Consider the following 67199-nt stretch of genomic DNA (forward strand, 5'->3'; position numbering starts at 1 on the left):
GACCATTTAACTTGTCAATTGACGTGGTTTTAAATCCATTTTTAACCTTTTGAAGTATTCATTTCATTAACTTGCATAACAAGTTTGTGTTGTTATCTTTATTGTCATAAATTGTCTTTGTCCCATTACATCTCATAGTTTCCTCATTATCCTTCCAAAAATAGAGTTTGTCCTCATAAAAAGTCAAGTCTGTTGGATGATTCTCAATTAGAAAGTTTGGCAATAGAAATTTGAAGATTTCTCATTGGGCAAATTTATATGAGTATTTGTCCAACCATCTACCACATTTAATGGAGACAAGTCTTATGAGCAAAAAAAAAAATGTGAAAAAATGTAAAGTCCGTTAGACTGAAAACTCAAAAGGGCGGTCTAAGCAAAAGTTAGGACAATCAAAAAAGAAAAAATAAAAAAGAAAAGGAGTAACATGGGGTTCATTAAGTTTTGTCTTAGGATTAACCTTTCAAAAATAAGCAATTGAGATTTGAAATGATGTATGACCATGTTTCTTTATCTCCAAAAACATATATCACTTGTCACCCAAATTTGAGCCTAAAAGTGAAAATTTTCTTCAATTACCTCAAACAAGGCTCACCCTCAAAACAGGGGCAACATAGTGTTCACATTCAATTTGTTTATGATATCATCTGAACAATGGAAAATGAAAAAGAAGAGAAATGAACCAAAAGCCTCAAAAAGTCATTGTAGCTTCTTATACCAGTGTGACAAGCAATGTGGTGGTCAAGATCATCAAAAGAGATTTAATTTGTTATTACGATGGTCTATCAATTCATATCGTTACTGATCATAAGACCAATCTAAGTAACAACATGATGAAAGAGTTGTGTGAAGAGTTCAAAATTCAACATCACAATCCTTCACCATATTTTCCTAAGATGAATGGGGCAGTACAAGCGGCAAATAAGAATATAAAGAAGATTATTCAGAAGATGGTGGTCGCCTACATGGAATAGCATGAAATGCTCTTTTTCGCTCTACATGGATATCACATTTTTGTCGCACCTCTACTGGGGTAACTCCGTATTCTCTAGTTTATGGTATGGAAACAGTACTTCCCACTAAGATTGAGATACCCTCTCTAAGAGTATTTGGCCGAAACCAAACTTGAGAAAACATAATGGGCTCAGGCTCGCTATGAACAGTTGAACCTAATTGAAGAGAAGAGATTGAATGCCTTGTGTCATGGTCAATTATATCAAAAAAGGATCAACAGAGCTTTTGCCAAAAAGGTCCGCCCACGAGAGTCTCAAGAAAGAGATTTGGTATTGAAGAAGATTTTACCACCCCAAAAAGATCATAGAGGGAAGTGGACGGGAAGATCTATTGAACCCAATAAACTCTGATGCAGTCAAAAATTCTATGAAAACAAATAACAAAAATAAAAAGCTCGCTAGGCTGAAAACCTGAAAAGGCAACTTAGGCAAAATTTAGAGCGACCTGCTAGGCTGAAAACTCGAAAAGAGCAGTCTAGGCAAAAGTTAAGGTCTAAAAAAAATGAAAAAAAAAATAAAAGAAACAAGAGCTCACTAGGCTGAAAACCTAAAAAAAATGGCCTAGACAAAAGTTAGAGCAATCTGGTAGGCCGCAAACTCCAAAAGAGAAGTCTAGACAAAAGCTGGGGTGAAAAAAGGGGCAAGGAAAAGAAATTAAATAAAGCATTGAAGCCAACACTATAACAAAAATCCTTGTTTCAAATAACCTTCAAACACACACTTGAGCCCTCTGTATCCTTTCTTTCATATCCATCTCACCGACCAGTGTTACAACCCGATAAGGTCCATAGAGATCAAACATTGGTTACTTTTTTTTTTTTATTTTAAGTTTAGCCTTAAGACAAAATAATTGAACTCATCTATCATTGTTAACATGATTGCTCCAAAAAAAAAAAGATACAAATGCTCATAAGACTTGCACATCCATTACATCATGAAGAGAAACAAACATCCAGTGCAAAATCTTCTATTCATCGATGTTCATTCATTACTACACTTAATAATTATGAGAATCATTCAAAATGATAGATTGGGAACAAATCACAAGTCATGCCCTCCTTTAACTCCCCCTTACCCAATTAAATGAGACATTTGTTTTATGTCTTATTTCTCCATCAATTCATACATCAATATTATTTCCTTGAGTCAGAAAAGAAGGCAATCACATTCATCATTGTCTCCTACTCTACCCCTTCCTTTCAAAACTAAATTGGGACAACCACTTCACACTGGGGCGAAGGATCTCATTGTCATTTCATCACCTTAACTTTCAATTGGAATAATTGTCTAGTCCAACTTTGTTCCCTATTTCTTCATAAATTGGGGCAACTCAAAGTACTCCTTTTATACCGGGACAAGTTGTCAACTATCATCATATTTTCATTCCAACCATATGATCCATGTGTCTCAAGTTTAATCAAGTCAATGCCTGTATCATCCATATTCCACCATTCTAAATACGGGTGATCCTTCCCATATGTGTCACTGTTTGATTCTATCCACTAAAGTCTAAAGTGATGTAAATCATTTGTCTCAAAGTCCAAGTTAGTCCAAATCCTTCCAGTTTTCACTCCTTTAATTTGACATCAAACTGGGACAATTGCTCAATCTCTTGTTTCCATCAAGTTCTCAATTTTTGTCATATCTTGGGGTCGTTTGCTCTATTTTCTCTACATCAAAACAAATTCACGTTCAAATATCCTTTTTGAATAGCATTCCAAAAAAATCAGCTGTCATTGTTATGCATGTTGGTTAAATGATGTTTCAAAAGGAATGACAAGGTGGTGATAATCACTTGATTGACAAGTTAGGTCAAATGAGTCTCATTTGATTCTAGGTGGGATAAGTTTGAAATGATGAATTGTGAGATCGTTTTTCAACGATTGACAGAGAAGAAAAGAACAAGATTTCATGGGTTTGAAAAAAGATAAAAAAAAAAGTAAATAATTGAGGCACCAAAAAGGGCTTTGCATGAATTTGCTTTTTCTAAAGAAAATAATCATTTTATGATTTTCTTTGAAAAGAAAAAAAGAAACAAAATGAAATTTGTCAATGACACCTCATAAACATCCTAACACCGAATCAAGCATTACATCATTTGTATTAATATGTTTGAAGTGTTCGTTCATGTCCAATTCTCACTTGGCATCCACTTTGTTTGCATCAAAGTTTGGTACTTTCCTAATACATGCATTCAAATTCATCACTTGCATATAAAGTCTCGCACTTGTCCGACATCTATATCATCTACGTTTGAGTTTGGCACATGTTTGACATTCATTACATCATAGTTTGATACACCCATTCAAATCCAATACTTGTCCAACATCCACATTGTTCACATTAATGTCTAATACTTTGTTTAACACATTCATTCAAGCCCAATGCATACTTGTCATTTGCATCACCAAAAGTTTGGTCCATCCCTAACTCATGCATTCAAGTTCAATACATGCTTAGCATCCACAACATTTGTACCAAAGTTCGGTACTTATCATCCACATGTAATCAAGTAATGTACTTGCATAACACATTGTTAAGTCTCAATTTTACCTCTTTTTGGATGAGACTTATACAAGATTTAATGATCAAATTCTTCCATTCTTTGTATCATTGCATATAATTGTTCTCATTTTGGTTTCTTTTGTATATGCAGGTATTCAAGTAGAGAATTGAGGAAAAAAAGGGTTAAAGGAGTGGAAAACAAAAGAATTAAGGAGCAGAGCAGGCAACCGCGCCAGGCGCCGTATTAATCTCGCCGGGCGGGCATAAAATAGAGTACTCTCAGCCTTTGGGAACCTCGAGCCGGGCGCAATTTAGAATTGCGCCGGGCGCAATTCAAGGCCGCGAGCACATTGAGCATCAGGGGAAGCCCGCGCCGGGCGCGAAGTGTAACGCGCCGGGCGCAATAACCCTAATTTGTCTCCTCAGGCTGCATAAAAGGAAAATTTCGAGGGTTTTCTCCCTCATTCACACATTGGGCGCGTTTTGGGAGCTGTAGAAGGGATTCTCGGAGCTTGAAGCCGTTCGTGTGTGGGTCATTCCTTCGGTTCTTCCTTTCCTCTTCCATCTCTATTTTAGTTTTCCCCTCTTTGTTTTGAGAGGTTCTATCCATTGTATTGGGGTTTTGATGTAACCAACAAACTCTATTGTAATCCTTTTGTGTTTAATGTTATATATGTTTTGTTCCATTCCTTGTTGTGTATGATTCTATGCTTAATGCTTGTTTTGGCTTGATTACCCTTTGCATGATTTAAGATTTCATTGAGTATTGGGAAATATCCTTGAAACTAGTTATGAACATATGCCTAGTGGGAATTGTACCTAGGGATAGGGCTTGACCCATTAGTAGTCTTAAAACCCTAACCGGTAATGCGGGTAGAGGTATTGAGTACTCAAGGGATTGATATTCAATATTTTGCACCTAGGCTCTTTCTCTAAGGAATTAGGTCTGAGTAAATTTATGGTTGACTGAACAATGAATTCAACAAGAGATTAAGGGTACATTAGTGTTACGTTCGGTGAAATCTGAACCCCACAACCTCACATTACCACAATACCATTCCTTACCTTTTCCACTCACAAAACAATATTTGTTTACAGTTTTCATTCCAATAGTTACAACTTGGCATTCACTGCACAAACTATGAAATTGGAATTATTCTTTAGTCACGAATAGTCAATAAATGCTTATATTACCTTCTAATCCCTGTGGATACGATATTTTTACTACTTGTACGGCCGGTATACTTGCCGTGTTTGAGTCCGTTGAGGGAAGTAACCTAATCTATAATTATAAATAAAAGTACTTCAACGGAAATCTCAACACACATGCATTGAAGTTTATTTTACTTGGCATCAACATTGTTTCTATCAAAATTCTCACTCTTTAATCTTTCGGGTCCCCGCGCCCATGTTTTTAATTTTTAAGCCTCTATCAATCTTTCAAGCCTCCATGTGCTCACTCTTTTAATTTTCAAGCCTCTATCAATCTTTCAAGCCTCCATGTGCTCACTCTTTTAATTTTCAAGTCTCTATCAATCTTTCGAGCCTCCGTGCTCACTCTTTTAAATTTCAAGCCTCTATCAATCTTTCGAGCCCCTGTGCTCACTCTTTTAATTTTCAAGCACTCTATCATTCTTTCGAGCCCTTGTGTTCACTCTTTTAATTTTCAAGCCTCTATCAATCTTTCGAGCCTCCGTGCTCACTCTTTTAAATTTCAAGCCTCTATCAATCTTTCGAGCCCCTGTGCTCACTCTTTTAATTTTCAAGCACTCTATCATTCTTTCGAGCCCTTGTGTTCACTCTTTTAATTTTCAAGCCTCTATCAATCTTTCGAGCCTCCGTGCTCACTCTTTTAATTTTCAAGTCTCTATCAATCTTTCGAGCCTCCGTGCTCACTCTTTTAAATTTCAAGCCTCTATCAATCTTTTGAGCCCCTGTGCTCACTCTTTTAATTTTCAAGCCTCTATCAATCTTTCGGGTCCCCGTGCCCATGCTTTTAATTTTCAAGCCTCTATAAATCTTTCGGGTCCCCGTGCCCATGCTTTTAATTTTCAAGCCTCTATCAATCCTTTGGGTCCCCGTACTCACTCTTTTAATCTTTCGAGCCGCTGTGCTCACTCTTTTAAATTTTCAAGCCTCTATGCTCACATATCAATCTTTCGAGTCCATGTGCTCACTCTTTTAGTTTTCAAGCCTCTATCAATCTTTCAAGCCTCCATGTGCTCACTCTTTTAATTTTCAAGTCTCTATCAATCTTTCAAACCTCTATGCTCACTCTATCAATCTTTTGAGTCCCGTGCTCATTCTTTTAATTTTCAAGCCTCTATCAATCTTTCGGGTCCTCGTGCCCATGCTTTTAATTTTCAAGCCTCTATAAATCTTTCGGGTCCCCGTGCCCATGCTTTTAATTTTCAAGCCTCTATCAATCCTTTGGGTCCCCGTACTCACTCTTTTAATTTTCAAGCCTCTATCAATCTTTCGAGCCGCTGTGCTCACTCTTTTAAATTTTCAAGCCTCTATGCTCATTTTATCAATGCTTGGGTCCCCGTACTCACTCTTTTAATCTTTCGAGCCGCTGTGCTCACTCTTTTAAATTTTCAAGCCTCTATGCTCACATATCAATCTTTCGAGCCGCTGTGCTCACTCTTTTAATTTTCAAGCCTCTATAAATCTTTCGGGTTCCCGTGCCCATGCTTTTAATTTTCAAGCCTCTATCAATCCTTTGGGTCCCCGTACTCACTCTTTTAATCTTTCGAGCCGCTGTGCTCACTCTTTTAAATTTTCAAGCCTCTATGCTCACATATCAATCTTTCGAGCCGCTGTGCTCACTCTTTTAATTTTCAAACCTCTATGCTCACTCTATCAATCTTTTGAGTCCCGTGCTCATTCTTTTAATTTTCGAGCCTTCATGCTCACTCTTTTAATGTTTTGAGTCCCCGCGCTCATGTCTTTTAATGTTTTGAGCTCTCGCGCTCATGTTTTTAATATTTTGGGTCCCCGCGCCCATGTTTTTAATATTTCGGGTCCCCGCGCCCATGTTTTTAATTTTTAAGCTTCTATGTTCACTCTTTTAATTTTCAAGCCTCTATGTTCACTCTTTTAATTTTCAAGCTTCTATGTTCCCTCTTTTAATTTTCAAGCCTCTATCAATCCTTCGGGTCCCCGCGCCCATATTTTTAATATTTTGGGTCCCTACGCCCATGTTATCAATCTTTCGAGCCGCTGTGCTCACTCTTTTACTTTTTAAGCCTCTATGTTCACTCTTTTAATTTTCAAGCCTCTATCAATCTTTCGGGTCCCCGTGCCCATGCTTTTAATTTTCAAGCCTCTATCAATCCTTTGGGTCCCCGTGCTCACTCTTTTAATTTTCAAGCCTCTATCAATCCTTTGGGTCCCTGTACTCACTCTTTTAATCTTTCGAACCGCTGTGCTCACTCTTTTAAATTTTTAAGCCTCTATGCTCACATATCAATCTTTCGAGCCGCTGTGCTCACTCTTTTAAATTTTCAAGCATCTATGCTCACATATCAATCTTTCGAGCCGCTGTGCTCACTCTTTTAATTTTCAAACCTCTATGCTCACTCTATCAATCTTTTGAGTCCCGTGCTCATTCTTTTAATTTTCAAGCCTCTATGCTCACTCTATCAATCTTTCGAGCCCTCGCGCTCACTTTTTTAATGTTTTGAGCCCCTGTGCTCACTCTCTTTTAATGTTTTGAGCCCCCGCGCTCACCTTTTTAATCTTTTGAGTCCCGTGCTCATTCGTTTAATGTTTCGCGCCTTCATGCTCGCTCTTTTAATGTTTTGAGTCCCCGCGCTCATGTCTTTTAATGTTTCGAGCTCTTGCGCTCATGTTTTTTAATGTTTCGTGTCTCTCGCGCTCATGTTTCTTAATGTTTCAAGCTCAAGGACGAAATTGGTGTTTTCTTTACTTATATTTTACTACGATAATATGGAAACAAGATTTGTTTATATTATCTAGTAAAATTAAGTAAAGAGGGGCAACTGTAGTAACCCAATTTCGTCCGGAAAATGTCAATTTTTATTTTAAAAAAAAATAAAAAAAAAAATATATATATATATATAGCAAAAAAGGTATATTTTTTATAAAAAAAAAAAAATAAAAAAAAATGTGAACAGTAATTTCGGTGTGAATAGTATTTCCGTGAGTGAATAGTTTTTTACTGTTCATGAATAGTATTTCCGTAAGTGAATAGTATTTCCGTGAGTGAATAGTATTTTTTACTGTTCATGAATAGTATTTCCGTGAGTGAATAGTACCTGAATAGTAACTTTGTAATTCCTATAAATAGAGGGAGGGAGTGAAAGAAAAAAGAGGGGAGGGAGAGAGAGAGAAAAAAAAAAGAGAAAGAGAAGGAGAGAGAGAAAGAGAGAGGAGGTTCTGCCCTAGTTCCGATCCCTAAGAGAGGAGGAGGTTCTGCCCGAAGTTTCTGTTTATCCAGAGGCTAGTAGCTGAAAGAGGAAATAGAGAGAAAGGGAGGGAGATCCGTGGTGGAAGTCACGTTCATCATCTCTTGTGTACAGTTCTATTTGTCATACTCTCCATTTAAATATCTAAGACATTTTTAATAATCAATTTCAAGTTTTTTTATTCCAAAATATTCATTGAATGGAAGGTTGAGCCTCCTATTAATTTATGAATTGTAATCATATTTAAATGGAAGGCCGAGCCTCCTTATTTTCTCTTATCCTCTATTATTTCCTTTTAAGCTTTCTACTTTACTCTATTTATCTTTAATTTCGTCTAAAACCTCATAACAATCTCTAGCAATAATTATAATTAAAATTTTATTGAATTGACTTTGGTGTACACCTTAGTTAATTTTATATTTTTAAGATGAATGAGCTGAGACAGTTCAAGAATCTTATATTTAACAAAAATAAAATTTAATTAAAAAATATCAACACACAAATATTTTTTACAAAGAACTACGTAACTCTGATTCTTCATTGCACATGAAGATACGTAGGAGCAAGAACTAAATCTTGTCGAGCCAAAAAAAATAAAAAAATATATTATCCTCCTTTTTATATAACAATAATAATTTTAACCTTTTTTCAATGCATAATTTAAATTAGTTAAATAAAACATATTTGATAATTTAGTGAGATAAATATTTTATAAATTATAAATAATTAGTTTAATTAATTAAAGGTAATCGTCTTAGGACGAACGTTGTGAGGTGCTAATACCTTCCTCATACGTAATCGACTCCCGAACTCAAAATTTGGTTTTCGCAGACTATTTTCTATTTTATGGTTTTTCCAATGTTTTTCCGTAAAAAATAACATTGGTGGCGACTCCCTCTTTTTCAATTTATTTTTCGCCGTCCCGTCGCGACCGAGGTTGCTACAATAATTAATCCTTCTTTAATTCTTTGTTCCTTTCTTTGAAGATACATGAATATAGTTCAAGAACCTTGTGAATATTTCCTTTAATATATTAAATGGAGCGATATTTGAACAATTTGTGAATAAGCTTTGCTTTATATATGAGGTTTTTCGTACTTTATCGATCATCTATAAACTATCACAGTATCTGTTGACAATAGCTAATTCCTATGCATGTCATGGTATAATGGCTAACAAAGAACCTCCAACTCAGAAGAATCTAAGGATATGGTTACTTATAAATAAGTAATTACTCTAACTTCTACCTAAATTCTTTATTGGAAAACGACAAAAATGTTGAAGACCCACCACTACAACAAATTTTCCAATCCGAGGAGAGGGTTCTTAATCTGTTATCCTCTATGGTCGGCCCAAAGACCAAGTTGTGGTGCTCTTATAAGTTGAATATTATATAGACTTCAGATGTGACATTCATCGATGTGCATTGCATTGGAATTGAACTCATGTCCTCAGATAGTAATTTCTTTCCTTTATTTCTTGTAAGTTATAATGAAACTGCTCTATACATCTACAGTGACATTATATATATATATATATTGTTTTTGGATCTCTTATAACAAGCATGCTCAAATTAATTGTCAAAATACATTTACACTCTATTCTTCTGAGTTCAAATTATACTCTACTATTACACTTTCGAACAGTATATGGTTCACAATTTTAAAAACGGTCTACAAACTAATTCTTCTTTCATTCTTAGTTTTAATATGCGAAATTCGCCCCCGATTGATGAAAGAACTGATCTCTAGAATCTAATTGGATTAATTGGAATTTACTTGAAACATAATCTTACCAAAGAAATTCTTTGAGTAAGTGGATCTCTTCTTTTATGTGTGTATATATATATTTGTGTGTGTATATATATATATATAAGGGGAGTTATAGTTACACCAATATAACTTTTACTAAGTATTACACCGCTCAATAACTTTATATTAATTGTGAATTTTGTAAATTCAACCATTAGATTGAAAGTTCATATCACTTTATATGTGTATATCAAAATTTGTTAAAATTGAACAACAACTTAAAGGTAATCAAAGTGTTCATATTTTAGTGTATTTTGAAATAAATATATTACGTCATTTTTGTTTTATAAAAATGAAGTACCAAATCATCTTGGATTAATATAAAATTCGTATATATGATCTAAGAGATATGAACTTTCAATTTAACGGTTGGATTTACAAAATTCGCATTTAATATAAAGTTATTGAGCGGTGTAACACTTAGTAAAAGTTACACCAGTGTCGTTTGAACCCTCCTCATATATAACCGGTGTAACTTTTACTAAGTGTTACACCGCTCAATAACTTTATATTAAATGTGAATTTTGAAAATCCAACCGTTAGATTGAAAGTTCATATCTCATAGATCATATATGTCAAATTTTGTTAAAATTGAACAACAACTTGAAGGTAACTAAAGTGTTCATATTTTAGTATATTTTGAAATGTATATATTACGTCAATTTTCTTTTATGAGAATGAAGTATCAAATCACCTTAGATTAATATAAAATTTGACATATATGATCTAAGAGATATGAACTTTCAATCTAACGGTTGGATTTTCAAAATTCACATTTAATATAAAGTTATTGAGCAGTGTAACACTTAGTAAAAGTTACACCGGTGTCGTTTGAACCCTCCTCTATATATATATATATATATATATATATATATATATATATATATATATATATATATATATATAGGGAGGATATCAAGTGAGAGGGAATTTATTATGAGAGATGAGAGGGTTAAAATATAACCCTTAGATTAATTTCCTCTCACTTGATTAAACTCCAAATTTTCTCTCACTTGATTAATCTAAGGGTTATATTTTAATCCTCTCATCTCTCATAATAAATTCCCTCTCACTTGATATGCTCCCTATATATATATATATATATATATATATATATATATATATATAAGGAGCCATCCATTTATTTTAGAAATAAGTCTATATAGACTCACTTCGTTTAATAATTCATGTTCTACATCAAATTTCAACAATCTAACTATTGAATTTAAAGTTCTTAATTCATAAATCAGGTCTACAAATTTTAAAAAAATTTGAAAACTGTTTGATACTTCGTTTCATTAATTCAAATTGATGAATAATCATAAAAGCATTATATATATATATATATATATATATATATATATATATATATATATATATGAGGATGAATCCATTTACTATAGGAGTAAATCTACTTAGACTCACTCTGTTCAATAACTCATGTTTTACATCAAATTTCAACAATCTAATCATTGAATTTAAAGTTCTTAATATATAGATCCAGTCTACAAATTTAAAAAAAAAATTGAAAATCATATGATACTTTGTTTCATTAGAGATAATTCATTTTTTAAAAGAATCATTTTCTACTAGAGAAATAATTAATGTGCAGTCACATATGCTGGTGTACACTTACGCACATACCATAAGCTTATAAATTTATAATGAGAAAGGAATAATCATATAAAAAATATTTTAAATATTTTCTATATGTAATTTGATATATTCTAAATAATCGACTCATATTTTAACAAACTAAAAATAGTTATGGTAACACTTTACAAACTAAAAAAAATACTTATTGTACATGGAGTGATCTCAAGGGTATCGAATACATATACAATGACACGAAAAGAGAATAGATAAAATTATTTTCTGTTAAAGGGACAACTCATTTATATTTATGCACAAGCTATGATAAAAGAGATTAATCTCATTCAAAAAAAATCTTTCTAGTTATTTCAATTATCTCATTTGACATACTTTCAATAAATAACTCTTATTTAAAAAAAATAACTATGATAATACTTAGATCATTGGTTTAACTATAGTAAAATTTAGTAATTTAAAAAGGTCACACAATTATTCAATACAATCGATTTAATACTAATACAATTATTTGTTTACTTATATTATTAATAATATATGTATATTAATTTATATTATATTATATAGATAAATAGATTTACCTATCAAGCTTAATAAACCTTTTTTTATAAGTCTATTCCTAGCCTTTCAAATAAATAGACTTTTTTAAAAGCCTAAACCTAATTTTTTTATAGATCAAATATACAAACTTTTAAAAAAGTTGAAAAAGGTTAGGTTATAAACCTCTATTTGAGGTCTGGCCTATTCTCACTCCTTATGGTATATGTTAAATTTTAATAATTTAATCATTATAATAAAAGTTCTTTATGTATAGGTCAAATCTGCAAACTTTAAAAAAATTAAAAATTATTTGATACTTCATTTCATTAATTCAAATTGACAAATAATTCTAAAAATATTTTATTCGTTGATGTGAACATATATAATGAAATATCACATATTTTTAAAAATTTTAAAATTTATAAACTTAATTTATATGTTAAAAACTTTTAAATTAATGTTTAAATCATTAAAATTTAACACATGAGTTATTAATAAAATAACTCAAGTCTTTAAATTTTAAATATATATATATATATATATATATATATATATATATATAATATCTCCGTACAGAAGGGAATCAATGGATTTCATAATAGAAATTCATAAGCATGCAAAAATGCTGATTTTTCGCTTATTTAATTGGTATATTCTTAGCAAAGGACACGTCTTGGCCGTATTGGGCTTATTGTTTAGACTTTAGTACATTCAAACTATTTGCAAGAAAACAAACCTTTCATTATAAAAAATAAAAAAAATAAAAATAAAAAACTACTTGCTAGAATTTGATAATTTGAGTGCATTTAGCAAATAATTAGATAAAATAGTTGAATTTTGAAAAATTACTTTTTAAAATATAGGTTGGAGTGCAAATTGTATCATTATAAGGAGTTAGACATCTAATCTAAGTTGACACTTCTAAACCTATCAATCATCTATCAGCACCACCAAATAGGAATAAAAAAATAAAATATAAACTAGCTTAGAAAAGGTGAGAGAGAACTAGCCAACTAGGTCAAAATTTGGACTAAAAATTAACAAAAACAAAAACAAGGTAGCCCTAAACGGTTTTGAAAAAATGACTCCCTTACAAAAGTGGGAACTGTATCCCACCAAGTATAATCAATCCGAGTGACTAAATCATGGTCAATTAATTTGTAGGCAAATACATTTTCTTCTCGAAAATGTGTGATGTGTGAACACACATTAAACTTTGAAAAATTAATTTGAACCTAAAATATTTAGATTATTTAAGATATTTAACACAAAACTATTTAATAAGAGTAAAGTGATATAAAAGTATGGAGGAAAAGGAATTATGACAAAATAATGAAAATATAAATGATGAAAAAATAAGCCAAAAACTTACAAAATAAAATATTTCATATATAAAACAATTGTTTTAAAAAGAAACATTTGTGTTAAAAACTCCAAGGGAGAATTTACTCTAACTTAAATAGTGGTTTCATGCATATTTGAGTGTTGAATATATAGATATATTAAATATTTATAGAAAAATTTGTGATGTTCATAAAGATTATATTTAATTTGAACACGATTATTTTTTATGAAAGATAATTGAAGTGATCAATAAAAAAAATTTATTTATACTTAAAATAAAATATTTTTAACAAATAAATTTTTTAATAAAAATAAATAAATAAAAGAACTCTTCAATTTTAGTTTTGATAGAAAGTCTACCTTCTATGAAAAGTGTCATTAATGATATTCTAATTTTGTATGTTTAAAGTGTGGTTAATGATCACCAATAGATTATTTTAAAAATAGTACAAGCATGTGCTGGAAATTTGTGACCAGAATCAAATAGAATTTGAAAATATCCAATCTGCTAAAGTCTGAAAAGATCTTAATAAATATATTTTATTTGAGAGAATATCCAAACCGCTAAATTCTGAAAAGATCTTAATATATATATATTTTATTTAAGAGACTAGTAAAATTTTTACATTAAAGAGAGGTTTTGATATTTAAAAATATTGAATATATTAAATAAAAAAAATTAACACATACAATTCGAGATAATAACAAACATTTAATATGAAATATCAACACATAACTTAGAACAATGACTATTTTGATTTTTATTTCATTTTTCATAAATAAAAATACTAAATATAAAAAATTGTATATATTTTGATGCCAAAAAATCATGTTACTTTATTTTTATTTTTTTTAATACATCAAAATTATAAAGACAACATCAAATTTGAATTTAAGATATTATTCATTTTATCTTAATCATTTATCATTAGATTAACTCTAATATTTTTTACTAATTAACCATATAAAATATTCTTATATTTTTTATTTTAATTTATATATATATATATATATATATATATATATATATATTTTGCTTGAAATTTATATACGTACTTATCACAATAGCACATCATCGCTCAAATAAAAAGAAAAGCGAGAAAATTAAGAAAAAGAATTGGTTAGGCATAATTTTAGGTTTAATATATGTGGTAGAGGTTCTAATATCAAAATGAAATAAGGGACAGTTGTTGATTGATGACTTGTTGAAAGGCAAGTAAATTTTCTTTCATGACAAGATGAGTAAAGGGAGTGTGTGTAACACTCTAAATTTTCTTAAATTATTAAAAGAAGATTTTAATTAATTTAAAAAAGTTGTAAAACTATTTGTGATAATATTTATTAAAAAAATATTTATCTTTATCATAATTGTTTATATGAATTTTGGAAGTTTTTTACAATTAATTATATTTATCTTATTAAGAAAAGATAATTAGTTATTTTTATACTTCATAGGGAACGTTTGTTTCACAAATTAAAAATTGATTTCTAAGAATGTGAAGATAAGAATATAATATTCATATATTTGTTACGAATTTTAAAATTAATTATTTTTTAATATTGATCATTTTCAAAAATGCATTCCTACAATCCTACCATGTTTGTTACCTTTTTATTCTCATGTTGAGAGTGTGAGAATGTGATATATTCCTAGGAAATATTGAAAAGTACATCCTAATACACTTGTAACTTCCTTTTCTAATTATTTTTTATTTAAAGTATTTTAAATTTTGAAAATATTTTAAGGAATATTACATATACCAAGCACATTTTTCTAAAGATACTCAGGAATAACATTCTAGTTGAAATATTTCCAAGAATACGACTCCCAAGAATGTAATATGATACCCTAAAACAAACACCTCCTTAGTTTCTTACATTTTTCTTTTCCCTCTACAATTCAAGATTGGAGATCAAGAAGTCACTGGAGATCAATCTAAAATTTTGCTCCCTTCATTTAGTGTTCATTAAGATAAGGGAAAAAGTAATATTGCTCTAGAGTGTGCAATATTTGTTGGGTAATAAAATTAGCTTCCAATTTCATTGTGTGTTGTTGATGGAAATCTAATCTCCAAAGATTCCTTTGGAAGAGGTAAGACCAAGAAGGGTAAAGGTTGATCCACAGGAGAGCTCACACTTGAAGACCATTGGGCTTTTAACTAGGTTCATGGTTGGGAGGTTAAAAGAGACTTCTACAAAGGAGGTGCTTCTTAGTCTCATAGTCTCTATTGTACATACCTTGTATAGTTTGAATTCTTGCACCTTGTGTATAGCAGATACTTGTATATTTTACCTTTGTATTTGTAAGGCACCTTTTCCTTTTCTTATAGGTCATCCCCTTAGGATTTTAGTGTATGTTGTTTGGAGACTTTTTCTCCATTTGACCTTGTATTAAAGATCATTAATTTTCATATTTTTAGTAGCAGAAGTGTAGTAACAAATAGTAAAGTGTGTATTTGCCCTTTTTTAAACAATGGTTGCATCTTTATTACTTGCACCAAAGTTTGTTCATTAGGCACATGACTATGGTGAATAGGGTTTAACCTCGATGGTGTTGTCCAAAGGCAAAGGCCAAGGAAGAGGAAGATAAGAGTTTGGTAATGGGAAGAAATGGTAGTATAGGTTACTTGAATTCATCTTAATTATTCAATTTTTTATCTATCAAAATTATAATAACAACACTGAGATTCAAACTTAAAATTTTGTACATCTTATTCCAACACGGACTAACCCTAATAATATGTTTATCCACATCACTACTAGAATTTCTCTTATTACATGGGACTTTTCTTACAAATTTTTCATAAAAGTTCGCAAGAAACGTTGTTCCTACAAATTTATCTGCGAAACGAAATTTTATCTGTAGATAATACCTTCGTGGATAATATGTTTTTGCGAATTCTAAAATTCGCAAGAAATTTTCCTGCAAATTTCTTGCGAAAAAAATCGCAGAAAAGTTTCCTACAAAAAGAATTGCAAGAAAGTTTCTTGCAAAAAAAAATTCTCAAGAAAGTTTCCTGCAAATTTTTTTGCAAAAAATTTTGCAGAAATATTTTTTACGAAAAAAATTAAAGAAATTACTACAAATTCTATCAATAATTTTTCAACTTTCAAATGCTCACAATTCTCAGGAAAATTTCCTGCGAATTTTTTTGCAAAAAATTTTGCAGGAATATTTTTTACGAAAAAAATTAAAGAAATTACTACAAATTCTATCAATAATTCTTCAACTTTCAAATGCTCATAATGAATTCATCCAAAACATTTGTTTCCACGCCTCCAACATGTGATACATAATCTTTTAAACTCTAAGATTGTAGATTATAAGCCTAACACTCAACCATACAAATCAACTTGTAAGGTAAGTGTTGTCTCAACTTATATACTCTTTAATTATTTTATTCAATTGATGTAGGACTTGAAGTTTTTTAAAAATATTAAACTTATAAATTTAAATATTTTTTTTTATTTTTTCTGCGGATTAAAATTGGCAGGAAAATCTACAAGAAAAGTTACCTACAATTATTTTTTACCATTTAGTAAACATTACTTGCAAATTTATTTTTGCAAGAAAATATGCAAGAAATAAAATAAAATTATTACAATATTTTTTACAAATTTTTATCATAGAAATTTTTTTATGATCATTAAAATTGTAGCAAAATTTGTAAAAATTTCTTGTAGATTATTTTTCATAAAAAAAATTTATAAAAAATATCTATAAATTATTTTTCGCAAATAAATTCGTAAAAAAAATTTGTGAAAATTATTATTGCAAGAAAATTTGCAAAAAAATTTTGCGAATATTTTTTTTAAAAAAATTAACAAAAAAATGACATTTAGTACATGCACAAGCCATTCATAGCACTTCTCCATGCTACTATGCTAGCCACCGTCCAAACGAAGAATATTACAAATTAGAAATAGTAAATCAGTAAATCCTAACAATTTAGCTGAAAACACCCATACCTATATAAAAACAATGACATAGATCATCATCATTTGTCCAAGAGGTCAACAAAAGGGTATGCATACCATAGTGACAACTTGTGTCTTCTTCTCATCTGTTTCCCAGCAAAATAATTAGCTTTAGAAATTTCACAACCACTAACCATTGATTTAGTCATGTTCTACTCTACTACTGATAGTGATCAATTTGTTCAGCTAATGGCCTCCATAAACGAAGATGGTTTGTTCCCATACAAAAATGCCTATAGTGATGATTTTGTCACATGTGTTTTCATGTGTGGTTCTCTGCAATATCATTTCAATATTTTAAATTAAATAATTTAACTTGTCAAATGTTACATAATTAATGTCACATTAGATGCATGCGTGACACACATTGTCTTCTTTAGAAAAAAAATGGCAGACTACATTTGTCATAAATTTTGTTAAAATTTAGGTGGCAACTTAATGGTGATACTAAAATTGTCTAATTTTTAAAAGTGTGTACTAAAATTAAGCAAAAAAAAAAAAATAGAGGATCAAAGTCGTCCTCACATTAACCGGAGATATAAAAATATAATTAAACCATTATTTATCCTCTAGTCTTATATTATAAATTTGAATTTATTCATCTTAAATGAAAAGATCTTTTTAAAATTATTATTTAATGATAACGTTTTTAAGGAGTTAATATCACTCTCATTCACATGTCTCATCATAGTATTATGTATTGATTATTTAATTCTGTTTTTTTTAATCTTTTATTATTTTCAAATGCTTTTTTAATTTTAAATTAAATTTAGTTTTTTTTCTTAATTATTTATCTCTTTTAATATATTGTTTTCATCTTTTTTAAAATTTAATTAAAAAAATATCAATAAATAAAAATAATCTTATATCATAATATAAATTATATCGTAAATTTAAAATATAATTTATATATTAAAAATACCCATTTATTTATTATAAATTATAATTATATAAATAAATATTTATTCAATACATTACATATATGCTAAGATACCAATTCAATCTATAAAATGCTTAGAATTCCTAAAAATGTTCCAAACCAAGTGTTTATCATGTCTGTCTCGAAAAAAGTGATGCCAAAATATTATAGGACTTATATTAATACTTACAAATTTTGCTATATTCTAGACTATCTATTAATCATCAATGAGACAATCTCCAGCTCAACTTTTCTCATTGTTGTTTTTAGTGAGACTACTAGTACACATGTCATTTAATTTTATCTTCTTTTTTTTTTCTTTTGGTAACTACCCTATAAATATCTAATTTGGTGGTATTATATAACATGCACAGAATTTTGGGTAATCCCTACCGATAAATTTTTTTTCCTCCAATTCAGCACCTAAAAAAAATACTTAAAAGCTTATTTTTCAATTAAACCATTTTATAAAAAATAGAAATTAACACATTTTAACTTTATAAGAAAATTATTCTGCATATACGCAAAATGTATTAACATATAAGAATTATTAAATAAAAATGGATAATATGATTTTTTAATTTTTAACTAATTCTTATTATAAGATGAATGATATAGTATAAGTATTTTTCAAGGAATGGTTATTTAAGGGTCTTTCTTTAAATTTTATCTAACAATAAAGAATATATTATAATTAATGCATTATTTGTTGTAAATAATTATTAGTTCATGGTTCTTTATATTCCGTAGAAAACTATGATTCATGTTTCACCTTCATGTATTAAATTTTATGTGACTTTCGAGTTGCAACTGTTTACTTACAATTAATAGGATACTCCATTTGTGAAATGAGAACAAGATTTATCCATTGTCTCTTTTGTTCTCTCTCTATTTTATTTTCTATATCTCCGGTATTTCATTTTTTTTTAAATTTAAGTTATTTTCATAATCTGTAATGAGTATGAGAAAATAATATTACAATTAAATTCATGCATTATTTGTTATGAATAGTTATTGGTGGTTGTTTATATTTTATTGCAAGTTATGATTATCCATGTTTTACCTTCATATATTAATTAACTATATGCAACCTTTGAGTTCCAGCTTTTTACTTATAATTAATAGGAAACTTCGTTTGTGATGAAATGAGAATATAATCTCTGTCACTTATTCTTTCAATTTTATATCTTCCCTACATCCAAATTCTTATGACTTTAAGTTATTTTCATAATGTGTTACGAGTATGAGAAAATCATATTTTCAAATTTATATTTCAAGTTGCAAAGAAAATCCTAACTTAACTTTTTAAGTCAGATTCGAAAAAATAGTTCGAAAAGCAAAAATAAAAAATAAAAAAATCTTTTAACTAGAAGAGATAAATTAATGTAAAGTGAAAAGGGAAAAAAGAAAATAATAGTTGATCCTTAGATACATTATATTTGGATAAAAATAGTGTGAAAGGAAAATAGGAAAAGTGTAAAAAAAATTAAATGTGATAAAGCATATTATGTATGATACTTTAATATATGTATAGGCCAACAACACTTGGTTATTTTGTAAAATAATATAGATCATATAATCATACATAAAGGATAAAGATTAAAAGTTACTTAATTGTCACTCAATCAGTTGAAAAAATACAAATTGGAATTTGTAGTTCTCCTCACTGATCTGATTTTTACATTGACTTATTAAAATCGTACAATAAAATACTATTTTTTTTGTATGGACTGATTTAACATTTGTTCATGAAACCATTCTAGAATGCCAAAAAGAAGTAACATTAAAAGCTATTTTTGTACTCATGCACAAATTTTACACAACTTATTTTGTACAAGTGAAGACTTTTCTTCCTTTTATTACAATTTAAAAAGTTAGGTAAGAAGGATATAAAAATTGAGAGGACAAAATTGCCTGATAGAGAAAAGGGGATAAAAATGGCAAAAAGGGTGTGAAGGGGAAGCAGAAAGGAACGAAAGGAGGGTGGTTAAGGTCAAGAATGAAAGGTTAAGAGGTTATTTGACCAATTTGAAGGAAGAAGAAGAGTGAAGGATTGAGAAGAAGAAAAAGGCAAAAGATGAAAGTAGCTTACGTGGAAGCAAAAAGGGGTGGGACAGACAGCACTATCTTTATAAGTAACGTGAAGGAATCCAACCGCACACAAAGATCTCATAGGCCACAAGAACTTGTGGCTCACAAATTTTCCCCTTTGCTGAAGTGGCATTCCATTTCAACCTAGCTACCCTCTTAATAAACCATTTCACACAACATAATAACCCTCTCTCTCTCTCTCTCTCTCTCTTTTTCTTATCTCCACTATTCCCTATCCATTTTTCGTTGCACACCATGATCGAGTAATCAGAGAGACCAAAGAAACAAAAACAACACTGCTGCTAGCTAATAGCTACACCTACAAAAACAACAAAAACAACATCAACTTTTCTATATACGTGTGTTTGTGTTTATTTTTTCCAAGAAAGAGAAAGAGTCGGAGCCAAAATAGAGAAGAGAGAGATAGATACTCTTGAACTTGAGTGGTTAGTTATACATACAATATAACATAGGAATGTCTGAGGTTATTAAAGACTCGGCCATTAAGCTTTTTGGTAGGACAATTTCTCTGCCACGCAACAACGAGGCTTCTGCTAATGATCCTTCTGAACATGCTCAAGATTGTTCTCATCACAACAATCATCCACGTGAAGTGTGCTCTACACCGGAACATGAAGCTGAGAGGGATAAGGTATGATATGAGCCATGATGGTGTCTGTTTGAGGGTTTAGTTTGAAATATGAAAAAAAAAAAAAAAAAGTTATGGTGCTAAGTGCTATCTAGAACTAGTGTGTTTTGCAAATTTAAGAGTGACCCTTTTTTCAGAAGCTTGTGATTGTTAATGGGTTCAATCAAATTTTTCATCTTTTTGGCACCTACTTATGGGGTCATCGGTTGAGGCTTGCTGCAATTTCCCATGGCGATTTTGAGAACCCTTTTGTTTGAAAAGTGCACAAAGTGTTTTGCATGATCACAGATGGTTCATGAAATTATTTTACTTTTTTTTTTTTGTTCTTTTTGAATTTTATTTAATCGTTTCTTAAGTGGTGGCTACAAGTCATTGTGGGGCACTGTCAGCAAAACTGGATCCAGTTCATTCCCAGAATATAATTTAAGAATATAACGAATAATATTATGTGGCTGAACTCGCATGGTTTTGTTTTGTCCATTCTAATGGTGAATCATTAATTTTTCTTTAGACTTTAGTAATCCAAATTCCAAAGTAAGGTTTCTAGCTCAGCTGGTTCAAATTTGATAAACTTGATCCTTAACTTCTTTGATTTGAAGATTTCGTATTGAATTTCTTGCTCTAACAAACTGTAATTGCTTTTAACGCGTTCGACTTCTATTGGATCTTACTTTATTATAGTATGACATTGTCCACATTCATTTGCTTATTCTGTTTCCAAACAAGACTATTCGCACGGAGGAATTCTTTATAGAAGAATATTTTGGTTTCATTATTGTTGAACTATTGTATACCCTTTTGATTTCTCACTTAGAACTTTTAACAGGGGGTTGGAGAGTTTTTTTTTTTTTTCAAAAAGAAAAAAGAAAAATCCTCCATTCAATATTGTTTGATACATAACAGTTGTATTCAGAGCTTAATTTGTTTTTCTCTTTCTGAATTTTCCTCCGATGACTATGTTCTAGTTTGTTTCTCCTGAAAGCTTTGTCTAATAATATACTTCTAGAATCCCGAGTATGTATCGCTCTCTTTTCTTCAGAAATTAAGGGAGATTTTCTTGATGAAGTGTTTATAATATTCTACTGGTTTTCTACTCTGGACTCTCACACAACACCCTCATTCATCAAAAGAAGGTCATATTTTAGTAATTAAAACCTGATTAACAAAGAAGAATAAATCATATACCTCGCCTCTGTTTTCTCCCCTGTTTTTTCTACTTTTTCGCTTCAAATTACCAAGAGAAACGTGTGAAACCTAATCACCACAAAATACAAAAATACTTTTGTGCCTCTAAAACATTAGATTGCAAAACTAACATAAAACATAATAGTATATCAAGAATAATTACCTTTTAATATTTTCTTGTTTATTTATTTATATGCCATAACAAACAAATCAGTTATACAATCGTCAACTTATGAACATACATAGCAATCTTCCTTGTCCCTAAATGATATGAAATAAAAATAAAAAATAAAAAATAAAAACATAATTCAGTTTCTCCTTTTTGATTTTTGCAATTTCACATGTTGTGTAAGCTATAGTGAATGACTTCAATTTTGATACAAAGTGAGTATAAGAATCATTCTAAAGGTAACTTTTAATAATCGTTAACAAAATCAAACAGTGCATAATACTCTATAATTACATTATAAATATATCTTATCTAATTCTATTGTGTATTAATCTCAGGAACCATCAAGGAAAGAACTCACCTCAACACAAGATCATGAAGATGCCTCACATGATCAAACCCCAGAGGAACCAAAATCTCCAACATCCTCAGGCAATCCGGAGAACCCCAAAACCCCCTCAACCGAAAGAGAGACTTCTTTACTGAAACCCTCAAAAAATGGAGACCAAAGCGACACAACAAGCTTATCACAGGACAAAGCTCCAAAGAAACCAGACAAGGTGCTTCCATGCCCTCGATGCAACAGCATGGACACCAAATTCTGCTACTACAACAACTACAACGTGAACCAGCCTCGCCACTTCTGCAAGCACTGCCAGAGATATTGGACCGCAGGAGGAACCATGAGGAACGTGCCAGTTGGTGCTGGTCGCCGCAAGAACAAAAACTCTCCCTCTTCTGCATCACACTATCGCCAAATCATGCTTCCCGAGACTCTCCAAAATGGATCATTGCACACTAGTGCTGTCTTGACCTTTGGATCAGACTCTCCTCTTTGTGACTCCATGGCTTCTGTGTTAAGCCTCGGAGATAAATCACAAAATGGTGTCCTAAACGGGTTCCATGCACCTAAGCATAATACTAATACTAATGGGGATGATGTTGATAACTCTAACTCACTTGGTGGTTCTATTATGGCTTCAACTTTGTGTGACAATGCTACTAGCACACATGAAGAATCAGTGGATAATAAGAGTTATCAAGGTTTCACTCCTTGGCCTTATCCATGGAACCCTTCTGGATTTTGCCATCCTGTGTCATTCTACCCCACACCACCATTCTGGGGTTGCATGCCAATGCCAGTACCACCAGCATCACCCTCTTGGAGTTCCCACTCCTTCCCTAATTACCCACCTGCCCCTACTAGTTCTGGTCCAAACTCACCAACCTTGGGGAAACACTCAAGAGATGGGGACATTTTATTTCAGCCTGGCACAGAAAATAACAAGAGTGTGTTGATCCCCAAGACACTGAGAATTGATGACCCTACTGAGGCTGCAAAGAGCTCCATATGGTCAACACTAGGGATCAAGAATGACAAGTTAAATAACCATTCCCTCAATGGAGGAGGACTTTTCAAGGCATTTGCATCAAAGGGTGATGACAAGAACAAGAACCATGGGATGGTGGTTGAAGCATCACCAGTGCTGCAAGCCAACCCTGCTGCGTTGTCAAGGTCCCTTGTCTTCCATGAGAGGACATAATTGCTGTGATCTAGCTTCATCAGATTCTAAATTGTTTCTGATTCTCAAGTAGCAGCAGTAGTAGGCCATACCAGTTCAACTTCAACTACAACCTTGTTCTGGGGTGGTTACATGTTCTTTTTGGCTTTTCTCCATGAGAAGTTGTATTATTCACCAACATTTCTGCAGGATTTGTAGGACAGGATATATATATATAAAGTCTAGCTTCCCTTAGTTCCCGTCTTGAACCTGTCAGAGCGAACAGGTGTTTTTTCAGATTTAGATCACTTGGTGAGTAAATATCTTTCATGTACATTATAATTATATATATATATATAAGAGACAGCATAAATAACAAGGAGAAAAGACAAAGGAAAGCAGATTCTTAATTGGACTAAAATCCAATGGTGGTTATTTAGGGTCTTCAATCTTGATTTGCTTCTTCTTTCTACTTGTGTTTTTAATTTTGAGATTCTCTCTGCATCAATATAGTGATTTTTTAGTTCCAACAGATTTTTTACTGTGTTGTGTCAGTTTCTGTAAGGTGTTGGACTCAGAAATAGAATAATGTTTATTTATTATTACATGCTGCTGTTGCGTAATTTTGGCTTTTCATTTGTAATTATTTTCCGTACTTTTACTATGTTGTTTTGCCACCTAGGACAAATTTAAAATATCTCGTATATGTGCACCAATTAAGCGTTGCTCAATAATAATGGGTGCACAATGGAGAAATCCATCATGTGCCAAAGCGATAAAGCACTGATGTGACCTTCGCACGAGTGGAGTCAAAGAGCATTTTCTTTTCTTTATGGTGGCTCAGGATCAAAGACTATTATTATTCATCACTTAATAACTATTAATCAAAAATAAACTAGTTACTCTATTAAAGAAATCTTTAAAATAATCATTGACTTTACACTATATATCATTCAATGATAGATTATACCTGTTAGAACTTAGAAGAGAGACATATCTTCTAATCACGACCAAAAAGTTTTAAAAATATATTTGGAATTTTCTTAGTGTATCACAGTATCAGAACATAAACATATATATGTGTGTGTATTTATGCTGAAATTAAACTCGTTGACCTGTAAATAATTTTAATACTTTAGGTTGAGTTGTGGACTCAAAATAAAAATAAAAATAAAAAAACTATTCTATTTTAATTGATTTAAAAAAAATTTCAACTTCTCTTATAATGTTTTAATCAATTCCCGTCCAAATGAAGTTTCCAAACAAGCTTGTGCATTGTTCAATGAAGAATGAACGTCCATTTGAGTGATTAAATGGCAAGTCAAACACATCTTAAATCTACATCATCTATTCTCTTTTTATATAAAAGTGACGACGAAAAAAAAATTACATGTATTCTCATTATATATAACTTAGAATAGTTGTTTTGTAAAAAGAGTATTTTTCAGGAATGTTTTTAGAGAACTTTCTTTAATAAAATGTTTTAAAGAATTTTTTTAATAACATATTTCTTTTAATTTATCCTTTGCATCTTTATTTATAAAGTAAATTTTAATTTAAAAAATATCAATAGTTAAGCAACTTTATATCATAATATGATTTTTATTATAATTTTACAGTTCAATTTATAAATTATTTGTCCAAAAATATTTGTTTATTATAAATTTTAATTATATCAAATAAATATATTTTTTCGATATCACTTGTTAAAATACTAGTTTATTAACGATTTCTTTTTTCTTTTCTTTTCTTTTGGTGATGTCTTTTTGTCAATTTCTTTGTGGGGATGGATGATACGATATTATCTTGAATTCTCTTAAAAAGAAAAGTAGTCCATGTATAGTCCAAGTAATAATAATATTTGTTGATTTAACCGCAAAAATTGTTGACGAGATTTTAGACCAAGTACTTAATTATATGGGAGTAAAATTATAATACTTTTTTGTAATTTACAGTTGTGTCCATGTCAAAATTAAAATAATAATATTTTTTGCAAACAATATAATATATAATTTGTTCATTCCTACTCAATATGGTAAAATTTATATAAATATATAAACTTAAATATAATTGTTTGAGAACTAAATATATTAATTTATATTCTCACCTCCTAAAATACACAACTGTACAGAATAGAGATTATAGCAAAGCAGAAGTTGAAAGAGAAAAAGAAATTTGTAGGTATTCACTTGTGTGGATAAACTCGAATAATTGTGAGAAAAGTTCAAACACATAATCGATAACATCCAAAACAAGAAGAACAGCATAAAGCTACCAAACTTTATATATATACCTATTAATTATCCCCTTTACTTTTTGCATCTTTAATATATGTGTAAGCCAAGCCAGGTGTGGCTAATTAGAAATCGTCAAAAGCAACATTTATTTTATCAAATATTAATAGTTTTTAAATATTTTTATTAGGGTTATATAGGAGATAGCTACATGCATCACTGAAATATGAATTGGGGAACTTAGGATCACAAAGATATTTCGTCAAGTTTAGGTGGCCACAAGTTATATATGGTTGTTAAATGTTCATGTGGTCCTTAATTTTTCTCTTCCTTATATAACTTCATCATATCTCCTTTTCTCTGTTTGTTAATTTCCTTCTCTTTTATAAGCAATGGCATGTTTGGTCCCTACTTCTATCGGCATGTCTGGTTTTGGCTTCATGGAGGGGACAAGAACATGCCAATTCAGGTGTTCATAAATCATAACCAAACAAAATACCTAATATCTTCCCACCTAAATTCCTCTACGTTCTGTGAGATTCAATATATCTTCTTAGATTAGCATGGATATTTATAATTTCATTTGGTAATAAGTTGTGATACTTCTCCAGAAAAATAAATGCTTTTTTTTGTGAATTTACCACACAGGGATAGCAACATGATGTTATTGTTAATTAAAACCATCTTAAATATTAAATAATAAATACAACAAAAAATGTTAAATGGGAAATATGATCGCTATTTATTTTGTTATATTTATGTGTATAAATCGGTAGAGGTGCTGATTTTTTATTTTTAAAATGTGAGACTCTTTATCTCATATATTAATACTCATAAATAAATAAGATAAATTTTTTATGAATATGAAAAAACTTTAGCATTAAAGAAAAATAGTTTGCAAATCACTTTCAAAAATAAAAGAAGTCACATCTATTCAAAACTGAAAACAAATACTTAAAAGAAATGCAAAATTTAATAAATTTCACTACAATAAATGTTACATATAGTGACATACAAAAAATGTTACTATAAGTATAATATATGTAGATATATATTTATTTGGCATATAGTTATACACAATTTTAGTGTTGATTTTGAATGAGATTTAACAACATATTTTGTGTGTCACTATAGCTTATATTTACATTTTTTAACAATATACCAACATATATTATATTTATTGTGTAGGTAAAAGTAATTTTTAGTAACAATATTGTGTCACTATAGGATGTGTATCACTATAGGATGTGTGTCACTATATGACAATTTTCTTGTAGTGAGTTAAAAATAAATTATTATGGCTCCAAAAATAATTTTATATGGTACATAAATATAATAAAGAGTTCTAAGAAATAAAGATCCTAATATGAGGATTCCAAATTTCTCATCCTATTAAAGCTCGATTAATAATACATCACAAGGATCACTACTAGAAAAATGTCATTCCTGCGAATTTTCTTACAAAAAATATTTGCATAAATTTTTTGCAAATTTTCTTTCAATAATAATTTCACAAAAAAAATTATGAATTTATTTGCGAAAAATAATTTACAAATATTTCTTACAAATTTTTTATGAAAAATAATTTACAAGAAATTTTTGCAAATTTTGCTACAATTTTAATGATCATAAAAAAAATTTCATGGTAAAAATTTGCAGAAAATATTGTAAGAATTTTATTGTAGATTTTCTTGCAAAAATAAATTCACTAAGTAATGTTTACTAAATAGTAAAAAAATTTTGCAAGTAACTTTTCTTGTGGATTTTCCTGCCAATTTTAATCCACAAGAAAAATCAAAAAATATTTAAATTTATAAGTTTAATATTTAAAAAAAAACTTCAAGTACCACAGCGATTGAAAATAAAACAATTAAAGAGTATATAATAAGTTGAGACAACACTTATCTTATAAGTTGATTTGTATAGGAATTACTTCTTAAAAATAACATAAAACTACTTATTTTAAAAAAATAAATTTAGACAAATACATCAAAAAGTTAAAAAAAAAGTTTTTATTTTATTAAAAAAGAAATGTTTCTATAGGAAGAATTTTAAACAAATGGATCCAATAAGACATATCCAAATTTAATAAATTATTAAATTTTAAAAACTTATAACGAGTTCTTAATACATTAGAACTTATCAAATAACATCGTACTTGAGTTATTATCCAAACGAACATCTATAAAAATATGTATTTATAACAACATATAACTTCCTTTAATAACCACTTTCTTAAAACATATATATTGTTAGATTATATTTCTTTTTTTCACCAATGTATCTCTAAAAGATAAAACAAGAAAAACTTGTATATATAAAAAATTAATTATCCACTTTATCAATAATAATTAATTTCTTTTTTTATAACAGAATGAGAAAGTGTGTTTTTTACTACTAATAAAAAATAAATTGTATAAGTCACTATAAATTTTCTCCATACACATCTTATTTTTAATTTTCTTCTTCTAAAACCCTTATTATTCAAAAAAAAAAAATATATATTGTTTTAATTAATTAAATCAATTTGAGCTTAATGAACCCATTTAATTAAGGGAATATAAAACTCTCCATATACTCATTCTTTTTATAAATAAAAAAATCAAATTTGAAAAGAATGAGCTCGAATATGCCTTTTTTACCATATTATTTGAAATATAAATATATATTTTCTAACTCTTTTAATTAGTTCCAGTTTATCAGTATGTATATTTGACACCATAATATATATAAAAATTATTACTACAAAATATTTATAAATTTGATCAGTGATTAATTTTTGTCAAAAAAATTTATCAACTATTTTTAATGATGTCTTATCTTCTCCTTTAATCATATTTATTTATTTATAAAACTCAAATGTGAGTCTTTATTGGAAGAAATGAATAAGTTGAAGAGTGAATCTTTCCAACAAGTTATATGTAGATGGAATTGAAGTTGTGCATTAAGTATGAAGTAAGTTCGGGTTGCTTCACTTACGGGTAAGAATGAAGACTTTGAAAATTCAGGTCTTGTTTTGTTTTTGGGTGCAATAAAGTCTTATATATTAAAGCTTTGCATCGATATTTTCTTAGCAACATGGTGGAAGTGCACCCTTATCATTATTATTTCCCACCCAACACACTAAAAGACAACCAAAATGTCCATAAGAACTTTCCTATCTTCGACCCTACCACTACCATTAATTTACAATGGGGACACAATAATTATTCCTCACACCATATAAAATAAAAATATATACTATCATATATGTGTAGATATATATTCCTTTGTTTATATAGGTATGAAAGTTAAACATCAACTTGGATGCTTTGAACTATCCAAAATGTTGGATGGGAACATAATACTCTAATTAATAAAAGAAAACACCACTCCGTTATAATATTTTGTATATATAATTTCTTTTTAATATCATATGCATACATTACTATCATGTGACAGAAGTCAACCTTAACTCCACTACATTTACAGCAAAAGTCCTAAAAATATCATTTTCAGGAAGTAATTTTACATAATCCCTCTTCTCTATTTATTGTTTACCAATTTTGATCATTGATTAACATTTTATTTAAAAAGGAAAAGGGGTTGGAGCAAAAGAACAAAATAAATAAATAAATAATGCACATGATGAACAACGGAAATAAATTGGACAAGAACTGGACTGAGGCCTACTTGATATCATTATTAAGCATTTGGGCTGCAATGAACGCTTTACTATTCTTCATTTTCCGGATCATAACCATTAGCCTCAAGATTTGTACACTTTTTTTAAGTACTTTCTTTTCTTTTAAAAAAAATTTCTAAAATATATTTTTTTTAAATTTTATACTTCTAATGTTCAATTTAGTACCTTTTTTTTTCTTTTTTTCAATTTTCACATGTATTTTTTTACCTTTTTTCATTTCTTACTTATTTCTCATTTCTTACCTATTTTTTCTCTCTCTCTTTTAGTTTTCACACAAACTCAAGACGTAGAACTGGTGCTCGATAAATTTATAAATGCATGTGGCTGCCTCAACAATATCAAAGGTGTTGAGTTGAATGTGTGATTTTTCTTTGAATATTTCTCGCATTTATGCAAAGCATAACATTAAAATAAGTGTTCAAAATTATTTTAATGTTTCAGAAAGTATTTTTCGGAATAATAAAATTAGTACTTGATAAAGTTTTTCATAATTAATTTTTATCATACCTTTGGAAAACACTTTTTAGAACACAAAATTTATTGTTTCAGAAAAAACTTTATGAAATTATATAAAATAATACACTTCCAAGAAGAACTTTATAGAATTATGTAAAATACTTTCAAAAAGTATGTAAAAGAGGTGTATGAAAAAAAGTGAAATTGAAAATTGAAAGTATAAAATTTAAAAAATTAAAAAATAAGGATATTTTAGAAAAAAAATTAAAAACAAAATAAAGAAGTCATACTTATTAATATATATATATATATATATATAACAGAGAAAGAAGATTCATGGTCCAATCACATTATTAATTCGCTGTCCAAAAAAAAATCAGATTGAGTTGCTTTCATTTGATACCAGTACTCACGTCAAAAAAAAAATAAAATATATATATATATATATATATATATATATATATGGATCCAAACTTGCCAATAGTCACTCTGCCCCTTAACTCAAACTTGCTTTATACTCGAAACATTTTCTATAAATATGTTCATTACTTTATACACATTGCATTATTTATATAAATTTGTTAAACCCTATTCTCCAAAAAGAAGACAATTCATCAAAAACAAAAAATCTTAAACCATGTCTTAACTACTACACACATACCAACAACATCTCACACAATTGATAAATAGTTGTATTCCTTAAACATGTTACCTGGGTTGAATGACGAGTATTGTATCATTCTACAAATCTTTATATACATCTTTTTACTACTTTATAAAAAATATATTAAATAAAAAGTAAACATAGTTAATATAATAGAAATACAAAATGCTGACGCCGGGGACCGTGTAGCGTGACAGAAACAACTAATAGCGTTTTTCTTTGACAACCAAGAAATAATGTATGTTTCCACGTACTTTAAGGTAACAAAACATGATGATTCATCAAGAAATTTCAATAATTCTCCCTAGAATCTCATTGCCGAGTCTTTTGACATCATTTTCATGACCGCGTAAGTCCATGTCTTATCCTATTGTAAATTTCATAGAAATTCTTCATGAACAAACTGCTTCTCAGTAACTAACATAAAAATGTTTTTAACAAACACTTTCTTCTAGGATGTTTAATTTTAAGCAACGTAGAATTTTAGACACTAGACACTTTCCCCTTGCATCACGTTTAAGGGTTGACGCTTATGCTTGAAGCTCATACAGGGTCTTTGCATTCGTGTGTATAAATAGTGACATTGAATCCAAGAACAACTACATCCATAATAGTTCAGTGTATCCTTTCCCTTGTGTAAGTATATATCAATAATGGAGCAGAAACTTGGTAAGACAAACATATTTATGTTCTCTTTATTTCTTAGAATTCTGACGTGGAATGTTAGAATAAAGGGTTTGTTGTCTTTTTTGATTTACCTCAAGTTTGTGTTTAGTTTTGTCTCTCAAAAACTGAAGGCTTGGACCATAACTAGAGTGAACTCAAATTGTGAACCTATGAAGCAGAGTTTAGGTGCAAGAGTGTGCAAAGAAGACGTGGTTTTGGTGATGGAGAAGCTAGGAATTGATGTGGAATGTGATGGCGATGGGGTAGAGGAGTTTGGTGAGGAAGAAATTGTGGAGTTGTTTGATGATGAGGATGTTACCATGTCAGAGGTGGAGGAAGCATTTCAAGTGTTTGACCAAAACAAAGATGGGTTTATAGAGGCAAGAGAGTTGCAAATGGTGTTGTCTTGTTTGGGGTTAGGGAAAGATTTGATGGAATGTCAGAAAATGATTAATGCTGTTGATCAAAATGGTGATCAACTAATTGATCTCAATGAGTTTGTTAGGATTATGGAACACTGCTTTTCATGAAACTTTTTTTTTTTTTTTTTTTTTTTTTACCTTGAAAGACGTTTAGGTGCAAGTATTTATTGGGTCCAAATTTGTTGCATTTAATTACTTAGCTAGGTATCTTGATTTTGTAATTTACTACAAATAATAATTTCATGTACTTTCTCTTACGTAATTATCAATCCAGTTTCACTGTCACTCCCTCTGTTCTCCTATATAATTATAAATTAAAAGATTACACATTAAAAAAATTAGTATTAGAAAAAATATCATTAAATGAGATAAAAGTAGTTAAATTTATTTATATTTAAAAAAATATATTTTTCTTGCTTATAATAGAAAATGAGGAAGTACTCATTGAATTTTGTTACTAAATCTATGTTTTTGGATTTTGGACTTTCGGTAATAAAATGCTGGAATCTGTCGGCAAGCCCACTGGGCCTCGTAGAAGCCCAAAATAACTTAATTTCTGATTATGCACCTTGTACTGGCTTCTGTATTTAACAAATAGAATTAAGTTAGACTTAATTAAATGAATTAAGTTATAGGTACAGACAACTAAAATTTACGCATCTAATTTGGAATTGGTCCATTTTAAAAAAATACAGATATAATTATTGATTAAAATTTTTAAAATATCATAATTTATATTTTATAATATGTTATATATTTTTAGTATAATTTTAATAATTAATTTTATCAATAATTATATATTTTTTCTATATAAATATCAACCATCTCAGCATAATTAATAGTAAATTTTATTTTTTTCACTAGAAAATATAAATCTTTTCTACTGAGTTACGACTTTATACATGAGGCAGAGCTTCAATGAGTAATGCTACTGTGAGTGCTTATTCTTAAGTTTATCATTATCATTATTAAATTACGAATGATAGACCCTTGTGACACTAACTTTTGTAACAGTCACTTCAATTTTTAATTTATCCAATCACTCTATTTATTAAAAAATGTTAATCATTAAATAAAAAATCATATAATCTAATTATAATTTTAAAAGCTAAAAAGATATAAAAATAGGTCAATATTTCGAATATAGGATATTTTGATATAATTATAAGCGGGTGTCACTGTTATGGAATATATATATATTTATAAATATATACAGAGAGGGAAAAAAAAAAAGAGAATCCGTGTATTTTAAGAATAAATTTATTTAAACTTATTTTGTTTAATAACTCATGTTCTACGTTAAATTTTAATGATTCAATTAATGAACTTAAAGTTTTAAATTTATAAATTAAGTTTGCAAATTTTTTAAAATTTAAAAATTATTGGTATATCATTTCAACAATTCAAATCAAAATATTAAATGATTTTATAATTGTTTAATATAGGATAGTTTGATATATATATATATATATATATATATATATATATATATATATATATATATATATATATATATATATATATATATATATCTAACGAGCAAAAAAAGGAGAGAGAATCTATGTATTTTATGAATAAGTTTATCTAAACTTACTTTATTTAATAATTCGTGTTTTACGTCAAATTTTAACGATTCAACCATGCAATTTAAAATTTTTAATATATAGACCAAATTTGCAAAATTTTTTAAAAAAATTATAAATTATTTTATACTTAATTTCATTAATTCAAATCGATTTTCCGACCATTTAAATTAATAAAATGAAATATCAAATGATTGAATCATTAAAATTTGATTTCGAACATGAGTTGTTGAAAAGAATAAGTTTAGATAGACTTATTTATGAAGCAAACAAATCCCTTCTCTTATATAATAAACAATTATATCTAATTATTATTTTTTTTTTAAAGTAGTTTTCTATTTTTCTTTATCTACTTTTTTAAAAGAATAGTTTTTAAAAATAGTTTTTTATAATATTTTTTTAAAGTTATATGCATATTTGAATTTTCTGTGTTACTAATTACGAATTAGTAAATAACCCTTTCTATAGGGACTACTAGTTGCAATGAGTAATGGTAACTTTGGTACAGTCTTTACCGACAGTCTTTCTGAAGAAAACATCCTCCTTTTCTTTCTCTCTTTATTTCGTTCATTATTAAGGTTTTGGAAAAATAAATGTTATTCTCTTATCTCTACCATGTGTGAATTATTTCTTTGTTCTTTTGATACAATCACATTAATTTGGAAGGAAAAGAAATTGAAAGAATCTTCACCACACCCATCTATATATGTTATTAACATTCATTTGATCACTTTTGTGTACCCATATGTCATTTCAGTAATGAAGTGATGGTAAAGCACACTCTCCATAAGGAGAAGGCCACAAGTACTTGGAAAGAAGCATAGATGAGTCTTGAAGTAGGAAAAATTAATTAAAGCAAAGATTGATGCATGTGTGTAGAGAGAGTAGTGATGGCATTGGCTTAGGGGTCGTTTTCAGAGAAGATGAAGGTCAACCTCTTGCAACTGCTAATTTGTTACAACTTAGAAGTGCATGGAGAAAAGCTCTTTCAACCACTTTATTTCATTTCAAATCTCTCTCAATTCTTTCTTTTCACTTTGTGATTTGTTTCATGTTAATAGAAAAAGTATAATGCTTGCTCATTAAGACTTATGAATTTTTATTATTATTATTTTTGTTCTAATGGGAAAGCTTAATTAACTTGAGTATGCAGATTCATGTTTCTATTAATAAGAATCGATTCTTAAAGAATTTTTATATGAAAACAGTTCTTATACTGTATATTCACGTAAGCCACTTCAATGATAAAATTTAGGTTAAAACCCTATTTTGGTCCCTTATAATCTTTTTTTATTTCAATTTAGTCCCTCATTAATTTTTTGTCTCAATTTGGTCCCAAATTAATTAATTGATTTCAATTTAGTCCTAAATTAATTAATTGGTTTCAATGTGGGACTTTCCCTCCAAATTGCTTTAACGGTGTTAACTTTTGGCCACGTGGACGCCACGTAGATGCATACGTGGCATCCACGTGGATGAGAATTTTTTTGAAAATACCTGGACCTAGAACGGCCCATTCTGGTTGCAAAATTAAAACACCACCAGTGAACCAGAACGGGCCGTTCTGAAACCAGAACGGGTCATTCTGCTTTCAAAACGGGCCGTTCTGAAATCAGAACGGGCCGTTCTGGTTTCAGAACGGCCCGTTCCAAAATTGTGAATAAAATATTTTTTACTTAATTGTGTTTTTGATATTATAATTATGCAATTTTGATCTCTAAGGTTTTAATTGAGTAATTTCAGTCCTTAAAAGATTATAATTGTGTAATTTTAGTCTCACAATTTTTAATTGAACAATTTTAATCTCTCAAATATCATAATTGTGGAATTTTAGTCTTTCTCATTAAAAATTTAATAATTTTAAAATTTTAATATATATATATATATAATGTTTTAAAACTATATAATTGTTTGTTTATTTAAATTAACGTATATTTTTTTTTAATGTATCAAATGATATATATTTACTATTACTAAATAAATAAAATTTATATATTATTAGTATTTTAATATTACTGATAAATTAATATCAATAATATTTTTACCCTTTTTACAAATAAACTAATAATTTGATAAATATAACTTAATATATATTAATATACTTTTACAAAAATATAAATATATAAGATCAGATATATATTTCTAATTAATATACTTATATTTTTGTAAAAGTATATTAATATATAACAAGTTATATTTATCAAATTATTAGTTTATCTATAAATATATTAATAATATTATTGATATAATATCGAAAATTATAATATACGTTAATTTAAATAGATAAATAATTATTTAATTTTAAAACATTATATATATATATATATATATTAAAATTATTAATTTTTAATGAGAGAAACAAAAATCATACTATTATGATATTTGAGGGACTAAAATTGTTCAATTAAAAATTGAAAGACCAAAATCGCGCAATTGCAATTCTTTAAGGACTAAAATTATGCAATTAAAATCTTGAAGATCACAAAACTGCACAATTGTAATACTTGAGAGATAAAAAATGCAATTAAACCAATATTCTTAATTAATTTTATTAAAAAATATAATAATTAATAAGATAAAAGGAATATCACTTTATAATTTTTTGCAACTTATTTAAGATTAAAGGAATAAAATGATAAAAATTAATAAGATAAACATAATAAAATAAAATATAAAAAAAATATTAACATATTTATTTTATTGGATATAATAACATAATTAAAATATAATTAATAATATATTTTATAAAATTATTAATATTTTATATATAAAAAAATAAAATAGAACCGGAACGGCCCGTTCTGAAACTGGAACGGGTCGTTCTGGTGCATTTTGGGTGTGTTAATTTTGCACTTGGAATGGGCCATTCCGGATGCAAAATTAACACACCAAAAGTGCACCCAGAACGGCCCGTTCTGGGTCCAGGTGTTTTCAAAAAAATTCTCATCCACGTGGATACGTGGCGTCCACGTGGCCAAAAGTTAACACCGTTAAAGCAATTTGGACGGAAAGTCCCACATTAAAACCAATTAATTAATTTAGGACTAAATTGAAACCAATTAATTAATTTGGGACCAAATTGAGACCAAAAATTAATGAAGGACTAAATTGAAACAAAAAAAATTATAAGGAACCAAAATATAGTTTTAACCTAAAATTTATAAGAATCGACTCTTAAATTTAATAATGTGATTAAGAATTTTTAAGAAAAAAAAAATCTTTTACTCTTTTGCATGTCACAACTCATACTACTCATGTAGGGACTGCCCAATAATATTGAGAGAAATGATGGTTACACTTTTTGGTATCAAGAGCAAGGTTCTTCAAGGAGATAAGTGTTCTTCAATTTTTTTTGTTTATTTTTGTTGTCTTTGTGTTCTTGTTGTCTTGCTTGAGTTTCTATTCGGATCTATTTGATTTGAATTAATTTTTGTTCCATAGATCCATTGTTTGGTTGTATTTGAATTTCTTCCACAATCAACATGTTTAGGACCTATTTGTTTGTGCTTACTTTTGTATTTTGTTTGAGTCTCTCATCTCCTTGCATGTGTCCATGATTGGACTTCATACATTTGCATTAGATTTTTGTTTTGAATCTTTGTTTTGTCTTAGTAGTTTGTGTTTAGTCCTTATATGTTGCAAATTCCCCGAATAGCATGTTTAACCTAGTTTTCTTTTGAGTTGTTTGTCAACATTTTGGTCTCGGTTTGTTTACTCTTCTTGCCTACCTATATGTGCTTTTTATTTTACCTTATTGAGTTCATAATTTGCTATTAGTTCTAGCAAATATCCTAGAGTTAGGTTTCCATTGTGTACTTAAGTTTTCAAATCACTTTCTATAAAAATTCTTGAAACAATTTTTGTGTTACTTAAAAATTTCAAGTGATTCATCCTACTTCTAGTGCACTTTTCCTTTGGATTCAAATTTTAAAAGTATAGTGGCTGGAAAACAGAGAAAAATAAAGAGCATATTATTTCAAAATAGTTATAAAAAAAAGTGAACAAAAGAATCCAATCAAAAACCTAAAAACTAGTGCACTAGTTCCACCATTTTTTCACTTGAAATTTGACAAACTTGTAGTCTCGGTTTCTATACTTTGGAATTGTGAAAATTTTGAAAACAAAAGGCAAATGTCTTCTCTGGAATCTTAATTTGAATTCAGAAAAAGAAAGAATAAAATATATATATATATATATATATATATATATATATATATATATATATATATAAAGCATTTTTAAGAGTAAAAGCAGAGAAGAGCAAAAACAAGAAAATACACTTGAATTCCATGATTTTTTTGGACTACTAGCTTGTGTGTACTTGTTCAAATTCCTTCAATTTTTTTTTGTTTTGTAAATCTACTCTAGTGCCTATCTAGGAGCTTTCCTAACTGAGTGCTAGCTTTCATTGGAGTCTTAATTTTCAGCTTTCTTTGTTGGATATCTTTGAGTCTTGTCTTAAACACTTTTACTCTTCAATTTTGGTATAAGCTTTATAAATTGTGCTTTTATTGCTTGTCTTGTTTTCTTTGACTAAAAATTCTGTGCTGGAAGTGGCCTCAAATCCTTGCTTAAGGATCAAACATTGACTCAACAAAAAGTAGGAAAAGACTTGGACATTAAGACTTCAAAATTTGACCTAATTTAGTGACCAAATTTTTCCTAAACTACCTTCACAAGAGTGATCATTCCTTTAACCTTGTGAGCAGCCTACATTGACCATTTTGTTGTGTTCATTGTGCAGGGTCCAGGAGCAACTTGATTCAAGGGTTAGTGGCGGATTGAAACACTTAAACAAGTGTTAGAAAATTGGACAACAAATCCGTCACTAATTTGGTCACAAAAGCCGCCATTATTTGCTTTCTAGTTTAGTTTAAATTTTTGTCAATTCTCTTGTATTTTAAATCAATTTGTAAATCTTGGAGGGGAGTATTAAGAAGCTGGTCAGGTATATCTAACCTTTGGTAGCCTACTCACGTGTAGTACTAGTGGAAGTGACTTGGAAATTTCATATGTTTCAAGCTTCCACTTAGGGCAAATCGACTAGTTGCTTACCTTTGCTTCCTTTAAGTTGGTTGTTTGATCTTAATTGTGTTTACTTTGCTGCCTTGTTTCGTCTAGACTTGTGTAGATTTTATTGTTCACGCTTAGATAGCTTCAAAAACAAATTGTGAAAAGCATACACATAAAAATCTTTGTGAAAATCTTTGGGGAATTGAAAATACCACAAAGGAGTTTAGTGATTTCCACTTGAAAAGGCTTGGTTATTAAGTGGCTCTTAGTAGCTCACCTCCCTTGATAGTGCAACTTATACACTTAGACTTCCAAGTGCTATTTTTGTTCCTAGAAAATACCAAAAATATTTTATTTTTTTTGCATAGCATATAATTTTTTTTTGTTTAAATCATGAGAAAACATTCCTTAGGTATTAGTGAATCAAGCTCTTCAAAACATTTTTTTCAATCAACTCAAGAGCTTAAGCCACTAACACCTTGGACAAAGCAAGAAGTGTTAAAAAGAGAAAAAGAAAAACTTGAAAGAAAAGCACAACTTGTAATTTTGGAGGAAGAAATTCTCATTCTCAAACACAAAGAAGAAAAACTTTTAGCAAAAGAAAAATTGAGAAAAACAAGAGAAAGAGAAAGAAAAAAGGCATTTCTCTTAGGGAAGAGTAATGAGGAAAATATTTCCTCTAAAGAACTTGTGATTAAGGAGAGTTACTTTAACACTAAACAACCCATGAAAAATACTCTCTTTATACATAAGGATCTTAACTCTTATCCTAATACTACCACTGATCATGAAGTTGAAAATGAGCAACAAAATCATCAAACAAATAATTCTCAACTTCAAGATATTGTGAAGAAGGAGTGCACTATTTCTAGTATTACTCCTTATACTACTCCCTTGGAGGTGCACAAGGAAGAAAGTATTTCTGTAGACTTAATAAAGCACCCAATGTTTAGCTTACATTGTTTGGTGGATACAACTTGTAATGAACTATATTCTATGTTTGATCCTACGGGAAGTTTTTTCTCCTTTGAACTTAATTTGATTCCTTCCCTACAAGACAAATATAGTTTATATGATTATAAGTATCTAACAAACAATCAAGTTCAAAATTGTTTAGGAAGTTTTCTCGTAGTCTTTTCTTTATATTCTAGGAAATGCCTAGCTTACCATTTAGGGTACTTTAGGCAATATGTTTTGGTTTTTAAGAATCTTTATTTCTATTATATTAGTCTTAGTGTTATTACATTTTTAGGGTTTTATTCTAGGTTATGCTTAGAAAAAGATCCTATTTTTATTTTTAGGGAGTCTAATTTTGATAGTTTATTTTTCTTTCTTAGGCTAGATAGAAGGACTCCTCTTAGGATCCATAATTCCTTTTCTTATCATGAAAATTTTACCTCTTATACTTGGCATGTTGTGTATGTAGGTGATAATTTTTATTCCATACATCCTCGAGATTTGAGGACAAATCCTTTTCAAGAGGGAGGGGATGATGGAATCATGCTAAGGAAGGCAAGAGGTGACAACCTAAAAGATCCAAGAGGAGTTGGCTAGAGATGAAGGTTTGGGCCAGTCAAGGCCCAATGGGCCTGATGGGCCTGGAAGGCCCAATTTGAGCATCTCATGGGCCTATCTTGATAAATCCATTTTCTTATATTTTGTACATATTCTATTAGTATAGGTTTCACATATTTTGGTCTTATATTTTGGACCACATAGATTAGCATTTTTTGGTCATAGGCTTATTGGGCCTGTTTTTGGGCTTTGTGGGCCTTTAGGCTTTTGGTACCCAATATTGGGCTCATTTTGTTTCTTTTATTATTTCCTAATGTTTGTATATGTTTGGCCATTGTATTTAGGCCATTAGTTTAGGATTTAAGGAGGATTACTTGTTTAAATGAATTAGGCAAAAATAGGTTTAATTTAGTATGCATTTAAGTTGCATTTTGAGTCACATGGATGGAGCCACCTTGGCTGAACATGTGTGACTCAAATTCAACCCTAAATACACACTAAATCAAACCTAAATGCATTTAGCACCCATTGAATTCGGACTTGCACATGTGGGTTTAGATTTGAGTTCAAAATTCAAATTTTGAATTCAAATATTGGCGCCACATATGAAGCTTTCACATTGGCGCCAAAATGCTCCCTAATTCCAGTTCTATAAGCTCCCTCCTTCACACATTGTAATCACTTTTGAACTTGAGAAATTTGAGAGCATTTCATTTGCCAAGTTTCTCCCAAAAGTCTCCTAGATATTGCCTTCAAGAACCTTAGGAATTCTACCTAGTTCTTACCTTTTGAAGTGAGAAATCCTTTGCTTCTTAAGCTTGGATACTTCTCTCCATAGCTTAGGAAACCTTAGTTCCGAAAATCATCCTTCATCTTAAGAGTTCTTTACTTCGGTTTCAAGTCTTCTTGAACAGATCCAAGCTTTGGTGAATCCGAGGAGAAGACACCTATCACTTCTCCTAGAGTTTGCCATCAAGTAATTAGTTCTTTTGTGAAGAATTTCAATGTCTTGGAATGAAATGCTTTGTTTGAATAGAGAATTTACAAAAATTTAAAATCTATTTATGAAGTTCCTTAAAATAGTAAAATTTGAAATTCTCTTACAAAAATAAGAATTTAAAATTCTCCTTATTTTTTATTTTTTATCTTGATGTATATCTTTTAGTTCTCTCCCATATCTCTTAATTATTGAATATTTTAAAAAAAATAAATTATTAAACATTGTCTTATATTAATTTTTAAAATTATTAAATATTTAATATGTATATATATCTTTAAAATCAATTTTATCTATCATAGAAATCAAATTAACATATCCAAACTAAAAATTTAAAATTTAAGAAATTATAATTAATTTATTCAAAAAGATATTTAAAAAATGGTAAAAATTTAAAATCAAAATAATTCAAATTTCAAAAAATTTTAAAATTTTAAAATTTCTCATCCAAATATGTTACTATGCTAATGTCTACCATCAGTTAAAGTTATTGAAAATTATATATTTTATTGAAACGTTTTTTACACCAAAAATTGATTAAAACTTATGAAAATAAACTTATTAATGGAAACGCACAATACATAAAATTTTAATTTTTAATAATTTTTTTCCGTAATAAAAAGTATTAAAATATTTATAATTATTAGCGTAAATGATTTGACACTTCTATTTTATGATCAAATTCTAATTTTATCCTAGAAAAACTGATCTGATGGAAAAGAATTATACCTTGTTATTAAAAAAATTACTTTGACACTTAATAACTACTACCTTTAGTCTTAATTATAAGTAACAAATTGACATCTTTTTATCTTAATTATATGTGACTATTATTTTTTTAAGTCATTTAATAATAAATTTATTTTATACTCATAATTTATTATTAATTATATTTCTTATGTATTTACTTATAACCAACATTAAATATATAAACCACTAAAAACAAATGATATTTTTGAAGTAAGATCTGAACTTATGATAGAATTAATTAAAAATAATTAACATATTTATTTTTCTTGATAGTGATGATTTGTTGTATGTTACTCATAATTAGGACTTCTTGTGCTCCTATATAATATTTATGTTCTCTATTATAAGTCATATATAAAAAAAAACTAATTTTACATATATTAAAAGTATTAGTTATTTGTATTAAATTTTATTAATTTCATATCATTGTTGTCTTTATTACAAAAGTCAAAAAAATGTAGTAAAATTGAAAGGTTATGTATTAAAAAAAAATATTTTAAGGAGAGTGTTACTAATGTTTTGTTTGAAAAGGAAGGAATTGAAAGATATGAAATAAATATAAGATAGAGTAAAAATTTTAATTGTTTAATAAAATAAAATTAGATAAAATATAAAAAGAAATTAATATTTTAAAATTATATTTTATATAATTAAATTTTTATGTAAAATAAATAAATAAAAACAATTACTTTCACAATGCATTAATATTCAAACATAATTAAATATTGCGAGTTACCTTATTCATTACCATCAAAACATAATCAAATATATAGTGACCATGACATTAATAGATAATTATATATGTTTGTCTTGTAAATTCTACCATAATAAAATAACATAGAATCCATCTCTAATTTCTTAATTCCATTAATAAATAGACTCTACCCAACATTTTTTCAAAATCCACTTTAATCTATCTCATTCTTATTATATCACTTCCACCAAATAAATCATAAATGAGATAATAAATAATTAAAATATACTTTTATTAAAAAATGTGTGTGTTTGTTTTTTTCTTCTAACATATATCCCCTTGTTATCTGTGCTTTATACTGCTGTAACTGTTAACGTTACTGATAGGTGATAGCGAAACAGCTGACGTGAAGCTGCCTTCCCATAAATAATACACTTTCTTGGATCAGATAAACAGTCTCATCAAAAAAATTTCTTAGCCTCACCAATCTGCCTTCACTACACATTCTTATTCCTACAACATACTTTTATAACATGTATTTCATTTCCCACATAACTAATAATTTATCATAATTTTATATCCTTTCCAAAAAATATATCTATATTTTATAATGTTACCTCTTACAACTTTTAATATACATAATTTTATTATAATATTGATACAAAATATGTATGTACAATTAAAATTAATGACTAACCTCATAACATAGTATAATTAAGAAGCACTTTGTACATTACATTTAACCATGATGATATTTGCATTTGTTATACATTTTCATTTTAAAGCTTAATAAAGACCACACATAAGAGAGGGGCATGAATTCTCACAAAAGCACTGCTGATGAGAAGGATATTGAACAGAACAGTTCCCACAATGAATGCACATTTGAAGTCGGTTGCACAATTTGTGCCTCTCACTTATTGCATTCAAGGCCCATGAGAAAGCGATGTTCTCAACAGTTCCAATTAACCCATTCCCCTTTTCTCCTCTTCTTGGACTTGGACTATTCTCGTCAATAATATTTTCCAACACAGTTCACAATTCATCTTTCTGTAGCTACATGTAAAACAACCCTCGCCAATTATTGTCCTACCCTAACATTTTTTCCTCTAAAATGTTTGATTAGCTCCATCATCACATACACACATTCCTAACGAATTAACCATACAACACATTACAAGAAACAAAGAATGTCTAGGACATATTTAATACCCCACATGACCCTTTCCATCTTTCATTTGGTTTTAACTAAAAAAAATTAACCATATAAAGGAAAAAAAATAAATAAGAACTTGAAGCTGAGCATAGGGAAGATCATGGTAATGGAATTAAATTATGAGCATTATTTTGAAATAGTTTCCAGAAGGGTCCCCCATATGTGAGAAAAAAAAGGAAATGACAATAGAGACGGGTGATATCACCATCAACACACAGGTAGTGACGCAAGTTTACACAGTGCACCAAACCAAACTCAAGCAACTATCCTTTCCTTTCTATATGCCTCGAATGGCTTCTCAGTTATGTTGGACCACACCTATATTGAGGAACTTCCGGGGAAGTTTGCAGCTTTTGGATCATCTGATCATGTGGCTCCTACTCCAAGGAAGTCAAAAAATTGGGGTGGAAGTGGAACACCATCTGGGGGGTCACTATTCACCACTTTATCTTTCATTTCTGCGACACATGGTGATGATGATGGTTCCTTGGCTGTGCTTGTTGTCGATGCTGAGGAGGATTTCAAAACACTGTAAAAATTGTTGTCTAGTTGTTGCATTGCCGTCAAGTGTTGTTGGGGGTAATGAGGGTAGAAACCAGATAATTGGCAATTATGGTTATGAGATTCATTAGTCCTTTCCCTGAATCTGACCTGGCTCGTAGACTCCCCCATCATGTCATTGCTTCTACCAACTTTCAAAACCATAGGAAAATGTTAGTTAACAAGAATGGAATCTGCATCAACATGCTCATAGACATACCATAGGAAAATGTTAGTTAACAAGAATGAAATTTGCATCAACATGCTCATAGTCATACCATAGGTTTGTGTTACAAAATTTAAGGCAACCTAAAGATGACTTGCATCACTTTTACAAACCATTTTAGAAGATGCTACTATTAATTAAACTTGATTGGAAATTTGGAATTAAAGGAAAAGAAAAAGCTTGTTAAAGCTTGAGAATTAAGGAACATTTATATGGAAGCAGTTTGCAGGAGGCAAAGGACCAAAAAGATTCAGTTAAGAGGGAATAATGAAGGAGAGAAAGGACACACCAGAGAAGAAATCAAATGGTGCTTGTTGAGCACACATTCCAACATGTCGTGGAGTGTTTGACATTGCTTCTCTCTCACCATAACCATTCAAGCCAAACTTACCAACCACAGCTGGTACAATTCCTTGGAAGGACGGGAAACTAGGCATGTTATTGCTGAGTGCTGCTCCATTGTGGCGGAGGTTGAGACAATAGGAAGGTGATGGTTCTGGTTCAGTTGTGGAGGCATTATTATTATTATTATCATTATTATTATTATTATCTCTGCTGCAAACAAAGCTTGGATTTTGCTCCACTCTTGTGTAAACAGATTGGCTCATTCTCCTCCTCCTGTAAGCACTGGATTGTTCTCTGTACTTCCTGGCCATTATAACATGCCAGTGATTCTTCACTGCGTTATCTGTTCTCCCCGGGAAAAGCCTTGCAATCATGGCCCATTTGTTGCCATAGATTCTATGTGCCTGCATTAGCCTCTCCTCCTCCTCTTCACTGAATGCCCTTCTGTTGATCCTTGGATCCAACTGGTTGAACCACCTCAATCTACAACTCTTCCCTAATTCATATACAAAATAAATCACATCAAAGAAACTTAAGGGAAGATTACAACTTCTATAAAATACACTCACACCATAAGAGAAAATGATATAAAATACACTCACACCATAAGAGAAAATAATACAAGAACTTAATTGAATACAAGTTAGACAATTTTTTAAGACAAAACTGAACTATTTCTAATAAAAGAAGATCTTAAAACACTTCTTGTGTGTATGTATCCAAAGAGGCTCATAATGAAGTTAATTAGCATTGATTTTGCACTTTGTTGTCACACCTGATCTTCCTTCTAGTTTTTCAGCTATGAGATTCCAATTCTGAGGGCCATAAAGAGCCACAAGTTCCTTGAGCTTGGAATCTTCTGCAGGCCTCCAATGCCCTCTTGCACAAAGTTTGGAGTTTCCACTATCAACCTCTTTGCCACTGACAAGGTTCTCATTAGGGTTACTCTCTTCATTGAACCTGGCACTTTGCTTTATTTTGTCACAACTGTTACTTTCCCCTACCCCAACAACATCACTACAGACTTCAAAGTTAGAGGAAAGGAACTCCCTCATGAAAGGAAAAGTCCAGCTTGTGCTCCTCCCATTTGGTGAGGCATAGCCACAACTCTCTTGAGATGAAGAAGCATTCGAAAGTGTGGCACAGTTGGAGGAAGCAAGAGAGAGAGACCCCATCATGGAAAGAGAAGGAAAAGGGTAACAAGAAGAGGCATTCTGGCTTTGCTGTGAAGAGATCATGCAACACTTGGATTTAGCCATGTCTTCATTTCACAAGTTTGTGTCACAAATGTTGTTGTTGTTATATGAAACTGTTACCGTATCATAGTTGTTCATGCGACCGAATTACAATGCTTTTGTGATGTGCTGGAGACAGTGTGACATGAGAAAAGTAATGTTGGAGAAATGGTGAAGTTGAAGAGGAAAAGGTTTTGCAGCGAAGCAAAGAGACATGGACATAGGTGTGAAGTGTCTCTTTACACGAAATGTGAAATTTTCACGCACTTCTAAGATAGTATAAAACTTTAAAAAGAGGATTTGTTTTTTCTTTTTTTTTTTATTTTACCATCAGTACAATTTTGGGAGGTGGGCCGGGAGAAAGTGAACTTTGAAAGAGAAATTGTTCTTATAATAATATCGTGTAAAGATTTATGGAAGTACAATAGAGATATCACGAAGAAATAGAAGTAAATGATCAAATAAATAATGGAACTTCAGAAAGAAATAAAATAATATTATTATTACAAAATTCAATAAAAAAAATATTATATGAATGATATTAGTTTATATATTTATAACATTAATAAAGAGATATGTTGAATTTTTTATTTTTTTTCTTTTAATTTATAATTTTTTAAAATTACTTTTGTTTTTATTTTTATTTTTTAAAATATTTTTATCGTAATTGCATGATTCAAATTCACTATTTTTATTTTAAAAGTTACATATTTTATTTAAATAAAATTTATAAAGACATAAATTATTTTTATTTTGCTAATTACTAATAAAAGAGATGTTTCTTTTTGTGTAAATAAATTTTTAAATTAATTCATTTTTATTACTCTATAAATTAGTTTATTTATTTATTTATATAATTTTACCTAAATAATTACCTCAAAACTTCTTATCTCTTAAATAATTATTTATTATATTTATTTTTAATAAAAAAAAGGTATAAAGTGTATCCTTTTCACCTAATCACGTAGTATAAATAATTTTGAGTTTAATTTCTTGAGGAGTTAGTGTAATAATGTTCTAGTGTTCTATCTTATTATCCTTTCCAAAGAAAAAAATAGTAAGTATTAATTTTAAAATAATTATTAAAATTTAATAAATTTATTATATATTATTTTTGTAATTAGAGTGCAATAATTATTTATCCAATTAATTATTGATTGATTCTTTTGAATATTAATATAAATTGAATGTGTTTGAAAATTTTAATTTTTAAGTTACCTATAATCAGTATATATGTATTAATGTATATATATGAGTTCAAAACCTAAAACTTATAAAATAATTAATTGGATTAGATTGTTTCATAAAATTGATAAATATAAAATATATTTAGTTATTTGAGTTAAAAATAAATAAATGTAACAACTCATAATGATCACTACATTTTATGGATCATCAACTAGCATCAAAATTATTTACATACTTATGATTTTATACTCATTTTATATGAAGCACCGACTCGGTCACAACAAAGTGGGATATCAATCCCTCATATAATTTTTCGAATCTTATCATTTACACTAAGAAAGTCTGGTTCCACTATTAGGAATAATACAACTAGATATAAACTTACCACGACCTTGACATACATTACAAAGTCACATATGGAATTCATTCACTAATTATCTTCAAGGAACCATGCAACCTTTCCAAGTACTCGATTAAGAGTTGTAACCTTCAACCTCTTACCTTACTCAATCATTGATTAAAGACCTAAATGATACTTAAGACACTTCAAAACCCGCTCCAAGAGACGCACTTACTTAAGGAATGTTTTCTAGCAATGACCTACCCGAGCACTACTTTAAGACCCCCTATGTGGGATCTTTAGTTTCTAAAACATTTCCTTTTCTCAAGTCCTAAATTAGTCAACATGCCTTAATCCTCAAAGCATTCTCAGCATCCACACCTTAACATTCATTATCTGCATACATTACCTCAAGTCAATACATATAAAGATCAAATTACACCATCATACATAGCATACTAATGCTAGACAACTTAATCATAATAACATATTAATGCCAATACACAACTTAAACCTTGCAAACTTTAGCACATTCGTCATACATATCATATCAATGCTAGACAACTTAATCATAATAGCATGTCAATGTTTATCATCATCATCATACATCATACAATATGCAATAGACACAAATATTCTATTCATGTTCACCAAATTCACCCATCATATGTATCAACATATAATTTACCAAAATCAATAATAGTACAATGACAATGTTCACATAACTCAACACAATTGGAGTTCCACTAATCCAATGAAACTCGTATTTATCTCATATGAAAGCTAAAATGGTTATTTATAACTCTTATGAAGACTTTAAGTTCTAACTCTATCATCTATTATAAGAAAAATTACAGAAAACCACAACATGACATTTTTCACTCAGCACCTAAATTTATGTGAGCCCAATGCTCAACATTGAGAGTAATGCTCAGTATCGAAATCTTTGTAAGCCTGAAAGCTCAACATCCACAACAATGCTCAACATCGAAACAAGAGCAATTACTAGGTCATTCAACTCTAAATTTCATATTCACACACGTAACTTAGAAATCAACCACATGCAACATAAAATTTCATATATATGCAATATTCTAAACTCATTTTCAACTAAAAATGACATAAGGCATCAAGATTATCCACTTTTACTCAATTCACTTAAGAGAACATCAAAACCCCAAATTTCTTTTATGAACCACAACTCACCAATAAATCTAACAATACTATATGAAAATAGGGATTTTGAAAAGCATCTCTTAACATGCATAAACAAATTTGTCAAGAGTTGAATTCTAACTTCCTTTATCTTGACTTTGAGCAATAAAGAATCACTTCAAGAAAAATGATTATTATCTACGGAATGTTATGTACGGAATTTTTTCCGTAAATAATGTTTAGTTATCTACGGAATATTATCTATGGAATTTTTTCCGTAGATAATTTTTAGTTATCTACGGAATATTACCTACGGAATTATTTCCGTAGATAATATTTAGTTATCTACGGAAATTTCCGTAGATACCTTATCTACAGAAATTTCCGTAGATAACTTATCTACGAATTTTTCCGTAGATAATTTATCTATGAAAATTTCTGTAGATAACTTCACCCATAGATAAATTTCGTAGGTAAAACATTTTATTTGAAATATCAATTAACATTTTTTATTATCGTTTCATTTTAATTTATTGTAAAATAATTAAAATATTTTATTTAGCATCATTAAAAAAATAATCATTATAAGATTTAATTTTTTTAAAATTTAATTATTTATTATAATACTTTTAGTCACCGTATCGACCAAAAAATATATTTTTGATTAAAATATATTTTAAAATTTAGTTAATTCATTATAATATTTTAAAATAAATATTTTTAAAATTGTTATTAGATAAGTTATCTACGGAAATTTCCATAGATAACTTATTTACGAAACTTTCCGCAGATAATTTCATCCATAGATAAATTTCGTAGGTAAAACATTTTATTTGAAATATCAATTAACATATTTTATTATCGTTTCATTTTAATTTATTGTAAAATAATTAAAATATTTAATTTAGCATCATTAAAAAAAATCATTATAAGATTTAATTTTTTAAAAATATAATTATTTATTATAATACTTTTAGTCACTCTATCGACCAAAAAATATATTTTTGGTTAAAATATATTTTAAAATTTAGTTAATTCATTATAATATTTTAAAATAAATATTTTTAAAATTGTTATTAGATAAGTTATCTATGGAAAAATCCGTAGGTAACTTATCTACGGATTTTTCCGTAGGTAACTTATCTACGGATTTTTCTGTAGGTGACTTATCTACGGATTTTTCCGTAGATAAGTTATCTACGGAAATTTCTGTAGATAAGTTATCTACGGATTTTTTCGTAGATAAGTTATTTACGGAAATTTCCGTAGATAAGTTATCTACGGAAATTTCCGTAGATAACTTATCTACGAAAATTTCCGTAGATAACTTCACCCAAAGATAAATTTCGTAGGTAAAACATTTTATTTGAAATATCAATTAACATATTTTATTATTGTTTCATTTTAATTTATTGTAAAATAATTAAAATATTTAATTTAGCATCATTAAAAAAATAATCATTATAAGATTTAATTCTTTTAAAATTTAATTATTTATTATAATACTTTTAGTCACCGTATCGATCAAAAAATATATTTTTGGTTAAAATATATTTTAAAACTTAGTTAATTCATTATAATATTTTAAAATAAATATTTTTAAAATTGTTATTAGATAAGTTATCTATGAAAAAATCCGTAGGTAACTTATGTACGGATTTTTCCGTAGGTAACTTATCTACGGATTTTTTCGTAGGTAACTTATCTACGAATTTTTCTGTAGATAAGTTATCTACAGAAATTTCTGTAGATAAGTTATCTACGGAAATTTCCGTAGATAACTTATCTACGAAAATTTTCGTAGATAACTTCACCCATAGATAAATTTCGTAGGTAAAACATTTTATTTGAAATATCAATTAACATATTTTATTATCGTTTCATTTTAATTTATTGTAAAATAATTAAAATATTTAATTTAGCATCATTAAAAAAATAATCATTATAAGATTTATTTTTTTTTAAATTTAATTATTTATTATAATACTTTTAGTCACTGTATCGACAAAAAAATATATTTTTGATTAAAATATATTTTAAAATTTAGTTAATTTATTATAATATTTTAAAATAAATATTTTTAAAATTGTTATTAGATAAGTTATCTACAGAAATTTCTGTAGATAAGTTATCTATGGAAATTTCCATAGATAATTTATCTATGGATTTTTCTGTAAATAAGTTATCTACGGAAATATCCGTAGGTAACTTATCTACGGATTATTCCATAGATAAGTTATCTACGGAAATTTTCGTAGATAACTTCACCCGTAAATAAATTTCTTAGGTTACATATTTGAAACATCAATTAACATATTTTATTATCTTTTCATTTTAATTTATTGTAAAAGAATTAGAATATTTAATTTAGCATCATTAAAAAAATAATCATTATAAGATTTAATTTTTTTAATTTAATTATTTATCATAATACTTTTAGTTATCGTATTGACCAAAAAATATATTTTTGATTAAAATACATTTTAAAATTATTTATGATTAAAATATATTTTAAAATTTTATTTAATTCATCATAATATTTTAAATTAATTGATGATAAAAAAAATAACATACTAATATATGATTTTAAATTTGATATGAAAATATTAGGATATAATTAGATAAGATTTTAAATTAGTATTTTATTAATGATTGAAAATTTAAGATTATAATTTTAAAATATATAAATTATTATTTAAACTTTTAAATTTATAATAATTAATTTAAATTGTATCATAATATTATTTTTAAATAGAAATAAGTAAATTGTTAATTATACAAGTAAGTATATTTATAAATAAATATTAATTAAATATAATATAATTATTATTATTATTGGTAATATAATTATTATATATATTTTTATATTTTTATAGCGGTCTGAACATACCAAAATGAGAGGGATCCAAAAATAGTATAAGTATGAGATTGTACTTAAATGAATTAATTTGCACTACTTATACTGATAACATGCATTAGCTCTTCTGTAGCCTATCTCATAAGAATTCCACAGTTAAGCGTGCTTGACCTGGAGTAGTATAGGGATGGGTGACCTTCTGGGAAGTTTCCCAGAAAATGTGCAATAAGGACAAAACATGTTGAAAAGTGAAGTGTAATGAAATAGCATCCTTGAGAGGCCAAATATGAGGGTTATTACTTTAATAAATTTATTAAAATTAAATAAAAATTTCCTGAAATAGGTTATCTACGACCATTTTATCTACAGATTTTTTTCCATAGATAATCCGTAGATAATTGACATTTATCTACGGATTTTTATGTTTATCTACAGATTTTTCCATAGATAATCTTGATTTTTCTTGTAGTGAATGGAGAAGATGAAAGAGAAGAAATAAAATGACTTTGAGCTTCGACCAGCTCCACTCCAACCCACTTTGATTCTAAGCTTCAAATTTTGAATCCTCAATCGTGTAATGATTCCTCACACACTAAGGAACTTTGGACAGAAGAAGAGAAGATGAAGGTGCTTTAAGGACTCAAAACTCAACCACATTACTCAAATGCCCAATGTTACATTAATTAAATTAATAAAAATAAAAATGAAAAAGTAAAAAAGTTACTAGCTTATTATTTTCATAACCTATTTAAAATAACTTGAAAATATCACCAAGTGGGTAGATTAAACGATATTAAGTAAATTTTTTGGGACTTAATAATCATTTAGATATCTATAATTTTTATAGTATTTACCTTTTAGTTGTATAGTTAAAAATATTTCATTTTAATCTTTATACATATTATTTGTGAATTCTTTTAGTTCTTGTCATCTAATTTTATAGAGCCTATAAGTTAAAATTTATAAAATTATAAGATTAAAAAAATAAAGTTGTGTGTATAAAAATTAAAATAAAATACTTTAATTATATTAACTTAAAAGTAAATTTTAAGAAATTATTAATAATAAAAGTTTTTAAACCAATATTTGAAAAGAATAAAATTTTTATTGAAGTAAGTTTACTCAAAACAAAATATTTCTCTCCCAATATAATTCATTTCTAATTAATAATTAAAATAAATTGTTGCTACTCCTACTCCTTTTTCATAATTAGAGTGAGGGTTTTTGGATAGTGGCTTTCATTTATCCTGTCTGACATTGTTAAAGTAAGATTGTATTTATTTTGTAGTTAAGTGAAAAGTGAGATGAGATGCATGCTGTCATTATACTATAACTATAATGATTCATTCCCTGGCTGCACCTAGCTCATTCACACCACACGTGTGAGTCTCTCTCTCTCTCTCTCCATTCATGGGGTTGCAGAGTCTAAGGCTGTCTCTCTCTAAATTGACAAAAGATAGAGGCTTGAACGTGGTGGTGGAGCTACACACACCTTTCTTTTCATCTTCATTCATCTGCACCACCCCTACCCTATTCCTGCATTTACCTACTCAGTTTTCTCTTTCTACTCTCTCCCCATCACATCACCTCCACAACTCACAAATATCATTCTTATCCATCTCAATTATCTTTTATTTTTCAACCCTAGTCTCTTTTCACCATAAAATAATGAAAAGTGATTAGGGAAAAAGAAAATGAGGTAACATTAGAGTGATGGAAAGAGACATTAACCTGGGATTCAACCACCTGAAGTCGACCCAACAACCAAATCTCTTGGCTTTGCTAAAAGCATTAATTCATGAATAGTTATAAACCATATGTGCTCATAGTACTGTTCCTGCACACCTGCTGCCTCAACTAATTCACATAACACTTCACCACAACGTCATTCTCCCCAACAACCGTATACTATATACATACTATATTCACCTTTAACCCCCTCTTTTTTACATTTTTTAAATACTAAAATTACAAAATTTTGTTTATCAACTCCAATATTTAATACTGTTAATAGATTGTTGCCGTAATTTTTAATAAAAAATTTAGAGTAAATTATATTTTTTCCTTTTATTTATTTTTAAAATTTTATTTTATTTTATTATTTTTAAATAGTTCAATTTGATTATTTGATTTTTTAAAAATATTTAATGTTCTTTTTGTTTAGATTGACATCATTAGATAATGAAAGTTATGAAATTCAATAGAAGAGTAACATTAAACATCATACATCAATAATGGTAATGAAAATTATGAAATTTAATAGGAATAATAATGAATATTATTTAAAAATTAGATGACTGAAATTGAATCATTATCAATCATTTATTTTCTATTTTCTTGTTTCTCTTGAAGTGCTTAGGATGTCTAAACATATTTTCTTCTTATTAAAAATAGTTTAAGCAAGACTTTGTAAGTGATAATAATTATAATAATTTTAATAAAAAATAATAAATATTAATAAAATATTATTGACAATAATAATAATGATAATATTAATAATAAAAATAGTAGTAGTGATGATAAAAAGAGTCATCATCGAATATAAAGTGATTGTTATCCTTTTAAATTATAATCTAGATTAAAAAAAATTGACTTTAAAAATGAATATAAAATCATCTTAAATTCTTTTTAGCTAAACATTTTAAAAACTCGTAATCACTCCCCAAACTGGCAATAATATATATATATATATGTAAACTTTAATCTTTTAAACATTATAATTTATTAATTTAGTTATATGATAAAATTGATTCACTTTTAATTATGTATCCCTTGCATGCAAAACAAAATACATACCGTCATGTTAATCTAGTATACCCAGTTATGAGCATACATGGAATATACATATATATACACCAGTGAAAAACTCCAAAGTTACAAGACGTGTAAAAGGTTAAAAAAAAATGGTATCAGAATTGACGAAGAGTAAAATATGATTTTTAATGTTCTCTATTACAATTTTCATAAAATTATAAATATATCTCAACAAATTAACATTTCAAATCATTATTAATGTCTTCTATGATGAAATCATGAAAGTAATTCCAAACAAGAAAATTTCCACAATCTTCACTTCCAACACAGTAGTATTGCTTGACATTTTACATGCATTCGGAAGAAACCTAGTCGAATAAGAAGGGGCAAGACGAGATTGAGGAAACCAGATTAGCATGTTTCTTTTCTGTGTTTTCAATGTTCTAGTATCTTGTTTGCTCAACTGATTGACAACTCAGCTAAATATATATATATATATATATATATATATATATATATATATATATATTGTTAGAAAAAAGACACTATTTTAATTTAATTTACTGCTCTCATTCTGTGACAGTGTGACCCATAAATGAAATTTACAAAACCCAGTCACACACGTTTTATTTATTTCTGTCATCCTGAAACATGATATAGTACGGTACGGAACATATATTTATCCGTTGATGAGAAATTTCTGAAATACGTTACTGTAAAAAAGAATTATGCAATTTCTGAAATATGTTAGCAGCAAAATGGAAAAGAAGAATGATGACTTATGAACGTTATTAACACCGAAAAGAAAACATGAAAATGTCTTATTTTTTTTCTTTTCTTTTGAAAAAGCATTAACGTGAAGGAAAGGAACAAGGATTAACAGAAATAAAAGAGTAATAACATATGTCCATAATTTATATGACAGTTTGTTTAATATTATTTATTGTATTTATATCTATTCATTATATCTTTTATTTATTATTTAACTTTTCTCTTTTCTTTTACTTTTTCATTTAATTGTACAAATTATTATGAATATCATTTCTACGAATACAAATATTTCCATAGCAACGATTTAAAAATGAATGAGAATTAATTATTTTTAATAATAGATTCTCATACACACATAGTACCATTAAATGGAACCACAATTTAGTGGTATAGAGTTTAAGTAATAAATAAAGAGTTAGTAGTTTAAAGTGAAGTCTTAACATATTATGTGGAAAAAAAATTAAAATAATATGTATATAATTTTAAATTGAAATTTTTGGTGTTATTATTATAATTTAGATAGATATAAAAAATAGTACCACTAACCGCCAATTTTTAACTACAAGTGCAATTGTATATATTCTTTTTTGAATCTAAGCATGTGTTTGATATAAGAAGAAAGTGAAAGAAAAGAAAAAGAAAGAGAATAGATAGTTTGAAGATTGTTGATTTTTTAATAAGAAAAAAATGAAAAGAAAGAAAGATAAGTACTATACTTTTTTAAGTTGATAAACAATATTTTATTTATAATTTTATTATTTAAATTATAAATATTACAAAAATAATATTGTGATGCAGACTTTTGTGCTTTAAAATGTTTATGCCAAATTTTAGAATTTTCCTTCCTTTCTGTCCGATTTGGCTGGAAGCTACCTACAGAATTATTTTCGTTTCCTTCATTGTTGTACATCGGGATGATGGAAGAAATTAATTTTTTTTTGTTACTTATATCATTCCATCTTGAATCCTTCATAAGTACAAGTAAAAAAAAAATCATGATAATACATTAAAATAGAATATTAATACATTGGTTAACATAAGGAATACCAAGCTGTGTTATCTTGATTAAACTGTCTAAGATTAAAGTATAAAATAAAGTATATATAAAAAGAAAAATACCTAATACTTGTTACGAAGAATATAAAAAGATAAATAGTGGATCTGAAGAAAACAGTAGTTGGCAGTCCTTGGATGGAAGGGTTGAACACCTGAGGTGAGTGATGAATGGTTGAAATAGGTGAAGGAGAAACGTAGGGTGGCTGGTGCTGCCTTATGCCATTATTAGTAAGATTCATTTGAACAAGATTTCTGAATTCATTCCCAGATTTACTTTACTCGTAGCTTTCTTCATGAAATGATGTGTGCACAGTGCACAGTGCACATACATCTAACATAGTAACATCGGGAACCTGCGAGAGCAACATCCCATGGTCCTTGTACTACTTCTTGCCCTAATGTTTCCACTTTCACCTTCATCTTCTCACAAACCCATAAATGATCATTAAGACGTAGTTTTCCATCAACTTCATTCCCATCATTCATAAGTAACCCTATTAATACACTTACTTCCTTTTAATATATTTTACTTCAAATAACAAATTAAATAATATAAAAAACTATTTTATTTTATTTACACTAATATTTTAGTCCCTAAAATATATCGATTAAATATATATAATAAATTATATACAAATTTTGGCTAATATAATAAGAGTTAATCACTTATACATTACTAATGTAAAGTTTTTTATATTGACAACTAATTATATCTTTTAATTGTGTCATGTCACTATTAAAAGTAAATATGTTTATAGTGACATGGTACAATTAAAAGATATAATTGGTTGTTGGTGTAAAAAAATTTATACTAACAATGTATAAATGATTAACTCGTATAATAAATTATACATATATATATATATATAAATTATAACTATTTTTTTATAAATTGACATTTTAAGCATGTAAATGATACTTAAAATTTATGATAAATAATTAATATTATGATATAATATTATTAATTAAAATATCAAAATATAGATAAATATGACTAATAAAAATTGAAGTACACTAGAATTTAAAAGAATATAAAAAAATTATTGAAAAAAAAACTAAAAACCTCTCATTCAAGAAAAATAACAAAAAAATGCTTTTGTTACAAGTTAGAGTTGCATGTGAAATTCGTTTAACACAAGGGTATCTTACCGTAATAGTAATAATGGATAAAGTCCAAATATTTAACCTAAAAAATAAATTTAAGTAATTACTAATTTAATCATGACTTTTAACAATTTGAGTAAATAGAGATTAATCAAGGGAGTATTAATTTTATAAATTGCAAACAAGACTAGAAAGTTGTTATTAAAATTCAGAGATTACAGTTCTAAAGTTGTGGCTTATTGTTCCAATCCTCCAAGATAAAATTAATGAATTAATGAGTAATGTCATCAATTATACTTTTGAAATCGTTAACAATCTTATGATTTTAGGAAGCCAATCAATCTTTATCTTAAGAAAAAACCCAAATTTATTATAAAAGATTTTTTTTAAATAAAGTATGTGCACGTAGAAGCGAATTAAATAATTAACTCAATTAGAAATTATGAAAATAGTTTGATCGTGTCAATTTTGCAATAATTCAATTATTTTAAAGTTAAAAAGTTTGATCATACAACTTTAAATTGACTAAAATAAGAATTGAAAATGTTAAAATAATACAACAATTTAATAAGAAGAAATTCATGAATTCATCATTAGGGTTCACAAGAAACAATTATATCACAACCCTACAACAAGAGAACTAGCCACACATGTTGCTAGAAACCATTAAACAAAGGGAAAAAAGTATAATTGTAATTGGAGGAATCCTTCTCCGAGGATTTAGCATTTAGTCGCTTATAGAACTTCAATAACAAATATAAGAGAAAATAAATTATAAGAAAAAATAGAAGAAAAAAATGGATAGAGACTAGATATACCTAACAATGTGTATGGACATCCCTAATTATAGTCAACAAAAATCACAATCGAAAACACAATCGTGCTTATATATTTCTTTAGTGCAAAACAAAAGGAACACATGTGTGCTTTTAATGAACATGATGTGCTTATTTAGCTAAGTATGACCTTGCATATCAGTAAGCACAAATGTGCTTCACAGCATGAGGAAGAGACATAGGCGTGCTTCAAAAGTGGAAAGACATGCTTGTTTGCATTATAAAGGAAGTACGATCATGTATATTGGTAAGCACAGTCGTGCTTATCATGCTCATGCATCTAGACATGCTTCAATTGAAGCACGACCATGCATTAGTCAAATATGATTGTACATTCCTTTAAACTTCATTTTTACTCCATTTTGTCTTTAATTGTGTAGATTTTATTCTCTTTGTAATTTTTTTATTTGCTACACACTTAATGAAAAAAGTGAAGTATTGCCAAAACATTATCAATCAATGAGTATATATCATCTTAAAATATAACATTTTGATGATTAAAACTTAATTATTCATGTTTAATATATAGAAGTGAATTATTAAACCAAAGGACATAAGCCATAATTATATAGGTTTGATTACTCTTTTGGTTTTTGTAATTTCATAAACTTTACATTTTTGTTAGACAGTAAAAAAATTTCCATTTTATTCCCTATAAGTTATTTTGCTATCAAGACTAAAAGTTAATATTTCAGAAACTTTAGAAAATAAAAAAAATAAAAATAATATATATAGAAACTAAAATATAATATTTTTAATTATAGAAACTAAAAGATAAAATTCATGAAACTATAATAAAAATCAAAAACAGAACTTAAACTAGTTATACATTTCATCTTTACATACAAATTATCCTATAAAAGATTAAGGGGAGAGATTCACTCACTTTAATTTTTATATAGGTTTGCTAGGGAGAAAAGTTTTTTATATCGAGAATTATGATTTATAAAAATTACAAATTCTAAAAATATAATTTTTGTGAATAACTAAAATTTGTTTAGGTATTCATAAATATCTATGAAAATACTTATATGTTTCCTCAAAAACAATGATAGTCACATGGTAACAATATTACTTTTTTGGATATATATATATAATATATATATATATATATATATATATATATATATATATATATATATATATATATATTACAAAAATATCTTTTACAAAAAAAAAATGAGTCTCTTCTTCCATATAGGGTATAACCGTGTCATGATTTAACATTAAAAAAAATCATATTTAGTTTAAAATAACAATATTTAGCGTAAAATAACAAAGTAACAAATTATATATGATTAAACTATATAAAAAAATACACAGTAAATCAAAATGTAAAATGTAATTTTCAATTTTTCATGATTTGTCATAAAAAAAGTTAAATTAATCAAAATAATAATTAAAATTAAAATATAAGTAAACTAGAAAACAATAAACAACATATATATATCGTTATTTTGCTTAAATATTTTATTAATTTATAAGTTAAAAATCATAAATAAAAAATTAGTAACGTAATTCTATAATTTTTAAATTTTAAATAATTATAAAAATATCACATCTTATGAAAAATTATATCATTATTTGTTTTTAATAGGTTAACGAGCAAATTAAAGTGATATAAAAAAAACAAATAGTAATTATTACCTAATAACAATCAAATATTTTGTAATAAAAAATAAAATAAAATAATTTATTAAAATTTATATACGAAATGTTGTACTGATTTCTTTTTTATCTTAAAAAAATATAATTAAAAGTGATAAAAAAATAATAGGATAAAAAATAATATACCTAATGAATTATTTAATTTGTTTTATATTTTAAGTAGTTAATAAAATTAATATGTTTTGTGTTTTTTATTCCAGTGATAATGAATAAAAAAATATTAACTAGATTTTACATATTGAAATTATATTTGCTTGAATCATGAAAACATACAATTTATCAGTTCAATCACATAGGTATCTGCACAAAATAAAATCAAATAAGAAATGATAAAAATAATGAGTTTTAATCAATAAAAATATTCTCATCACACATAAACACAAGAATGAGAGAGAGGGAGAATGAGATATAGAGAGAGATAATGACATACATGGAGTTTATGAGAGAATACACAATGTTGTTATCTCTATCTTAATGTTTAAAAAATAAAAATGAACAATAGAGTGTATGAGAAGATAAATGTTTTGGAAGAAGATGAATCCCAATTATATAATTTTGTTTTAAAAAAGAATATGGTATATATATATATATATATATATATATATATATTAAGATATATATATATATATATATATATATATATATATATATATATATATTAAGCATAAGTCTCTATCATGCGTGAAAATGTTTTTACGAACCTTGTTTCACGAAGAAAATTTTTAGAATTTTTTTAACTTATCTAATTCAATTTTTATTTATCATAATATCTATTAATTAAATTTTTATACTTTTAAAATAAATCATCAATAAATAAAATAATATTATGCTACAATATAAAATATTTTTGTAAATTAAAATATGTTTTATATGTTTAAAAATATTTATTTATACAAATTTTAAATATGATTTATATATTAAACATAACGTTTATTTATATATAATTTATAATAAATTTTAGTTACATATAATAAATATTTAGTATGTATATTACACATATTAAAATTAAGTATATATATATATATATATATATATATATATATATATATATATATATATATATATATATATATATATATATATATATATGGAGCATATCAAGTGAGAAAGAATTTATTATGAGAGATGAGAGGGTTAAAATATAACCCTTAGATTAATTTTCTTTCACTTGATTAAACCTCAAATTTTCTCTCACTTGATTAATCTAAGGGTTATATTTTAACCCTCTCACCTCTCATAATAAATTCTCTCTCACTTGATATGCTCTATATATATATATATATATATATATATATATATGATTGTAAGAATGTAGTGAAGTAATTATCAAACCAGTCTAAGAAAGGAGGGTTAGGATGGTAATGGGTAGAGTCTGGGTAGGGTCTTATAGTACCCGTCTCCATACTCATGTTTAAAAATAATAATTTATCCAGTCTCACACTCACACGAGTAGCAATTTTAATCTCCATCCTCGCTGGGTACCTATGTACCCATATACCCGTATCCGCGACCTGTATTTTACTTATGTATAAAGTAAATAAATAAATAAAAAGATAATATTTCATTCAAGCAACACATAATATTAATTTATTAGGTGTTTAACATTATAAAAATCTAATATAACAATTCTTTTAAATAAAGATTACAAAACATTCAATTCTTGTAAATAAACTTAAAAAAAAATTTAACATAAGTGTCTTTAGAGTAAATTCATAGAGTCTAGAACGATAAGAACTCGAAAAAAAATGAGGTTAAATAGAATTTCATGTATAATATCACAAAATATATATATATATATATATATATATATATATATATATATATATATATATATATATATAATTATGGGATGGGGTGGGTTGAGTACTATATTACCTGTACCTACACATCTACCCACTAAATCTTGCGAATTTATACTTGTTCTATATCTATTATTATATAAATGGATATTTGTCTGATGTGTATTCGAATATTTTTGTGAAGAAAAATGATAGAATGTTTGAAAGGTTATTTTGAAAAGCATTTTGAATAATTAAAATAATAATTTAAATTATAAAATGTTAAATTAAATACTTATTTTATAATAAATTTATTAAAAAATATTAATATTTTAATATTCGGAAGATGATTTGGAAAATTTTTTTAAGACTGTATGGTACTCTTTTGTGAATTGCTCGACACACGAGATAGCTCTTGAATCAGCATAATACTTTCCTTTTAAAATATGTTCCTAGGAGAGTTAATAATGCGGCTTTTGTACTTGTTACGAATGCAACAAAGAATTTAAAAGTTATTTTATATTGTATGCTCTATTGTATTACTCGTACTATTGAAATTGAAAGAAATTAATTCTATGTCATAAAAAAACTATTTTAACAAATTTATTTAATTAAAAGTATTCTCACATATTGATATTATAGATATATTTGGTCCGACTTATTTTGAATTTAACTTTTTCTTATAAATAAAAGTTGACACACATACTTATTTTATGAAAATAATTTTAAAAAATAAGTAACTTATTAATTTTTTATAAAAATAAATTATAAAATCACGTGGAACTCACTACATTAACGTGAAAATAAAATAATAGGGTGTCACCATTTTTTTTAATTTCACTCCCCCCATTCCAATTACACTAAACTTATTTCTTTCATACGGTTTTTCACTCTCTTCCACCTATTGTTTTTAGGTATACATCTACTCTACCCAAACAGGGTACACATTTAGAGTGCATTAAAAAAAAAAGTTGAATGTAACTTACAATGGATATAAGTCCTTATCAGTTTACTATTTTCAAATTCACAAACTTCCATTTAAAGGGTTTCAAACCACAATCCAAAACACATACTTATTCCATTGCACTCCTAACAAAGCACATACTTGATTTCACGTACCTATTTTCCCCCCAATTATATATATTAAATTGAGTTAAAATTCATCAACAGTTACATTAAATTCAGCTAAAATTCATAAGTATAAACAGAGGATTAATAGCTGTACATATAATTGTGCTATGGTTGGAGGGGTTACAAGGAGAAGAGGTGGATTAGTTACCAACATTAAATGTTGTTGGGCCATTTGGGGAGACAAGTAGTTAAATCCCTATAGGACCCTTATTATAGTATTATATTCTCTCCTATATAAGGACAAAGTGAATAATTTGGTTGGTTTCCTTCTTGTCCAACCCAATTGAAAGAGATTGAACAATCATGGGTACGTGTGTGTATATATGTTAATATGGTGGATGGATTGACAGCTGAAATTATGCAGCAGAAAGAATACTATATTTTTCTTCCTCATTTAATTTAATTAAAGTACTCCTTCGTAGCTAGCTCTAGCTATAGCTAGCTGTTTCTGATCGATTCTTCCTTTTTCTCTTTGTACTCCCACAGTTCCTATGTGTACTCATGCAGTGCCTTTCTCCCTACTTAGGATACCCTGTAGTGTATAGAAAGAAGATTTGTCAATGTGTACCTTGGTCAATTATACAGTACCATATTCTTAACTATCTATTTATTTTATATGCTTAGAGTTCATAGCATATTTATAAATCTAACAATAATGTTCTTCGTACAATGTTTTTAATGTTGTTGTTGTTTTTTTTTTTTTTTTTTTTTTTTTTTATCTTTTTCAACACAACATTGATCATATCTTTCCATATCTTAGCATTCTTTATATTTTTAGAGTACTGATCTTGTTGACATTCCAAATAGTGCAAATACTCACTTGATGTTCTTTATCTTTTTCTAGCACTTTTTTCTTTTTATATCACATCAACAGTCTTATTTATACTTCTTAGGAGTTTTTAATATATATGTTTCCCTCTCTTTATTGTGGAAAATATTGTAAAAATAACATTAAAGTTAAATCTACCGTCACAAAATTCTCTCAAGTTGGTTGGATATTGTAAAGCTGCCTTACTAACTCTGCAAGATGCAGTTGTGATAAAAAAAACTCTGGTGGAACTTGAGTTAAGAGACTGCATTTATTTCATATGTTGATGCAATTATTTGTTTGGAACGCATAGACCACAAATTCTTAGAAAGATTTGAAATATTCCAATTCTTGAAGGATAACATTCTGCATGTACCTACTCATAATCAACCAGAAAGTAACATTAATTTCATTATGAAAAAAATCAAAAGTACTGAAGTTTGTAGACTCACTGGTGCAAGTATATGTAGGGATAGACTTTTAAGTCAAGGGAGAATAAACTTTTCCATTCTAAAATGCAATGTTCCAAACTCTAAGCTCACATTCTTTTATACCTTTTTTTCTGTAAGAAAAGGAAAGACATAAAAAGAATGCAAGTTTCATTCTTCTCCTATTTTCATAGAAGGAATATGTATAAATGAGTTTTTTAAAGAATCATGTGAAGGAGTTGTTGCGAAAACGTCTAGCAAATTTTAAACCAAAAGCAAAACAAGAAAGAAAGAACACCAAGAATTTAACGAGGTTCAGCCAATTATGCCTACTTCCTCGGACACTACCAAATATATTTCACTAAGAAATATTACAATAGAGAGAGAAGAGAAAACTACAAGCCTTAGAAGTTACAAATGAACTTGTAGTTGGGATGATTTCAAAGTGAAGGGAAGGGTTTCTATATATAGAACCTAAGGCACTACACATTCCCAAACCTATCCAATGTGGGACTAATTTGGCCACATCAAAAAAAACTTATTCGATGTGGGACTAAATTTGCCACACCATTTTCAACAAATCTCCACCTTGGCAAATTTCATATTTTCAAATCTCTCATCTTTGATAGTGTCTACCAATGCAGTCTTCAAATTTTGATAATATTAATCAAGTCCAAACAGTGTTGGAACTTGATTGAATCTACTACCTTTGTCAATATATCAGCTGGATTCTCTGTGGTCCTTATCTTCTGGATAGCCACTCCACCTTCTTCGATAATCTCTCTTATGAAGTGGTAACGAACATCAATATGCTTCGTCCTTGCATGGTAAGTTTGATTCTTTGCCAACATGATTGCACTTTGACTATCACAATGCACCTTCACATGCTTTTGTAGAATTCCTAATTCACCAAGCAACCCTTGAAGCCAAATTGCTTCCTTCACAGCCTCTGTCAAAGCCATATACTCTGCCTCTGTTGTAGACAAAGCTACAGTTGACTGTAAAGTAGACCTCCAACATACCGGTGCTTTTGCCAAAGTAAAAACATAGCCAGTAGTTGATCGACGATTATCCAGATCTCCAGCATAGTTGGAATCACAATATCCAACCACATTTTGACCATCTTGTTCCTGCTGAAATACCAAACCAACATCTACAGTGTTCAGAATGTACCGTAGAATCCATTTCACAGCTTGCCAATGCTCTTTTCCTGGATTATGCATGTACCTGCTCACAACCCCTACTGCATAAGAAATGTCAGGCCTTGTACACACCATAGCATACATTAAGCTTCCAACAGCGCTAGCATATGGAACTTTAGACATGTAGGCTTTCTCTGCTGCATCTCTTGGAGATAAATCTGCACTGAGTTTAAAATGAGAAGCAAGTGGTGTACTAACAGGTTTTGATTCATCAGATATGCCAAAACGTTTTAGTACCCTTTTCAAATACTCTTTCTGAGTTAAACAAAGTCTTCCCAATTTTCTGTCTCTACTTATCTCCATGCCAAGAATCTTCTTTGCTTCACCAAGATCCTTCATTTCAAATTCACCATTTAATTGAGTTTTTAACTTCTCAATTTCCTCTTTGTTCTTGGAAGCAATCAACATATCATCAACATAAAGAAGAAGATATATAAAAGATCCATCATGCAGCTTGCGCAAATACACACAGTGATCGTACTCGCTCCTTGTGTACTTTTGCCTCAACATAAACTTGTCAAATCGTTTGTACCATTGTCTTGGTGATTGCTTCAATCCGTACAACGATTTTTCAAGTTTACAAAACATATTTTCTTTTCCAGCAACCTTGAACCCTTCAGGCTGAGTCATATAGATTTCCTCCTCCAAGTCTCCATGTAAAAATGCCGTCTTTACATCCATTTGAACCAGTTCCATATCCAATTGTGCCACCAAAGCCAACAGAACACGGATGGAAGAGTGTTTTACAACTGGAGAAAACACCTCATTGTAGTCAATTCCTTCCTTCTGAGCATAACCTTTGGCTACTAACCTTGCTTTGTAGCGCACTTCTGACTTGTCAGGAAATCCATCTTTCTTTGCATATACCCATTTGCACCCAATTGCTTTCTTTCCCTTTGGAAGATTTGCTAACTTCCAAGTCTGGTTCCTTCTAAGGGACTCCATTTCTTCGGACATGGCACTTCTCCACTTATCTTCTTCTGAACCTTTGACTGCTTCAATATAAGTGGTAGGAATGTCATCACTTGCAACTGGAGATGCATAGGACACCATATCAACATAACGAGCAGGCATTATGGTTGTCCTCTTTGGCTTTCTTAATGCAATTGATTCAAGTTGCTGTGGAGGTTCTTGGATATGAACCTCTTCTTCATCTGACTCCTCATCTACCATAGGAGTTTTTTCTTCATCATTTGCTGGAAAAACAATCTTCCTTTCAAACTCCACCTGTTTTGGAGTACCATTCTTCTTTTGTTCTGTTGTCACCTTTCCCAACATGGTAGATTCATCAAAGGTGACATCCCTGCTAATGATTGTCTTCTTGGTCTCTAGGCACCAAAGACGATATCCTTTTACACCAGATGCAATCCCCATGAAAATTGCTTTCTTTGCACGAGGATCCAATTTTGACTCCTTAACATGATAATAAGCAGTGCAGCCAAATACATGTAAGGAATCATAATCTATAGCAGGTTTTCCGAACCATTTCTCTAGTGGTGTTTTGCCACCAATTGCACTTGATGGTAGGCGATTGATAAGATGACTCGCATATACAACAGCTTCAGCCCAAAACTGTTTGCCCAATCCAGCATTGGACAACATACACCGAACTTTCTCCAGCAATGTTCGATTCATGCGTTCTGCCACTCCATTTTGTTGTGGTGTGTGCTTGACTGTGAAGTGTCTGACAATGCCGCTTTCTTCGCAAGCCTTCTTAAATGGATCACTCGTGTACTCCCCACCATTGTCTGTTCGAAAATGCTTGATCTTTCGCCCAGTTTGGGTTTCCATCCTCTTTTTCCATTTAAGGAAAATTCCAAGCACCTCATCCTTAGTCTTCATTGCATACACCCAAATTCTCCGGGAAAAATCATCAACAAAGGTGACATAGTAGTGGTTTCCTGCCAATGATGCTGTTTTTGAAGGTCCCCACACATCAGAATGAACATAATCCAAAATACCTTTAGTATCATGGATAGCTGTTCCAAATTTCACCCTTGTCTTCTTCCCTTTGACACAATGCTCACAAAAGTCCAATTTGCAAGCCTGAATATTTTTCAACAATCCTTGTTTCATGAGTAAATTCAAGGATCTTTCACCAGCGTGTCCCAGCCGCATATGCCATAACTTGGCCGACTCCA

The 67199-nt window shown here is 28.5% G+C and overlaps 3 protein-coding genes across 3 annotated transcripts; 2 read left to right on the top strand and 1 right to left on the bottom strand.

The window, feature by feature from the left end:
• The first annotated feature begins 20308 nt into the window (after window positions 1-20308).
• On the top strand, window positions 20309-24346 carry LOC109816222 (cyclic dof factor 1). Its single transcript, XM_020381139.3, has 2 exons — window positions 20309-20888; window positions 22578-24346. The coding sequence occupies exons 1-2, from the start codon at window positions 20712-20714 to the stop codon at window positions 23781-23783; spliced, it is 1383 nt and encodes a 460-aa protein (XP_020236728.1). The 5' UTR covers window positions 20309-20711; the 3' UTR covers window positions 23784-24346.
• Window positions 24347-31254: 6908 nt separating this feature from the next.
• On the top strand, window positions 31255-32137 carry LOC109816243 (calmodulin-like protein 3). Its single transcript, XM_020381166.3, has one exon. The coding sequence runs from the start codon at window positions 31434-31436 to the stop codon at window positions 31974-31976; it is 543 nt and encodes a 180-aa protein (XP_020236755.1). The 5' UTR covers window positions 31255-31433; the 3' UTR covers window positions 31977-32137.
• Window positions 32138-43725: 11588 nt separating this feature from the next.
• Window positions 43726-46251, bottom strand: LOC109816235 (uncharacterized). The gene is made up of 3 exons (XM_020381156.3): window positions 45523-46251; window positions 44692-45243; window positions 43726-44328 (listed from the first exon to the last, which is right to left on the bottom strand). Exons 1-3 carry the CDS (start codon window positions 46004-46006, stop codon window positions 44003-44005), a joined length of 1362 nt encoding a protein of 453 aa, XP_020236745.3. The 5' UTR covers window positions 46007-46251; the 3' UTR covers window positions 43726-44002.
• Window positions 46252-67199: the final 20948 nt, after the last annotated feature.

The sequence above is a fragment of the Cajanus cajan genome, chromosome 11, assembly GCF_000230855.2.
Source record: "Cajanus cajan strain Asha chromosome 11, NIPB_CcT2T_4, whole genome shotgun sequence".
Classification (NCBI taxonomy): Eukaryota; Viridiplantae; Streptophyta; class Magnoliopsida; order Fabales; family Fabaceae; genus Cajanus; species Cajanus cajan.

Bases quoted from the DNA above. Each gene is read 5' to 3' on its own strand.
- LOC109816222 (XM_020381139.3), top strand. From the start codon at position 20,712: ATGTCTGAGGTTATTAAAGACTCGGCCATTAAGCTTTTTGGTAGGACA. The intron at 20,889-22,577 runs GTATGATATGAG...TATTAATCTCAG, and splicing joins ATGAAGCTGAGAGGGATAAG to GAACCATCAAGGAAAGAACT.
- LOC109816243 (XM_020381166.3), top strand. From the start codon at position 31,434: ATGGAGCAGAAACTTGGTAAGACAAACATATTTATGTTCTCTTTATTT.
- LOC109816235 (XM_020381156.3), bottom strand. From the start codon at position 46,006: ATGGCTAAATCCAAGTGTTGCATGATCTCTTCACAGCAAAGCCAGAAT. The intron at 45,244-45,522 runs GTGTGACAACAA...TATATGAATTAG, and splicing joins AAAACTAGAAGGAAGATCAG to GGAAGAGTTGTAGATTGAGG. The intron at 44,329-44,691 runs GTGTGTCCTTTC...TGGTTTTGAAAG, and splicing joins ACCATTTGATTTCTTCTCTG to TTGGTAGAAGCAATGACATG.